This window comes from Ischnura elegans (assembly GCF_921293095.1).
Source record: "Ischnura elegans chromosome 13 unlocalized genomic scaffold, ioIscEleg1.1 SUPER_13_unloc_3, whole genome shotgun sequence".
NCBI classification, from domain to species: Eukaryota; Metazoa; Arthropoda; class Insecta; order Odonata; family Coenagrionidae; genus Ischnura; species Ischnura elegans.
The window spans coordinates 7,254,258-7,326,346 of NW_025791659.1; the positions used below are offsets into that span (position 1 = coordinate 7,254,258).

Here is a 72,089-nt window from a genome sequence, read left to right on the forward strand (position 1 = left end):
ATAAGTGATTGAATCAATTGATTCAATCACTATGATCGAAAAGACTCAAATGAATCAAGATCGAAAAGACTCAAAGGAATCAAGATCGAAAAGACTCAAAGGAGTAATGATTGAAAAGACTCAAAAGGAATCAAGATCGAAAAGACTCAATCAATGGATGTAATAAATCACTTTGAATAATCGAATAAATATTGCCTCATTTGCGAAGAGCATTGGTAACGCTGATTGCTATCCATATTATCATTTCATATACTATTTTGATTGTGAATTCCTAGATAAGTAAATTAGATTGCAAAAATGAAGGAAGTAGTGTCATGAAAATATTTGGGAAAGCAAAACTGTCACAGTTTCTTAACACTTATAAAATAATTTCTAACTATAGTTGATCAAAATATAACACAAAATACACTACACACTATGCATGAATCTGATCTGCAGGATAATTTTATGAACGGCACAATAAAATGTAACCAGCTTTAACTTCTACTTCTTAACGTTCTCCTACTGGAGTCATCTTAATATTTTCCTTTTACGTGTATTGGTGTTATTAATACTGATAACTGCTGGAAAACATTTAAGAAAAAGATTACACAAGTATTCAGTTCTTCATAACATAGTATTTAATTTTCTCACAACTATTCCTGCCCTGAGGAAAAGAGATCAAGCATCGATCGTTCCAAATTTTGAAACAAACCGGAAACCGAGATGATTGATATGAAACCGGAAGTCGGAGTGATTGATGATTGATGATCGACTTGTTTAACGAAATGAATCATGAGTCATTGATTCACCTAGTGATTCAATCTTTTTGATCGAATCGTTCATGATCGACCCATCACTAGGCACGTACCTCCTCAATAATTTTGCCACCGTAGCCAAGTAAGTCATACCATTGTTGCCCATTGTGACGTTTTCAGCACATTTGTATCTGCCTACGGTAACAAGTGTTGTCACCAAGAGAGGAAAAGTAAGACTTTCAATTAGATAGGAAAAAGTCGTAGCTACTTTGAAGATTGCCTACTTGCTGTGTTTTCCTTTGAATTTTTGGATTTCAATGCTAAGTTTATCTCTTTGTTAAGTTTATTTTGTATTTTATTTGGTTTTCTTCAGTTGAATATGTAATTTTGGCATATTAATGTTTTAAATTGTTTGAAATTGAAGGAAGTACAGGTATGCGACGAATTTGTCCCTCCGGTCCCGTACGGAAATATAGGAAAGTAACGCAATAAAACACTATCGAAACCTCACATCTAATTTTTCACGAATATAATTAATGATTTCATCGTTTTTATGTAATTTAGAGTGAGGAGTAGTGAAGCTAAGTTATGGCTAAGTTTTAACATTCATACACTGCATTATGAAATACCTATAACTTTGTTGATGTTTCAAAAATAAATGCCTCAACTATTTATGGGAACAGAAGGAGTAAAGTTCTTCAAAGTGTTATTGTGCAATAAGAGAATAATGTTGATCACCATGCAGGCGAAACCTCGACAAATGAAGATTTGGAATCAGAGTAACGTGATAACTACGAGCCTCAGAAAGTTTTTGTAAAGCGTACAAAATTCAATGTACCTACACTTTTGTTTGGATTAAATTTTCAGCTGTTTCATTGAATTTCAAGAATTATAACTCAGTTTGTCGATATGAATACTAACCATTAAAGGCAATTCCTCAAACTCACCAATAATTTATTTATTTTGCTGAAATTATGACAGCACATAGTGCATACATATTATAATTAGTGTTTGAATATGATATGTACATAACTCTCCCCAAATTTATTTCACCATGCAACCAAATATCATCGGACACGTTATTATGGATACAGTATTGTTTGCTTTTTGGGGAAATAATTTTCTTTCCAAGTATATTCTATTTAAGCTGCTAGCTGATTTTTGATTGTAATAGATTTATTAGTGATTACAGCATCGTGTATTGAAATATAATACGGATAATTAAATTAGAGCAGGGATTGCTGTTTTGCTAGTAAGACTGAATATTGTAAATAGGCAGTTTATAACGATTTATTTTATTATAAATCAAACCAATTTGCGGCGGGTGATCGACCTTCTGGTAGAGCGTAATTGTGACAGGAATGCCTAGTGTAACGAATTCGGCACATACGTTAGTTTTAATCCATTTTTCAGAAAAAATATCATAAAAATGTTGAGTTCCCGTTCTATGAACTAATTTAATTGAGATTTCAAAGAAGAACATTTTAGCCATTGGAAAAAATCTTTGACCAGAAAGGATCAATTGCTTTTCATCATAATCATTATAATTATTCCTTGTGAATACAAGTCAATTCCAATTTCTCGTGGATGTTTAATTTCGTAGAATTAAATATTAATACATTGAAATCTATTCGTATTCGTGAAGGAAATGGAATGGTGAAATTCAGTCACATTATGATGAAATAAAAGTTTCTTGTAACAATAAATCCGTTTCCCGTGTTACCTTAATTCTCCATTGCTTTTCATAGTGAATTTCCGAAAAGTAATTTTTCATAATTAAAGAAAGTGATTTTTTGTGTTCTCTGAATTGGCGTTATATTTCTTAACCATTCTTCTTACTAGAAAAGAATTCAGATCAAAATATTATTTGTTTTTCATTGGAGTTACGTGTTTTAATCTGTGATAATTGCTCTCCAGCTAAGTTTCGTGATGAATTTTCAGTAGAAACAGAATCGGGCAACCTTAGGACAGATAGACTACCTTATCCGCTAATACGGCGTTACAAAATTCAACAGCATTACTCATATGCATACGATCGTAATCCTCTAGCATTACAAGTTTCTTTTATCTCGATGTTACGCCGACGTACAGCAATAATTGGTCATTACAAATTCCATGAGGGTCGTGGCATCAATTTTTAGTGTCCTAATAAAAGACTGGTGTCATAACACCCCCTGCCACTTGCCCTTTAGGCGACTAGCGGGGTATTATGTAGATGAATTTCAGGTACACCTATCGAACGAGCGGCAACGTTATCACCTATTGTTCTAATAACTGAAACACTTGTACTTCATCATCCCGTTGTCGCATTTTTCGTATCCCAAGTAATAATCGACGCACAATAACAATAAGATAACATACCAAGAATAACAGCGCATATGCAAATTACGATGAGCGGCTAAATCAATGTTTACAGCATGCGCTGAATATATTTCCCGACGGCAATTTAAGAAACTATGAACCTATTTCCTTCGGCAGAGCTCGGGTGTCTTCGCGCAATGGTCAGCTCAGGAAATTTGTCTCGATTGTATAGTCAATTTTATTGCTTCTTATGCTGAATAATGGAAAAACTTGAGGTATTTTTGGAACCTAATGTATCCATTTTACCTGTTTAATATAGTTGTCATAGCTATCGACGACCCACGAAAGTTCCCCATTTCATGGAAGAGTTCTTTTTTTGCGGTAAAATCCGTTGGTATAAAACACTGAAACGAGTGATTCATACTCGCTTGCGTACTGGTTAAAAAGCATAAACACCTCCAGTACGCCCTAGACAACAAATTTGACATAATATTACTTCCGGAAACTAAATTAACACCACACCAAACATTTTGTACAAAACACTAATACACTTACAGACCACTCATAACCAGAAAGATAGTCTGTGATATTACTGAATATCCATGTAATGAAAAGGAGAAAACTATCTTTGTCTACAAGAAAAAATAACTAGAACAACTTAGTCTTTAAGACTAACAAATATATTCTCTGTTAATCTAACCGCAAAAGACGTTTATACCGGTCCGTTAAAAAAAGGATAATAACAAAGAACTACGTCAACCAAAAAAATGTATATTTCACAAGAAAAACATAATTATACATATATATTTTTCAAAGAAATGATTAATGAAAAAGAGAAAAAAATATATACATATTCATCATTATTATTATAACCAAATTGTTAATGATACACATATTTCAATGTAACTTAAGTCTATTAATATATGTACCTAAATATATTGCCTATGTTATTGCTAGATTACTCATTCATTAGTAACAAGTTTCATCTCTAACAAACAGAAATTTACCCCCACAACATAAACACAAAACCAATCCATGGGGAACATGCACGATTTTTTTGAAGAACTGGAATAAGAAGGCCTCTACCACAAATGTACTCGCTGAAAATTTCTCGCGTGAATAATGCTTTTTAGCTGAGTTATGAGTCTTTAAAAATTGATCTACATCGGCTGCTTCAAAACACGACGTCATCGGAGCTTGACGTCACGGCACGCCATCCACTGAAGACAGACTGAGGAAGTGGATAGAAAATCTATCTACGAGATCTCAAATGCAAATTTCTCGAAAATAATTGCTGTTTTAACGACAAAATGAAGACTGTTTTGGGTTGCCAAGGCGATGTTGAAACAAATGAAGGGGAATGTTTGGGGAGATGTGGAAAGATTAAATGAAAACAAGTTGGTTGAAGATTGTGATCTACGTTGGGCACCCACATCATTTGGTTAAGGGAATAAGTGTATCGCAGCATGAATATTCAATAGACAAACGTGTGTAAACCATATATGTCGTATTTAGTGCTCCACCACTCAAGTACCCCTATTTTCTAGCCGGAAAATATTTTTACTTTTGCTACAAAGGACAAATGTAAGAGAAGAAAGTGGTAGATTAACTACGGAATGGAGTTAGTACTTTATTTACATTGCCAACGGGGTGATTCTTAACGTAAGTACACTCTTGAATCAGGGTTACCCAAGATTTTTATCAAATCGCTAGTATTTCTCGGATGTCCACCCAATTTAAGATGTATCACTCATTTTACATTGTAAATAACTAGAAAAATGTACCTCATAGTCCACCGTATGTAGGACTATATGCATAAAAGAAGGTGGCTATTCATGACGATAAATACTGATTACGATTAAATCAAGGGGAAAAATAAGGATTATACGAGAAATTTTGGCTTTTGGTACGGTAAACTAAGTATTTGCTACTGTGATGCCCATAAAGTGAGCTGCTTGTCAACGCAAAATATATAATTTCATCCCGTTTCTGCACTGGGTTTCTGTTCAAAAACAGGAACTTGAGTAAGTAAAGCGTAAATAGCGTACTTGTAGCTCATTTCTGTGTCTATCAAATACTATTTTACCTTTTCACGATCATTTGGCTCTCGACTTCGGCCGATTAGGGAAAACTATCCCTAATCGGCCGAAAAAGTTCCGCATGGTAGGTAACGAAGCATATACATAAGATAGATATTCAGCTAATAATGGATAAAACAAGTCTTAATGGACAATAAAGAAATATTTGAAAACGTTCGTAAAACAATTTTCATTAGTCCGACTATTTTTGCCTGCCTTATTTTACTCCCGCATCGCACTAATGACGACACAATCGCTGTTTTTCAGAAAATCAGCCGTCAAAAGGAAGTCGACGAAAAGTAAACTGAGGTATTTTGCTTTCTTAAATCCCTCATAAGTCAATGTGTCCTTTTAGAAACTACCACAAAGCTATAAGAAGATTTTTACTTCAACATCTTGCATTCAAGGCTCTACCACTCAACTCTCTTCAGCGAAGTGAATGGTGTACCGTGCGAACACGTCAGAAGGCGTTTCGGGTCACGTGACTTCAAGCGATATTCCAACATATTTAATTAGCAATTATTGATGTTTGTGGAGTGCTGGAAGAGTTTAGGCTTATATATTTGGACTCCTGGGAAAATATTCTATTCAATAAGACTAACTTGCATGATGAAGAAATTTCATGCATGTTCCCTATTATCAACAGGCTAGTTAGAGTGAACTAGTTCACCGGGACAGCGGGAACGCGCACTCGGCGAAATTATTTTTTTTCGGCGAATTATTGCGTGGATTGCTACTAGCCAAGTGTGCTATGAGAGTTTTGATGAAGCTCTGTGGGAAAGCAAAAATTATATTTTATTCATCAAATTATTCACTTAATCGCACAAAGTATCACAGAAAACACAGGTGCTATGTCGGTGGTTCAACCATTGCTTCCACTTTTGTGGGTTTAGCTGATGTCTTCCCCAACTTTGACTGAACTTCAAGGTGATTCAAACAAAGTCCTATCATGGGCAGCCAATGATAACCCCATGATTCCACATCTGCGATCGCCTTCCCTTTCATTGAGTCTGGCTCCCTGTGAACACGAAAATATTAATTAGAATTAAATTCGGAAAATAAGAATATAAATCGAAACTTGGAGACTTTACGTGGTGGAATTACTCCATATTCTCTTCAGACACCACTTTCGCACAAAAAAATCTCCATGTTTTTATATAATAGTCCTACAAGACTGAATTATTGCCGTTGAATCCTGCCAATGCGTTTCTTAGTGTCTTTTAGTACACGATTCTGCTACTGCATGTCACTTGTGTTTTGTTTGGATTCGTAAAACAAGATGGATGACACAGCGGCAAGAATGATGAGTGTGCGTAGTCAATTGTTTTCAATAATTGTTTTAAATAATACAGGGGAGGTGAATTTGACCCTTGAGGGACATAATACCGTCATAGTGAATCCCGAATGATAATTTCCATCTTCAGTGATATCTTCTTACACGAAAAAATGGTCAGTATAGTAGGCGATGGCATAAAAGAGCATACTCTAATCCTAATGACTACCCTCGAGAACTTCAGACATGGTTTACACGTTTTTGACTGAAAAACATCTCTATTTCGCGTCATTTATCGCATGCATAGCGTAAAAATGTGACAGTGTGTTGCGGGTTGCCTTCCCACAAAACTGCTTTCGGTGACACGATAAAAGGTAATTTTGTCAATAATTAGAAGGAATAGAGCTGTCGCGTTTGGTCTAAAGTATCAAGGAAAAACCAATGTTATACACCATTGGAAAAAAATGAGTACTTGATAAAACCAAATTTTCATTATTTACATTTTTAACGTTTTTCGTAAAACAAATTCGAAAATTCAAGAAAAAATGGCTAACAGAAGATATTAACCGATTTCGAAAAAAAATCATATCTGTAATACCCACCCGGGTACGCAACTTTTGCCGGGTTTTACGGTTCGCTCCTAAAAAAGTGGCAAAACGAGGCACCCTAGTGCATATATATTCAGTAACAAGCGGAATGTTTGAGAAGCGCCGGATAAAAACTACGAATTCAGTCATCATCACTGGTCAACAATCCTAAGATTGGTTTGACGCAACTCTCCACTCTATCCTCCAATCAGCTAATCTTTTCACTCCTACGTATTTCTTCTCTTTCACATCTCTCTTTACTTGTTCCATATATTTTGTTCGAGGTCTTCCTTTTCCATTCTTGCATTCTTTTGTCTCAGGATGTGGCCTATAAGGTTGTTCCGTCTTCTTATTAAGGTTTTCATGAGGCTACTCTTCTTAGGACTTCCTCGTTACTAACTCGGTCGATCCATTTGATTTTCATCATTCTTCTGTAGCACCACATTTCGAAGGCCTCTATCCTTGCTTCCTCCGCTGCGGTCATTGTCCATGCCTCACTTCAGCATAGCAGCATACTCCAGATGTAGGTTCTTATGAATTGTTTCTTTACTTCCATTTTTAAGTTCCCCGCTGTAAGCAGGTCTCTCTTTCGGTGGAATGCTCTCTTCGCCTGGGCTATTCTGCTGATAATTTCTTTCGCATGAATTCAGTAAAGGATATAAATTTCCTTGAGAAGCAGACGCGGTGCCACCAACTTTGTCCTTATCCTGTGCAAGTGACTGTAAGTGTAACTATGATGTAACATTGTCGTGATTGACTCGATCAAGGAGGAAGACTCGAGTGGCCGCGTCTCCCGGAATCGAGTTTAGGGCACCAAAGAATCGAAATCCACGCGAATCAGATCTCGGAGAAGTTTAAATGACTGAGGTTGGTGGTGATGTTACAAATGTAACGGGAAGGCACACCCCGTCGCTCTCGTGTCTACCCACAGACTGCCCCGAATTCCCGCTCTCGTGTCGTCAGGGCACAGGTCAACACCTGCAAGACCAGGGGAAGGGTGGCTCCACTCGACCCACCCTAGGAAATGAGCGACTCATCTTCGTCAGCGAGACGGTGGCCGTTTTCCAATCCACGTAGTATGTACTCATTCCCTCGTTCCCTTTCTCCCTTGCACCCTGCTCCCTTACTAATGCTCTACTGGCGCCATAAATTGTGAACGGAAATAATGCGAACTATTGACAGTAACGAAATGTGACGCACGGGGTAGTGTTAGGACATTTTTAGTGGTTGATTTCAGAATCATTTTCACCTTTATACTTATATTTTTGCACGTGAAGAGCAAGAATTCACAATGCCGATGTAATAGCACGTAAAAGAGCTCACATAATAAACACAAAATTACGTAAAACTCCAGTTCAAGATTTATGTGTTTTCCATTGCAATTTTCACGTCCACTTCCCACGAGGGAGCATCCGCGTTCCCTTGTTACCCTTCGTTCCCTTGCGCCCTTAACCGATTGCATCCACCCTTGCTGTCGTCACATCCATAAGTTGAAGATCGGAAAGTACAAGAAAGGTGAATAATTGCGAATTGGAGAACGGCCAATGACCATTTGTCCAGAAAATTTAGGCGTTTACGACTGATCGAGGAGACGCTGACCACTTATGCCTCGACGACCTGTGTGTGTGGGCTTTTCCTGCTGTGGGTCTTCTCGCTGAAGGATTTTACCCCCTTACAATCATGATTTTTCCCACAAACAGAAATCTTTTTTACATAAAATTTTCTCACGTACTTGTTTATCTTTCTTGACGTTTCACAAATAGAGTATATTTTATATCTTTTGTATTGTAAACGTTTATCTACCCTTTTTTAATATATTTACATAGACGCTATCGAGGGGTTAGGTGGAAGAAGGGACTTCTTAGTCTCAACCTCGCCCAAAGAAAGGCATATTATTATTATTTATACCCACAGACTACCTCATATTCCCGCGCTCGTGTCATCAAGGCACAGGTCAACACCTCCAACACCGGGGGAAGGGTAGATGGACTCGGCCTAATCATAGGAAGTCAGCAACTCATCTTCGTCAGCGAGGCAATGACCATTTGTCCAGAAAATTTAGACGTTTACGACTGGTCGAGGACGCGCTGACCATATATTCCTCTACGACCGATGACCCAAATTTATGAGCGGGAACCCTTGCATTCGACAAATATGGTGACGAGGCGACAGAAATGTGCCCAAAGGATCGTCTCGCAACCTTGGGACAAATAAATACCATGCGCATTGAAAATATCTGACAACTTGTCATACACATTACAAAAAATAAATACACAATATGACGCACAGTCATTACAGTATATAGAAGTGAACTTTCGGATATGCTATGATAAATGTAAATAGAAATAATTAATATATCCCCGTCCCTTAGTTACTCTTTCCTTTTGATGGCCCTTGTTTACCATTTTTTAAAGTACGAAACTTACTTTAAGAATAAATAGGAGCAAAGGTTGAACAAAAAGAACCCTAGGCTTAAAAAAATTCTGTTTCAACGAAATTTAAAGACTAATCGTGAAGGAAACGGATAAAGTCCCTAATTTCATTAAACAATAACTCATTATTCATAGATCTCACCCGTTGCTAAGATACAGAGGACCAAACACGACCAAGTTTCCAAAAACACGCTCGAACCCATTTTTCTTCGAAAGACTTAGAAGTTAAGCTGCTCGTAGAGTTTTGGAAGGATTTTAATGAATTAAAAAACATTATATTCCAGTAATATGGTACTTTATCTACATTCTCCATTATTTTTAAATATTTTGGTTTATATCGAGGTGGTATATTAAAGGCAAAAAATATCAACGAATGATGAAATGAAATGATGAATATCAATCGGAGCAAAATTCTTCTCCTAATTGAAAGACCAGAAGCAAAACTTCATGGCATACCGCAGTTCATCTACATCTACATAATACCCCGCGAGCCGCCTAAAAGGCGTGTGGCAGGGGGTGTTAGGACACCAGCCGTTTACAACTGAAAAAAAATGAAGTGCTCTAACGAGGTTGGGGCAAGGAAACTGCTAGTAGGGAGATGATATATATTGATTGTGTTGAGCACTGTATAATTTACATTCGAAAGCTAAGAATGAGCAATAGATAAAGAATTTAATGATGGTATATCCACAAATTAAAGCACCAAAGATAACTATGGTGATTCTCTGAAATTGTGCGGTCTCACTGAAAACTGTAAACATATCATCCTAAAAAAAAGTTTCTTCTCAATTAAATGATTCGTTTTGTTATAAAAGTCTCTGTCGAAAATGCCTGTACATTTCGGGAATCAGTGGGAACAAATAAAACCGTTTTGTTTCGCCATAATGATTAACTTTTGGCCAATGTTTCCACGAATCCAATATGTTTACGTCTTCTTCAAACAATATTCACGCGACGTTCATGAAATTTACACGTCACTCGTTGTAAGCCATAAGATATACTTTTCGCGTCGTGTGAGTGCCCGAGGCTCTTACAGGACTTTAAAAGGTACTCATCTCGGTTAAAAATCGAATTTGAACTCTAACAATTGGCCTGTGTGCTTTTCAAACATACTTTTCCGGTTTCAAGTTAAGAAAAACTATTTTTAGTTTAGAGTGTTCCCTCCTATGTTAAACTGTTAATTTTTTATTGTCTAATTGTTACAAATCCTTGTATACTTAGCGAGAAAATGGGATCCGATGTCGAAAGCCCTACTCTGCAAACTGAATAAAATGCAAAGGAAGAAAGCATTCTTCGTCATAACCGCTACGGGCTTACAGGCAGCGTTACCCATATGTTAATGGAATAAGGTTGGGAGCCGCTATAGAGACTCGGAGGCTGCGCGATAGGCTTAGATTGCTTGAACAATTTATAAAATATATCTTTAAGAGCGTCGCGAAGAACATAATATTAGAGCCCCATTATATTTTCCGGTCCGAAGGATGCGACATATTAAGGATGATATTTAATCGAACGGAGACATTTTGGAATTCTCCCCCGAACCATAAAATACTTTAATAATCGCTCACCATAATTTCAAATTTCTTTTTTATTGTTAAAAGTCTTATCTCCTAGCACCCCACGCTACAGGCCTTTTAGGCGGCTTGCGGGGTAGTATGCACTTGTAGATGAAGATGTTATTTATCCATTATTACCTGGCAACTATAATTGGTAACTCATTGCAGCGTGTGGTTCTCCTCCTTTAAAAATAATATGAAATTTAACTTTTTTGCCAATTTGATGAGAGGGCCATTTCAAGGTCGAACTTTAAATGTTTCAGACTATTTCAAACGCACTCTTCAGTTGTTGGTGTTTCGCAGTCCTCAGAAACCGCAAACTGCCCACCATCAGCCCCGTTTCTTCCTCGTGATAAGACTTGAACATCCTTTTTCCTCAAAACTCATTTTTTTCACTTGAACCAAATGCATACGTCCTAAATTCCAATGCTTGCGTATTATGACACATTTCTGTGATATGGAGGGTGGTTTTTTCAACCTCCGACGGGTCATGAGGAGGAGGCGAAAAGATTGATTAAACATTATTTCAAACCTAAATAATAGACACACCTGCTTTGTCCCTTTGGCAGAATGGGCTGAGTAATTTCGGAATTGGTCGTGCCTGTGGAGAAGCTATACAGTACCTTCTTCATAAGTTGTCACCTAACCCTAACATTCATTTTATTTCTTTACCCTGAAGTTCACCGTCTATTTTCAAGCAGTAGCCGGATCTTCATTTTCGTGTAACGAAGGAAGTCACTCGGCACTAGGTTCGGGTTGCACGGCGGTTGATATAAAATATATCCCGTCGAAATTGCTCAAGGAGCAGCTGGGCTGCAGCAGTTCGGACATGGCGGTCGTTTTAATGAATCAGAGCACTTCCAGAAGTCAGTTTGTTCATTCATGGGTTTTCAGTGATATTGGACGTAATTTCCACTCTGTTTTACGCTCTAGCTGCAATGCATTAAAAACATCTTCTTTCATCGGTATACAGGTCAAGACTGGTCAATGCTGAAGCCATTTGGCGAATTATCAAGCTGTTGATCCACAGTGCACGCTTGGAGGAAATATCACTTGAGGCAGTGGACTTAAAGAGATCGTTTTCAACATTAAACTACATACTTAGGGTCAGAAAAAAACTTGAGCGTGTGGTGCGGAGGACTTGGCAGTTACCTTATGTTGCAACCTTAAATTAGCAACTCATTGCAATATGTGGTTCTCCTCCTTTAAAAATGAAAGTAAAATGTAATTCAACCTTTTTTTACTACTTTGATTGCAAGGTCAAAGTGGCCACGTATTTCTTGTATCTGCACGTATTTCTTGTACCACTTCCAATTCATTTCACATTAAATTTCACTTCCAGAAGTCAGGATGTGTATTCTTGGGTTTTCATTGTGGTTGGACGTAAATTTCCACTTTGTTTTACGCTATAGCCGCAGTGCATTAAAAATATCATCATTCATCGGTACACAGGTCAATACTGAAGCCATTTGGCGAATTATCAAGGTGTGGATTCACAGTGCAAACTTGGAGGGAATATCAATTGAGGCAGTGGACTTTAAGAGATCGTTTTCAACATTAAACTAAAGACTTACGGTCAGAAAAAAAACTTGAGCGTGTGGTGCGGAGTACTGGCATTTGCCCTATCCACGCAGCACCCGCCTGTCGCTTATTTGTAGTATTTACTGAGCATCCGGAGGTCGAAAAAAAAAAACATCCCGCGTCGTTGAATGCCTACAATTAGTAGAATGGCGCCATAGTTTAACACTAGAATGCCCTTCTGGGTAAAATTGGCCCAATAGAGAATATTCGTAATCATAATTTTTAAACGATGAAAAGTTTTAGTCACAAAATCCCTGACTTTTAGTCCTCCTACGGGTCATGAAGAGAAGGCGAAGAGATTGATTAAACATTATTTCAAAGCTAAATAATAAACTCACCTCCGCACAGTGTTCCGAAATCGGAAAAAGCAGGAGAAAAGTCCAAACTAGGGTTTTTTGAGGTAGAGACTTAAAACTTGACGCATATGCCCAAATATAATTGATTATCATTAAACAATAACTCATTTTTCGTAGATCTCACCAGTTGCTAAGATACAGAGGACCAAAGACGACCAAGTTTCCAAAAACACGCTCGATCCCATTTTTCTTCGAAAGACTTAGAAGTTAAGCTGCTCGTAGACCCAGACGGCACATAATCCTCCGTATCTTATTCGTATGCAGATAGTATTCATTGACAAAAAGCGACGGAGTGGTAGTCAATGGATACTATCTGCATACGAATTAGATACGGAGGATTCTGTGCCGTCTGGGGAGTTTTGGAAGGATTTTAATGAATTAAAAAAAAACATTATATTCCAGTAATATGGTACTTTATCTACATTCTCGATTATTTTTTAAATATTTTGGTTTATATCGAGGTGGTATATTAAAGGCAAAAAATATCAACGAATGATGAAATGAAATGATGTCTATCAATCGGAGCAAAATTCTTCTCCTAATTGAAAGACCAGAAGCAAAACTTCTTGGCTTACCGCAGTTCATCTACATCTACATAATACCCCGCGAGCCGCCTAAAAGGCGTGTGGCAGGGGGTGTTAGGACACCAGCCGTTTACAACTGAAAAAAAAATGAAGTGCTCTAACGAGGTTGGGACTAGAATTTATTGAAGTCCTTTATTATTCGGGGGAAAAACGAATTCTCATATCTTTCAATGAAATGATGAGATATTACGAATAAGGAATAGATTACAGGAAAAAGAAAAAGTGGCTGACTGGAAAAAAATACCCTTTTCGAGTCTCGTGCCGTAGTCTTTCAAACGAGAACAGGATACGCTATCTAAAATCTAAATCTAGGCGATATATTCGGAGTAAATTGAACGAGATGGTGTTTTTAGTTAATTTAATACTATTCTCTCGAATCGGGCGTATGTCGACAAAAGCTTTCATCAGTATTTTCATCTAAGTGTCTACTTTCAAACAAAAAGGGGTTCTTTCGTTATTGACATCACTTACGCAAAATCTACTTGTGAGAAACATCGCGTATTCAGGAGAGCTGCCAGGCACGTGAAAAGTCTTTGAGATATTTTATACAGGAAAAACAACCTCCAAATTGAAAAAAAAATCCGTCGCAATTTATTTTTGTTATAAAACTTACTTGGTTAACTTGAGTTTGGTGGGGCCATGGAGCAGGTAGTCTCAAGCTGGGCGTGGTCATGACAGACCGGAACATGGAAATTTGGCAACGCTGTGTCGGGGTCCTATCGTGTTTGTTTAAGGGCATGGCGACCTATGCGCGATGCGTATCCCTGTGACTAAAGAAGCATTTTAAATATCTTGTTAAAAAGGCAGAAATGGACATATTTTGTGGGTATCATATTGGCTAAAAGTACGCACAATAAGTTTAAGATACTGAATCCACGTAGTCTAAATCAGTGTTTCCCAAACTTTTTCGAGGCACCCTTGGATCCATAAACCTATACTCAACGCCCCCCCTAATCGGTATGTTTAAAATAATAAACAGAATCATATATACTTATTAACCAAATCAGGAACATTTCATTTATTTAATTTTATTTTAAAGAAATATAACCACATACAGCATATAATTGCCATTTTATAGTGGCCAAGTAACAATACATAAATTAGAGGACGAAGACGCAATATAACATGCAGAAAACAATAATTACATTTACAAAAACAAAAGGACAACAAGAAACTACAGTGACAGACTACTTCGGTGACGGATAGGATAGGGAAAGGTTTCAATGGAAGTGCAAAGGGGTCGATGTGTGGAGGGAGTGAGTTCAACACATAAGAAATGCGGTATAAAAACGAACGTTTAGTGAGTGAAAGTCCAGGAATGGGCATGTGGATTAGGGGATGAGAACGGGTAGGGCGGGGTGGAACTTTGAAAATTGATAAAAGAGAGCAATGCTGGTCAGTCGATGGTGGAATTGAGAATCTTATAAATAAATTTTAAATCAGCTGTGAGCCTATGGGTAGTGAGATTAGGGATGGAGAGGGAGGAGAGAATAGCATTAGTGGACATTTTGCGTAAATGCGGTATTCCATTTTTTACTATATTGGCAAAGAAATTGCTGACACAGGCCAGGGATGAGAGGTAGGTTTGTGAAGAGATAGACCAGATGTGACAAGAGTAGGTAAGAATTGGAAGAATGATAGATGAAAAAAAGTTCGAAGTGCCTAGGGGGTCTTTAATTTCAGTGAAACGGAACAGGAGTCCTAAGGAGGACATTGCTTTAGACTTGATGGATTGTATGTGCGGAGAAAAATTTAATTTATCGTCAGTGATAATGCCTAGGTCCTTAGATGTTGACACACCTTTCAGAGAGTGATTAAAAATACTGTAGTCAAATTGATGTGTGATCTTCTTTAGGGAAATGGACATCACACTAAATTTATCTGGGTTTAAAGTAAGTTTCCAGACATTACACCAATTCGATGTCTGGCGTAAAGCATCTTGTAGGTCATGGCAATCAGATGGTTTTTGAATTTTCTTGAACAATTTACAATCGTCAGCATAAAGGAGGGCTTGAGCTTGGGAAGAAGGCAGCAGAGAGGCAAGATCATCAATACACAAGTTAAACAGGTAAGGACCAAGGACACTCCCCTGAGGAACGCCAGATGTCAGAGGAGACCAAGGAATACGTGCCATATGACACGTATTAATATTTACACTCCTATATTGGCCATTATGGTAATCTAATGCCCCGCTAGAGAACGACATTGTATTTGAATAGTTTTACGTTGAATATAATTTTATGTTATTTACATACATTTTATGTCGACAGCCTCGGTGGCGGCGTGGACACCTCAAAACATCAGCCTAAAAATGTATTCCCTCCACCTGAGAGAAGCAATCACTCATTCAAGAACAGGTATTTATTCAGTGCTTCGTCAAGGTTTTCTAAAGATAACTGCATGCGTTACTTCGGATGTTACATCTTCGTTATTTATTGATGTAAATAAATATAAAAATAAATATGTACAATGTTAAGAGCCCTGAGGATGATTTTACGTAAATCGAAACGTTGGCTATAACTTGGTTTCATTTGACCTAAACTCCAAGAAACATCATAAAAAAACATTAAAATAGACACACATATTTGGGACCTCTCCACGCAACCTTCCTTTGCATTACTATGTTGCAAACTCTTACTTACGAGCTTGAGTTTCAGAAATGTGAAGGCTTCAGTTGAAGATGGCTGCCCGTAGAGGACGATCTGCTGGTAAGCGGCATTTTATATTATTTATAATTAAATAACTTGGTAGTTTACAGAAGTTTTTCTAACTTTATTATGAGAATGAAACATTTTTTTTATTCCTTAATGCATTACACGTGTCACTTTCACTGTCCATTGCTTTTCATAGATTACTGCCTAAAAGTTTTTTTTCATAATTAAAAAAATGACTTTCTTGTGCTCTCTGAATTGGAATTATCTTTCCATGCCCCTCTTCTCACTTGAGAAGAATGCAGAGCAAAATATTATTTGTTTTTCATTGGAGTTACGTGTTCTAATCTGTGAAAAGGGCTCTCCAGCTATGAATTCGTGATGAATTTTCACAGGAAGAGAATCGGACCACCATAGAACGGATAGGAATACCTTCTCCGCTATTACGGCGTTGCCAAATTCAATAGCATTTCTCATAAGCATACGATCGTTATCCTCTAGCATTACAAGTTTCTTTTATATTTCGATTTTACGCCGACGTACAGCAATAATTTGTCATTTCAAATTCATCAATTTTTGGTGTCGTAATAAAAGGCTGGTGCCTTAGCATCTCCTGCCACACGCCCTTTAGGCGGCTTGCGGGGCAGTATGTAGATGTAAATGAATTTCTGGTGCACTATTCGAACGTGCGGCAACGCTATCACCTATTGTTCTAATAACTGAAACATACGAAGTGAAACACTTGTACTTCATCATCGTGATGTCCAATTTTTAATATCCCAAGTAGAAACGTGGCACAATATCCATAAGAAAACTTACCAAGAATAACAACGAATACAAAAATGACGATAAGCGGCTATATAAATGTTTACAGCATGCGCTCAGTGTATTTCCCGACGTCAGTTTAAGAACCTATGACGTCACGCTTTGCTTCGGCAGAGCTAAGGTGCCTTCGCGCAGTGGTCGGCTCAGGAAAATTTTCTCGATTTTAAAGTCAATTTTATTGTTTCTTTTGATGATGAATGGAAAAACTTGAGGTGTTTTTGGAACCTAATGTATCCATTTTACCTGTTCAATATAGTTTTTATAGCAATCGACGACCCATGCAAGTTCCCCATTTCATGCAAATGCTTTATGTTCTTAGTTCTACTTTTTGCGGCAACAGTCGTTAGTATAAAAAACTGAAACAAATGATTGCTACTTGCCGGCGTACTGGTTAAAACACATGAACTCCTTCAGTGCGCCATTTATAACAACATAGACATAATATTATTGCAGGAAACTAAATTAACACCAGAAAAATCATTTAATCACAACACTACAACACTTACAGACTGGACCGCTTAACACAAGGCGGACGAGAAGCAACTCTTATCCGTAAAAAAATCCCACACTCCCTGTTGAACTCCCCTCTCTCAACAAAATTCGAAGCTCTTGGTATTTCGATAAACGCAAAATACGGTACGTTACACCTTTATACAGTCTACCGCAAAACAAGCTTAAACTTCACAGCGGACGATATGGATCGCTTATTCTCCGCCCCAAGTGCCGTCTACTTCGGCGACTGGAACTGCAAACACCCAATGCGGAACAGTAATAAGACATTTAGGTTTGTGAATACCTTGCACTCATATGTAAAAAACATAAATTCCCAAGTCTTGGCTCCGCTCTCCCATACTCACTTTTTCCAAGATCTTGCGTCGAAATTGATTTTGGCCTTGTACATAATCTCCCAATTTCATTCTCACTTTCAGTAATTTATTCCGTCACTCCTGACCACCTTCCCCCAACAACTTCTACTTCCCCTTACTAACCGACCAATTGCCCCTTTAGTGATGGATGTCACGGATTGGGACAAATTTTCATTCATCTCAACCCTTTGTAACCCAATGTTGCTTCTAAGCGACCTCAAAAATGTATAAATATTCAGCTCTTTTTAGGAGGTATCTAAATTAAATATTATTTTGTAGGATAAATTTGAATCCCAAAATATAAATATGCCAGGATAATTATCATTCTGTGAAAAATTTTCAAGTTTTCAAAATTAAAAATCCTGAAATTTTGTTTTCTCCCAGAAACAGCTATAGGTTAGAAATGGATAATGAGTCCTTTTCCCAAATAAATCCCATTGCAAACCCAACGCCTGCAGTGATTGAAAAACAGGAAGATGAAATCACTTCTGCCTTAAACATAGGCAAACTGCGAGCTTAACGCTCCCCTATACCTCAAAACAAAGCAAATGACAAATTCCCACAATACTTAGTTGATCTAATCAAGCTCCGCAACATAGCTTGCCGAATATGGCAAAACTACAGTGCACCGCGGGATAAAGCCACGCATAACCGTCTTGCATGTGAAGTCAAAAATGAAACAGACAAAAACAGCCGTCGTAACTGGGGAAGACATATCCAATAATTAACCTTTGACAATCCTGCCCCCTATTAACACTAAATCTCTTTGGAAAACTGTCAAATCTATAAAAAAAGACTGAATTATTGTAGATTGAACCTGCAACTGCGCTCCTATGTATCTTTTAGTACAAGATTCTGGCACTACGTGTCCCTCGCTCAGAGTAAGGATGGGGGAGAGTGCGCTTTGGCTACTGCGCATGTAGTCAAGATCCCACACTTACATCCCACACTTCCCGCACTTCTTCCCACAAGAAGAGTAAGGACTCCCGCACTTCTTCCCACGATCACGTGGTAACCACGTTGACCACAGAATCTGCTACTGCGCAGCCTGAAATCGCCCTCTACCCCAATCCTTACTCTGAGGTCCCACTTGTTTTTTTTTTGCGTTCCTAAATCAAGATGGATGTCACAACGGCAAGAAAGATGAGTGTACGTAGTCAATTGTTTTCAATATTTGTTGAAAATTAAAAAGTAATCTTTTTATAAATATTATTTTAACTGAAAATTAAGAATGATACTAAAGTATATTTTTGGTGAATAATTAATTTGTTTTAACCGTAGTGCATAAAAAAATTGTCTCGAAATCGCAAGGTGCACGCATGTGAACCATGCTGTAAAATGTTAATTAATAGGTATTTATTTCAAATTTCACTGTGATGTTATTTTTTCCATTCCCTTGACTATGATAGGAGCCTGAAACATAAATGAAACACCGATAATAGACTAATGGTTTAGAAGAGGCTATTAGCAATGAAAATCACTTCGTTACGTCCACAGTGTATACCTTTAAATACCAGATAAAAATATGCTTGATCCCATTTTTGTAATTCCACTCTAATATTTGACTCTTTTATCAAAAAATGTTGAGATCCAGGCAGATCACCTTCAGAGCACTATGTCCCTTGACAAGTCTTCCTCTCCAATTGAAGAAGCGGTCAACACATAAACTCACTTCCTGTTCTTTTGCGCGCATCATTCTTTCCGACATCCTTACAATTCTAAATTCTCTTCCTGTTAAGAAACCTCCCGGCCTAGACACAATCAGTAACATTCAACTCAGATATGCCGGCCGATGTCCAAAATTTCCTTTTCTTCTTTCTTATCTGTTCAACCACTGCTTTTCTCTACCTTATTTCCCCAATACCTGGAAACGAGCCATGGTAATTCTACTTACAAAACGTGGCAAAGAACCGAATGTCCCTGGTAAATCTACCCAGACGGCACAGAATCCTCCGTATCTAATTCGTATGCAGATAGTATCCATTGACTACCGCTCCGTCGCTTTTTGTCGATGGATACTATCTGCATACGAATTAGATACGGAGGATTCTGTGCCGTCTGGGTAGCCCTATCCGTCTCCTTCTTAACCTGTCCAAAATTCTTGAAACCCTTTTACTTCGTTGTCTTTACTCGCTCTCTACCGAAAATAAAAACATCCGATCTGCACTACGTGGTTTCAGAAGACGATCGTCCGTCCTACGACAAATTCTAAGACTTGTGGGAAAAATTAGCCATAAATTCAACCGCCATCTTAAAGCAGACGCGGTTGGTCAGAATGGCTGAACTGTCCACACACCAGCCGGAAAAATAATCTTGTTCATTACCAAATTAGCAAACAACTTCATGTCCAGGCTTGAGGCAACCCAAAACACGCTATTTACAGACATATGGGATTGCAATCCAACAATCCCCATCACATACAAGCTGCCTCAGGAAATCAATCGTCTATGAGTCTACGTTATGTCTTTATTTCATAAGGATTTATTATTAATCACTAACAATTTATTATTAAAGGTATTATAAATGTATCAATGTAAGAAGAAATTACTTTTGTTTATTTCTAATATTATGTGTACTAAAAAAATTAAAAGAAATTGTAAAAAAATTTAACATTGCTTAAAACAATTAAAAAAAGAAGAAATGACAATAAAAATTGTATCAACCCAAAAATATATAGAGTTCACAACAAAACATATATATACATATATTATCCAAAAAAAATAATCATGATAATAAAAAAATTATATGCTTATTCATCATTAATATTATACCCAAATTGCAAATTAAACAAATATTTCAAAGTAAATTAAGCCGATTAATATATGCACCTTAATATACGGCCAATGTATCAAATCCAAAAAATGTTATTGTTAAATTACTCACTTATTAGTTACAAGCTTCATATCACACAAAAAACACTATGCACACAGCATAAAAAATTGCACAGATAATGAATGAATTGTCATCGGGCTTGTTAGGGTAAAGTGGTCCACTGGGAAAGCGGGAACGCGCCCTCGGCGAATGAATTTATGCGCGGATTGCTACTTGCGAAGTGTGTAATGAGAGGAGCTGAGAGGGCCTGTGGGAAAGCAAAAATTATATTTCATTCATAAAACTATACACTTAATCGTACAAAGTATCACAGAAAACACAGGTGCTATGTCGGTGGTTCATCCATTGCTTCCACTTTTGTGGGTTTAGCTGATGTCTTCCCCAACTTTGACTGAACTTCAAGGTGATTCCAACAAATTCCAATCATGGGCAGCCATTGATACGCCCATGATTCCACATCTGCGATGGCTTTCCCTTTCATTGAGTCTGGCTCCCTGTGAACACGAAAATATTAAAATTAGAAATAAATTCGGAAAAATAAAATATAAAGCGAAACTTGGAGACTTTACGTGGTGGAATTACTCCATATTCTAGTCAGATCCAACTTACGCACAAGAACATTTCCATGTTTTTATATTATAGTCGTTCAAGACTGAATTATTGTCGTTTAATCCTGCCGCTGTGCTCCTTAGCATCTTTTAGTACACAATGCTGCCACTGCATGTCACTTGTGATTTGTTTTGCATTCGTAAGACAAGATGAATGACACAACGGCAAGAAAGGTGAGTGTGCGTAGTCAATTGTTTTCAATATTTGTTGAAAATCAAAAATAATATTTTTATAAATATTATTTTAACTGAAAATTAAGAATGATACTAAAGTATATTTTTGGTGAATAATTAATTTGTTTTAATCGTAGTGCATAAAAAATTGTCTCGAAATCGCAAGGTGCACGCATGTGAACCATGCTGAAAAATGTTTATTAATATGTATTTATTTCAAATTTCACTGTGATGTTATTTTTTCCATTCCCTTGAATAAGATAGGAGCCTGAAACATAAATGAAACACCGATAATAGACTAATGGTTAAGAAGAGGCTATTAACAATGAAAATCACTTCGTTACGTCCACAGTGTATACCTTTAAAAAAAAGTCGATATCCCTACAACAACCAGACGACATTGTCAAAGTAGAGATGTGACAACCGCGAAATATCCATGTAAATACAATATACGTCGTTTTGATATCTGTCAAATACTCAAAGGGCTTCCCACACAATGTATGTATCAATTAATACATTGTGAATATGATCTCCATTCTTTGATGCGGACATGCGAGGATTGTATGAACATCCTAGGACGATTTTCAAAATATTCGCGGTCCTCGAGTGGTAATGGATTGCGCAGAGAGTGGGGTGAAACTAATTCAAGGTTATAAGTCAGTCGCGTAGACGGAAGAGAGCTTTCGGACTTTATTACTAGGTGTGAATTTTCATCCTAGCACAATCCCTAGCGTGCGCGAAGACACTTTAACTGCCAAATATGATGGATTGTCAGTGAAAGTTTCGAAATAATCTGACAATGTTTTATTCTGGTTGTTATCTAATGAAGTTCATGTCCAGCGTGAAAAAAATTGATCAATTGGATTGGAAATATTGTCATTGCAATTAAATTCTTTCTAAGGTAATCACATTTCTTCAGAGGCTAGATCTTGCCAGATGAGCAAAGACTTTGCCGAGGGAGGGGAGGTGGTGGAGGCGAAGTCTATAGTAAGTGGCACGATCCGTACCTTAGTGGCGCTGCGGTTCGGGGTGGTGCCCTGGGGGTGGATTGCATTATCGACGGACAATATCTCGTAAACGCTTAAAGATAGGTCAAAACAAACTGAGAATCGTCCCTTAAGGCCTTTACTTTTACGTTTTACATAGGGTTACCTCTCTTTTTTGCTCCAAAAAACACAATTGAGGGTACATACTATGTTTTATAGTAATCCCCAGACATACAAAAAAATAATTAAGCTCTTCAATTCCATACAGTATATATACTACTCATGGGTACTGTTTGGAATAATAGTATTTTAATACCACGAATATTAAAACTAGGATATCTATATAACGTTCTTTTAACAAATAGTCTTGAATGTTACAAATAGGACATCAAGGTAACGTTGTCGAAATATCCATCATATCATGCAAAGAGCTTTGTGTGTATTCACCTTATTTAGATATCTGGTAAATGAGAATATGTGTAGCATAACACCATTACTCAAAAATTGTTGATGCATTTGCACCAATGATGTCATTTGTGTGCCAAATATGTTTCATGAAAAACCGGAACAATTTATTTCTCCCGATTTTGTTGTGGTGGTGGCACTTAGATAAAATTTAAAAGTTTTCATTTTGCAAAGCAAAACTTTGTTTACGTTTCCAATTTCAACAATTGAGCATCCTGTCTTCTGTTAAGGGCAAAAACCCTCTCCCAAAGGATGGTTTAGTTTTGTGGTGGATGTAATGGATCCTTCCACTATAACCGCTCTAAAATATCTGAGAGCATACGGAGGGTAAAATCAGTAAACATGAAGCATGGCTGGAGATGTGGTGACTGCAGATGCTCAATTGTTTACAATGATGACGATTCACAGGAATCATCCTTTCCTACGCTGAAAATTTTTAATTAAGTACCTAAAATTGATGTTACCATTGCAGGACTGGAATCAGGAAGCTTTTCTGGTGGCCACAACGCAAATATAAGTCGTCGCTTAGATATTGAGGATCATGTTACGATCGTGTTATTGATGGGATTAAAATTAAGGACTTAAATGTAACAGGTTTAGCAATTTTCTTTATACCGGTTTAAAACATATATCAACATTAGTTCAGAAAATGCTATTGTCGCTGTTGCATTGAAAAAAGCTATTTATCGTCCGATTTACAGATGTGGAAATCAACTTCAAAAACAGAGGTATAGACCCATATGTATATCCACTGTGTAAGTAAAATACTAGAAAAATATGTGCCATATATACTGTTACATTTTTTGGGTAAAAATAGGGTAATATATGAACATCAATACGGTTTTCAAAAGGAGAAACTACAAAAGATGCCTTAGAATATTTTTCAGAGATTATTCTAATTAATTTAGATAGAGGAAAGAATGTTATAATAACTTACATTGATTATTAAAAGGCGTTTGATATGGCCGATCACACTGTGTTGCATAAAAAATTAAACCATAATGGATCGAGAGGATTATTGTTTGATTGGTTTAAGCATTAATTATTTGATAGAAATATAATAGTGAAAGCTCAAAACTTTGTCAGTGACATTATGAGCATAAAAATAGGAGTGACCCAAGGATTAATTCTGGGGCCAATTTTGTATTTGTTTAGTTTTAATTTAATATTAGTAATAGGAAGTTTTAAGGTTGATGCTTACGAGCAGTGGAGGTCCTGTATGTTAATGACCGCTGGCACTACAAGCTTGTGTCCATTGTATCTCTCCAACGCCGACGTCGGCCTCATTTCCTTGGAGGCGTACCGCAGGAGCTTGAAGACCTCGCAGTCGCAAACGAAAGGGTTGTGTCCCAGAAGTAATTTGACACGGGAGAACTTGCTGTCAATGTCGCAGCCGGGGATCACTACTTCGATCTGAGAAAGAGAAAATGACACACTTTTTACTATAAATTCTTTAGGTCTGAAAGTCTCTTTTCCGCAGAAAATTGGCGTTTGCCTAAATTATAAACTGAAATGCAACTGAAAAATATCAATACCCTTAAAAATTGTAGTATCAGTCACAGTAACACCTTTTATAACCCATACGTAATAATGAAGCATAAATCACTAGGGAAGGGAAGTAAAGTTAAGTAAAGTAAAGTAAAAACGAAAAAGTAAGAATTTAGCTTTCGTGCATTTTCTTCTTTCTTCTTTCTTTTTTCTTTTTTCCACGATCGATAAGAGATTATTACGGAAGCGTTAGAACTTAAAAATGGGTTAGATGATTGTAGTGTTAAAGGATAGTTCAAATTCCCGTGTATGGGATACCACTGCATGAACATGATATGTATCTTTATGTGCGTAGAACAAACTTCGTGTGAATGCATATTACGGCAAAAAGGTTTGCTTCGAGGGGATTAAATGTTAAGTAAATAATTTTTGTATCTATATCTTCCCCTTGACGCATGAAAATGTTCGGCTACTTAGCAGGATGTCCAACCATAGTGGTTGTTTGAAGTGACTCCACAAACGCTGATGAGATAACTACTCAAAGGACGCTTCCAATACAGTCAGAAGTAGCACTACGGAGTTTGGAATAACGTACTACCTCTGCGTATATTTCTCTCCATTCATGTTAATTTTCTCATTTAAGTATGGATTTCATGAAATAACGTAACTTTGTAAGCGCCTAGCCTAAATGTAAGGATAGGAACAGTAAGATTTTTACTCGGAGGTCAGGTTGAACACCTTTTTAATTCGCACAAAGCACAGGTACTGTGGTGGAAAAAAGTATCCCAACAAAGTTTGTGCCGCCACTATCGCACGGCGGGAAAATGGGTTTCCTTTATAGTGGGTTGTTATTCTTTGGTCGGAGTGGGAAATTCAAACAAGGCCTTCTCCTCCCTTCTTCGTCGTCCAAATACGCGACCGACTACTGAGTCTCCCGCAACCCAGAGCATGACTCGCGATGAACTCCGTGGAATAGAGGCGCATTCGACGGCATCGTTTGCGCACTTTGGAACCGTTTCTTTAAATTTAGCCATTTAATATTACCCTTGAACAATGTCAATATAATTTCACAATTATAAATATGCCTTATATAATTTACAATTTTACAAAATTTGTTTCCTAAACATTTCATAAGAAAAGGATGTAGGTACTAAATTTCAGAAAATAAAAGTTTTTTGGTTTTGGATGCTGGCTAGAAAAAAATTAAAATTTTATTTTATCCTATTTATTGAGTTATCCCGGGAAATTGTGTGTCATCATTTAAATTTGTATCGATCATGTGTACGTTAATTGAGCAAATATTTTCAATCGCAATGGACGTAATAAAATCATTTATATTGATGATTTTTTTAGGTAGAGTAATTCATGATGCTTGCTGATACTCAAAATCGTTCCTCGCCATTCCTGCCTTACGGATTACGTCTACCGAATACATCTGCCTTAAATTTCCAGACACGGCAGGTTAAGAGAGTGAAGATGAGCAAGTTAATTTCAGAACGAGTGCCTTAGCAGGTGCGATGAATTGAAGGGAAGGAGTGTTGGAGGGAGAAAGCGGGGAAAAAGGACTAGGGCACGAGGGTTAAAAAATAACCATCCACTGATAAGGATGTCGAATGCGCCAACATTCTGGTGAACAGGGCGAATCACGTTTTTAGGTCGGCAATTTCACCTTCAAAACATTGGTTGCTGAAAAAAACCGTATTTGAATTTCCCTCGTGTCTTTCCAAGGATTGCATAGCGTCAGAAAGGGAACCCATTCTCCATCGAAGCGATGGTAGCGGAACAAACTCTGTTGGGATACTTTTTCCCCCATAGTACGTACATACATTGTTCTCTCTGAAAGACATTGCGAGACCTACTAGGTGCCCTTACAATTCAAGCCACCATTCTGCCTCCGCGTCGTCTGTTGACCCTCTCGTCGTCTTCCCATCGGCCGTAAAATGGCCGGGCGTTTTGCACCAACTGCACCTTCATACGATGACCACGTCCCACGCCTAGATGTTGCTACGTGCCAATCAGCGTAGAGTATTAAAGCCACGCCTGAACACGGAGACCGGTCCCACGCCTAAAGGTTGCAAGGGATAATGAGTTTTACATAATACACCCTCACCTGAACGTGTCTCCGTATGCTCATCTACTGTTACCCCGAGAGCAAAACCGATACTGGGCGAGGACGGCAAGCGGCCACTCTTAAACTTTTTATTGCTCCCATATTATGGATCGATTGGTTGAATAAACCTTTCATAGTTTCAATCTGGCATAGCGTCTATAACTGTGAGGCTTGTTATGACGTTAATACTCGTGACGTTAATTGTGTGGTCTTAATGACGTAATTACCAATTTATTCTGCTTTTGTCTGAATTTTTATCGAATTTTCAGATAGTGTACCATATTTTCATCGGGAAAGAAGTGCTTAATTAACCTTTATAGTGCCAGCCCTTTTTTTACCTGGTATACGCGAAGAATGCCAGGGCTTTTCTGATGAATTTGCACGATTATACCTAAATTTTTATAAACATTCTAATATGAATGTGTTGAAGCTAATTTTTTTTATTTAAACTTCTAATACTCACGTCATTGATTACAAAGTTCACTCATGTTGTTATCTCTTCTGTACAACTTGGGAAAAATATTTAATTTTTAAATTAATTTAAATACACCCGGCCGATAGATCGGTCCGTGGCATTCTTCGCGCATACCCCTCAGGCCGATAGATCGGCCGGCTGGCACTTAAAGGGTCAAAGAAAGGGGATATTCTCAGAATGCTTCTCAAGTGCTGCATTGCAACCTACTTGAATGGGTAGAATGCCATAAAAATAATGAGAACGCTACATGTTACATTACCTTATCGTCTGGGAGTTGCAGTGAAGAGATGGAATTGTGCCTGAGGTCGATCGTCAGGTTATTCGATCCTGGAAATCCATTTCTGATTACGTTATCCAGGAACCTATACTCATGCCGATATTCCTCTTCACAATTCGTCCGAAACAATTCGAGGTCCATGTTGTCCCGAATTCTGGTGAAAAGAAGATCTCCGTGCATAAGTCGCTTGATTTTGTTGTGGCTTAGGTCGACGTAACGAAGCTTTGGCAGATAGTAGTGAAAATCCATTGGTATGAAGGCAATTTGATTGTGGGATAGTATGATGACCTGCAATACAATTAGAGGGATATCATCACAAATGATGCAAAAAGAGATCCTTAAATCGGCCTCTTAATATAAACATGTATATAACTTGTATATTTTCATCTGAGGAATTATTAATGAAATTATTAAATGTAGCTAAATTAGTAGTAGTAGACATTATTTATCTGAAACCTTGCTGTTCAGTAACTACATACTTCAACATGGGGATAAAGAACGAATAACTATCGTCTCCATGATTTTACCAAGAACTGGTAGTCAACGAAGATGTGAATCAACGGTAAAGATCCTTAAGTCTTCCTTAAATTTCTAAATTATACCAAACAAAATCATTTCCCAATGGTAAATCACACCAAATAACTATTTCGTTCATTTATTATCCGGAAATATGATAATAATATAGGTGAACACAGCAATCCACATCAGTGAAGCAGACGGCTGTGGCGCCCAAATACAACACGAAATCTGCCTGGAATGGATTATGGTCCCATGTATTGAAGCGGCAGATTGTGTATGAAATACAATTAAGTTCTTTTGTAGTGTATTTGAAAGAAATGGCTAGGAAGAAACGCAATACGAGTCGGATGGATGCAAGTCGAGAATCAAACCTGACTGGTAATGATTAGGTACATTATAAACACCTTTAGTTACATCGTCAAGCAGTTTTATTCAGTTCTAGATCTTCTTACGGATGAAAGAAGCCGATAAATACACCATATGAAGGTTTTAAAAGAATATTTCTATCTTATAAGCTCTTGATATTATGGTTTATGTTCTCTCCGTACGCCAATGCTTTACGATTGTTTTGATTTTACCATCATTCTGGCGGCCATATTGGAAATTGACGTCACTGACAGCAGCGCCGCCATCGGTCATTTGAGTCTCGAATTGTTGAGTGCCGAGTGACTCAACCTCTCGTTAAACTAGAGTAAAGTATTTTTTCTTGTGCCAAACGACCTAGAGCGAAGAAGGTGGTGGTAAGACGCTGTACTTGAACACTATATTCCTTCAGAAACACGTTGTTATAGAATTTTTGTGAGCCATTTTAATGTGAGTCACTTCTGCTTCTGAAAGGGATTTATTTTCCATTACTCCTTTTGTTGTCTTTGGGTAAAAATCGCAAAAATTTAGTGACTGGTTGAACACGTACGCACTCTACAGGAAATTTAAAATTTTAATTACTAGTATATCATTTTACCTCTATTTATTATGGATGTTATTACTATTTCTGTGTAGATACTGCATATATTCCCCGGTTTTCACACTTTGTTTCTATGCTGCGAATTAAAAGGCAAGCACTGCAACGGAGAGGGTTTTCGACGTTAACCTAATGAAATGACAAAGAGTCCAAAGTAGCACATGATGATCTCAAATTTGTACCCCAGGAAATTCTACGATATGGTATTACTCACAAAAAGCAAGAACAAGCTCAATAGGGTTGTTTCCTATTATTATTTTATTGCCTAAATCGAAAGATTATTACTCCTGGAGTACGTATTTCACGCTTTTAGATTTTTAAATGACGATATCTATTTTTAGCGATTGAATGAAAATAGAAAAATTTCAAGCGCGCGAAAACGCGACGGCTAAGTATTCATGCCGGGAAACGCCGTGTGACGTCATTCTGGTTCCCGCTGTCGGCGTATCAGGTGACCTTGGGGCGAGGATTTGGTCGATGATAGGATGCAGGCTGCTAGCAGGTAGCAGAGTACCCTGCTAGCAGGTAGCGCTTGGCTTAAATAAGGATTATTAATACCCTATCAAACGAAGGAAACGTTCCGACCTTTAGCAGTTTTAATAGGTGATTATTAAGACATGTTTCCCTGAGCTCCGTGCCTCATGCGTGCATCGGTAATCTCAGATTATGTAAAACTACTATCCACTCGTATAGAAACTAGATCCATGAGACGTCACGTGGAGTGGCATTGCATGGGCGCCAATCTGACCTTTTTCAAATGTGGTTAAAATTGACCATTGCCATTCGTTTAAACTGGGATTTCTAAAACCAAATAATTTGTATATTATAAATACACTAATGGTGGGTAACGAATCAATGCCTTTCGTTTTCTTTCCTAAAGGAAACTTACACCAGGAGGTACTGCCAGGTCGACAAATAGAAGCACAAATAGTAAATAATATACACGGATAAGTATAAGTCTTAAAGCAAAACAGAGTAACCGGAGTGGAATGCCTGCTGAATGAATACTAGAAAATACTTTGAACTATCATCGATTGAAGCAGAAGAGTGGTGAAATTATACGATGTAATGTACCCACTCCTTTCGCCAGACCTCAAACGGTATGAAGTCTAGCGTACGCCAAAGCCAGGCTTCTTCCATCATCTATTTTCCTAATTTAAAAACCGTAATGGCATCATATTAAAGGATAACAGCAATGACGATGAAATTACTATTATAAATAATCCGTAAATGATTAAGAAAACGAGATAACGTGCTGAAAAAAAATACAAGCGACGCTCCAGAACCGTAAACTTTCACTAATAGTGGTATCATTTCATCTCATAAGTTGTAACTCTCCAAACGACAGCCCAAAAGAAATCTGAATCCTTAATAAGGAACTGAAGTACTTAGTCAAGATACCCCAAGCCATTGGGTCTGGAATATGTCCAGAAGGGCTAGTCACTATGATTCCTGGTAAACTAAATAAGGCCCGTTGGTTGACCACAGATAACACAGTACTTAGGTACATTTAGGCTAAGAAAACTAGCAATAAAGTCGTCGAAATAGTAACATTTATGTAAAAGGTCTACGTAGTGCAATGTAAGATTAGGCCTCAATCTTCGTTCGCCGATGATGATCGTCACGTCTGTGAAACCATTCATGGATATAGATACTCGCCAAGGAAGCACCAAGCAATAGTTTTTTCATCCATTCAAACTAAAGTGTTTCCCGCACTCCCAGATAATATTCTAATAGTGATAAGTGATCGTCGACTGACTTTCCGACAGGAGGCACAAATTAAAATTCTTAGAGCTATAGATCACGAAGCAGGTTATTTAAATTATGGCATCAGATGAAAAATTATTTCCCATTTGAATTTTGAAGCCATGGATTATGGAGAAATGATTCATTGGGAAAGCACCGATGTTTCTATTATCGTGCTACAAGTTGTGAGGAATATATCAAATGAAGAAATCGTTGAAAAACTGTCGCTTGCTGAAAATACGTCGCCAAAATAGTCATTCGCCGTGTAACTCCATCACACAGTGGTAGTGCAACGGACAGCGAATGTGGATCTGATAACGGCAAGGATGGCGTTATCAGATCCACTTTGATTTCACGGCAAGTTCCGCCGAAGTTTCAATCGAAAACTCAATTTTCACAATATTACCGGACGGTAACGATTCAGAACAAATAAACCGGACTGCATAACGTTGGCTGGTAGGTTGGGTAGAGGAGGCGGAGGAGCCCAAGGTGCGGGCACCTCCACGAGATGGGTTCTGGGTCGCATGGCTAACTTCTCTGGATAGGTGAGCGAGGAGCTCTACATTTGCTAGATCACACTAAAATAAAATCAAATGATTAATAAATTAATCCAAATCCACAGGGGAGATGAATTTGACCCTTGAGGGACATAATGCCGTCATAGTGAATCCCGAATGATAATTTCCATCTTCAGTGATATCTTCTTACACGAAAATATGGTCAATATAGTCGGCGATGGCATAAAGGAGCATACACTAATCCTAATGACTACCCTCGAGAACTTCAGACATGGTTTACACGTTTTCGACTGAAATACATCTCTATTTCGCGTCATTTATCGCATGCATAGCGTAAAAATGAGACATTGTGTTGCGGGTTGCCATCTCACAAAACTGCTTTCGGTGGCACGATAAAAGGCAACTTTAGCAATAATTAAAAGGAATAGAGCTGTCACGATTAGTCTAAAATATCGTGGAAAAACCAATGTTATACATTATTGGAAAAAATGAGTGCCTGATAATACCAAATTTTAATTATTTACATTTTTAACGTTTTTCGTAAAAAAATTCGAATATTCAAGACAAAATGGCGCACAGAAGATATTAACCGATTTCGAAAAAAAAATCATATCTGTAATACCCACCCGGGTACGCAACTTTTGCCGGGTTTTACGGTTCGCTCCTAAAAAAAGTGGCAAAACGAGGCACCCTAGTGCATACACATTCACTAACAAGCGGAATGTTTGAGAAGCGCCGTATAAAAACTACGAATTCAGTCATCATCATTGGTCAACAATCCTAAGATTGGTTTGACGCAGCTCTCCACTCTATCCTCCAATCAGCTAATATTTTCACTCCTACGTATTTCTTCTCTTTCACATCTCTCTTTACATGTTCCATATATTTTGTTCGAGGTCTTCCTTTTCCATTCTTGCATTCTTTTGTCTCAGGATGTGGCCTATAAGGTTGTTCCGTCTTCTTATTAAGGTTTTCATGAGGCTACTCTTCTTAGGACTTCCTCGTTACTAACTCGGTCGATCCATTTGATTTTCATCATTCCTCCGTAACACCACATTTCGAAGGCCTCTATCCTTGCTTTCTCCGCTGCGGTCATTGTCCATGCCTCACTTCAGCATAGCAGCATACTCCAGATGTAGGTTCTTATAAATCGTTTCTTTACTTCCATATTTAAGTTGCCCGCTGTAAGCAGGTCTCTCTTTTGGTGGAATGCTCTCTTCGCCTGGGCTATTCTGCTGATAATTTCTTTCGCACGAATTCAGTAAAGGATATAAATTTCCCTGAGAAGCAGACGCGGTGCCACAAACATTGTCCTTATTCTGTGCAAGTGACTGTAAGTGTAACTATGATGTAACATTGTCGTGATTGACTCGATCAAGGAGGGAGACTCGAGTGGCTGCGTCTCCTGGAATCGAGTTTAGAGCACCAAAGAATCGAAATCCACGCGAATCAGATCTCGGAGAAGTTTAAATGACTGAGGTTGGTGGTGATGTTACAAATGTAACGGCAAGGCACACCCCGTCGCTCTCGTGTCTACCCACAGACTGCCCCCGAATTCCCGCACTCGTGTCGTCAGGGCACAGGTCAACACCTCCAAGACCAGGGGAAGGGTGGCTCCACTCGACCCACCCTAGGAAATGAGCAACTCATCTTCGTCAGCGAGACGGTGGCCGTTTTCCTATTCAGGGAGTATGCACACTCATTCCCTCGTTCCCTTTATCCCGTGAACCCTGCTCCCTTACTAATGCTCTACTGGCGCCATAAATTGTGAACGGAAATAACGTACTATTGACAGTAACGAAATGTGAAGCGCAAGGTAGTGTTACGTCATTTAGTGGTTGATTTGAGAATCAGTTTCACCTTAATACTTCTATTTTTCCATGTGAAGAGCAAGAATTCACAATGCCGATGTAATAGCACGTAACAGAGCTCACATAATAAACACAAAATTACTTAAAAACTCCAGTTCAAGATTTCTGAGTTTTCCATTGCCATAGCCATTTTCACGTCCACTTCCCACGAGGCCACGTGAACGAGGGAGTATCCGCGTTCCCTTGTTACCCTTCGTTGCGCCCTTAACCGATTGGATCCACTTAGAATGAGTAATAGATAAAGAATTTAACGATGGTAGATCAACAAATTAAAGCACCAAAGATAATTGTGGTGATTCTCTGAAATTGTGCTGTCTCACTGAAAACTGTAAACATATCATCCTATAAAAAGTTTCTTTTCAATGAAATGATTCGTTTTGTTACAAAAGTCTCTGTCGAAAAGGCCAGTACATTTCGGGAATCAGTGGGAACAAAATAAAACGTTTTGTTTCGCCATAATGATTAATTTTTGGCCAATGTTTCCACGAATCCAATATGTTTACGTCTTCTTCAAACAATATTCACGCTTCATTCCTGAAATTTACACGTCGCTCATTGTAAGCCATTAGATATACGTTTCGCGTCGTGTGAGTGCCCGAGGCTCCTACAGGACTTTAAAAGGTACTCATCTCGGTTAAAAATCGAATTTGAGCTCTAACAATTGGCCTGTGTGCTTTTCAAACATATATTTTCTGTTTTAAGTTAAGAAAAACTATTTTTAGTTTAGAGTGTTCCTTCCGATAGTAAACTGTTAATATTGTATTGTCTAATTGTTACAAATCCATGTATATTTAGCGAGAAAATGGGATCCGGTGTCGAAAGCCCTACTCTGCAATCTGAATAAAATTCAAAGGAAGAAAGCATTCTTCGTCAAAAACTGCTACGGGCTTACAGACAGCGTTACCCATATGTTAATGGAATAAGGTTGGTAGCCACTACAGAGACTCGTAGGCTGCGCGCTAGGCTTAGACTGCTTGAACAATGGGGAACATGCACAATTTTTTTGAAGTACTGGAAAAAGAAGGCCTCTACCTCAAATGTACTCGTCGAAAATTTCGCGTATGAATTATGCTTTTTAGCTGAGTTATGAGTCTTTAAAAATTGATCTTCATCGGCTGATTGAAAACACGACGTCATGGGAGCGTGACGTCACGGAACGTCATCCACTGATGACAGACTGAGGAAGTGGATAGAAAATCAATCTACGAGGGCTCAAATGCTAATTTGGCGATAATAATAGCAATTTTTACTTTGAATGTCTTGCATTCAAGCCTCTAACACTCTACTCTCTTAGCGAAGTGAATGGTGTTCCGTGCGATGACGTCAGAAGACGTTTCAGGTCACGTGACTTCAAGCGATATTCGAGCATTTTTAATTAGCATTTATTGACGTTTGTGGAGTACCAGGAGAGTTTTTGCTTATATATTTGGACTCGTGAGAAAATTTTCTATTCATTGAGGCTAACTAGGATGATGAACAAATTCCATGCATGTTCCCCATTGGGAAAATATATCTTTAAGAGCGACGCGAAGGACATAATATTAGAGCCCCATTATATTTTCCGGTCCGAAGGTTGCGATAAATTTAGAAAGATATTGAATCGAACGGAGATATGTTGGGATTCTCCCCCGAACCATAAAATACTTTAATAATCACTGACCATAATTTCGAATTTCATTTTTATTATTAATCGTCTTGTCTCCTGGCATCCCCTGCTACAGGCCTTTTAGGCGGCTTGCGGGGTAGTATGTACTTGTAGATGAAGATGTAATTTATGAATTATTACCTGGCAACTAAAATTGGTAACTCATTGCAGTTTGTGGTTCTCCTCCTTTAAAAATAATATGAAATTTAACTTTTTTGCTAATTTGATGAGAGGGCCATTTCAAGGTCGACCTTTAAATGTTTCAGGCTATTTAAAACGCACTCTTCAGTTGTTTGAGTTTCGCAGACCTCAGAAACCGCAAACTGCCCACCATCAGCCCCGTTTCTTCCTCGTGATAAGACTTTAACATCCTTTTTCCTCAAAACTCATTTTTTTCACTTGAACCAAATGCATACGTCCTAAATTCCATTGCTTCCGTATTATGACACATTTCTGTGATATGGAGGGCAGTTTTTTCAACCTCCAACGGGTCATGAAGAAAAGGCGAAGAGATTGATTAAACATTATTTCAAAGCTAAATAATAAACTCACCTGCGCACAGTGTTCCGAAATCGGAAAAAGCCGGACAAAAGTCCAAACTAGGGTTTTTTGAGGTAGAGACTTAAAACTTGACGCATATGCCCAAATATAATTGATAATCATTAAACAATAACTCATTTTTCGTAGATCTCACCCGCTGCTAAGATACAGAGGACCAAAGACGACCAAGTTTCCAAAAACACGCTCGATCCCATTTTTCTTCGAAAGACTTAGAAGTTAAGCTGCTTGTAGACCCAGACGGCACATAATCCTCCGTATCTTATTCGTATGCAGATAGTATTCATTGACAAAAAGCGACGGAGCGGTAGTCAATGGATACTATCTGCATACGAATTAGATACGGAGGATTCTGTGCCGTCTGGGGAGTTTTGGAAGGATTTTAATGAATTAAAAAAAACATTATATTCCAGTAATATGGTACTTTATCTACATTCTCCATTATTTTTAAATATTTTGGTTTATATCGAGGTGGTATATTAAAGGCAAAAAATATCAACGAATGATGAAATGAAATGATGAATATCAATCGGAGCAAAATTCTTCTCCTAATTGAAAGACCAGAAGCAAAACGTCATGGAATACCGCAGTTCATCTACATCTACATAATACCCTGCGAGCCGCCTAAAAGGCGTGCGGCAGGGGGTGTTAGGACACCAGCCGTTTACAACAGAAAAAAAATGAAGTGCTCTAACGAGGTTGGGACTAGAATTTATTGAAGTCCTTTATTATTTAGGGGAATAACGAATTCTCATATCTTTCAATGAAATGATGAAATGATACGAATACGGAATAGATTAAAGGAAAAAGAAAAAGTGGCTGACTGGAAAAAATACCCTTTTCGAGTCTCGTGCCGTAGTCTTTCAAACGAGAACAGGATACGCTATCCAAAATCTAAATCTAGGCGATATATTCGGAGTAAATTGAACGAGACCGTGTTTTTAGTTAATTTAATACTATTCTCTCGAAATCAGGCGTATATGGACAAAAGCTTTCATCAGTATTCTTATCTAAGTGTCTACTTTTAAAGAAAAAAGGATTCTTTCGTTATTGACATCACTTACGCAAAATCTTCTTGTGAGAAGCATCGCGTATTCAGAAGAACCGACAAGCACGTGAAAAGTCTTTGAGATATTTTGTTCAGTAAACAAAACCTCTATATTGAAAAAATCCGTCGAAATTTATTTTTGTGATAAACCTTACTTGGTTAACATGAGTTTGGTGGGGCCATGGAGCAGGTAGTCTCAAGCTGGGCGTGGTCATGGCCTCCTTCAATACCGGCCGGAACATGGAAATGTGGCAACGCTGTGTCGGGGTCCTATCGTGTTTGTTTAAGGGCATGGCGACTTATGCGCGAAGCGTTTCCGTGTGACCAAAGAAGCATTAAATCTATTGTTAAAAAGGCAGAAATGGACATATTTTGTGGGTATCATATTGGCAAAAAGTACGCACAATAAGTTTAAGATACTGGATCCACATAGTCTAAATCAGTGTTTCCCAAACTTTTTCGAGCCATCGCCCTCATGGATCCATAACCCTATACTCAACGCCCCCCTAATCGGTATGTTTAAAATAATAATCAGAATCATATATACTTATTAACAAAATCAGGAACATTTTATTTATTTTATTGTATTTTAAAGAAATATAACTACATACAGCATATACTTGCCATTTTATAGTGGCCAGGTAACAATACATAAATTAGAGGACGAAGATGCAATATAGCATGTAGAAAGCAATAATTACATTTACAAAAAAAAGGACAACAAGAAACTGCAGTGACGGACTACTTCGGTGACAGATAGGATAGGGTAGCGGTTCCCAAACTTTTTCTTTCCGCGACCCATTTTAGCTCATTCTTCTTAGCCGCGACCCCCTAAAAATGGTCGTCCAAGTTTAAGTACGTTGTTCACCATATTATTAGTATCTCGCGACCCCTTTCCGAACGACCTACGACCCCCTTGGGGGTCGCGACCCCCACTTTGGGAACCGCTGGGATAGGGGAAGGCTTATGAAGGATTTCAATGGAAGTGCAAAGGGGTCGATGTGTGGAGGGAGTGAATTCAACACAGAAGAAATGCGGTATAAAAACGAACGCTTAGTGAGTGAAAGTCTAGGAATGGGCATGTGGATTAGGGGATGAGAACGGGTAGGACGGGGTGGAACTTTAAAATTGATAAAAGAGAGCAATGCAGGGCAGTCGATGGTGGAATTGAGAATCTTATAAATAAATTTTAAATCAGCTGTGAGCCTATGGGTAGTGAGATTAGGGATGAAGAGGGAGGAGAGAATAGCATTAGTGGACATGTTGCGTAAATGCGGTATTCTATTTTTTACTATTTTGGCAAAGAAATTGCTGACACAGTCCAGGGATGAGAGGTTGGTTTGTGAAGAGATAGACCAGATGTGACAAGAGTAGGTAAGAATTGGAAGAATGATGGATGAAAAGAAATTTCGAAGTGCTTGGGGGTCTTTAATTTCAGTGAAACGGAACAGGAGTCCTAAGAGGGACATTGATTTAGACTTGCTGGATTGTATGTGAGGAGAAAAATTTAATTTATCGTCAGTGATAATGCCTAGGTCCTTAGATGTTGACACACCTTTCAGAGAGTGATTAAAAATACTGTAGTCAAATTGATGTGTGATCTTCTTTAGGGCCATGGACATCACACTACATTTATCTGGGTTTAATCTAAGTTTCCAGACATTACACCAATTCGATGTCTGACGTAAAGCATCTTGTAGGTCATGGCAATCAGGTGGTTTTTCAATGTCCTTGATAAATTTACAATCGTCAGCATTAAGGAGGGTTTGAGCTTGGGAAGAAGGTAGCAGAGAGGCAAGATCATCAATATACAAGTTAAACAGGTAAGGACCAAGGACACTCTCCTGAGGAACCCCAGATGTCAGAGGAGACCAAGGAATACGTGCCATATGACACGTATTAATATTTACCCTCCTATAATGGCCATTATGGTAATCTAATTCCCCGCTAGAGAACGACATTGTATTGGAATAGTTTTACGTTGAATATAATTTTATGTTATTTACATACATTTTATGTCGACAGCCTCGGTGGCGGCGTGGACACCTCAAAACATCAGCCCAAAAATGTATTCCCTCCACCTGAGAGAAGCAATCACTCATTCAAGAACAGGTATTTATTCAGTGCTTCGTCAAGGTTTTCTAAAGATAACTGCATGCGTTACTTCGGATGTTACATCTTCGTTATTTATTGATGTAAATAAATATAAAAATAAATATGTACAATGTTAAGAGCCCTGAGGATGATTTTACGTAAATCGAAACGTTGGCTATAAATTGGTTTCATTTGACCTAAACTCCAAGCAAAATCATAAAAAAACATTAAAATAGACACACATATTTGGGATCCCTCCCTGAATAGTTACATTTTATCAGAGGTGGTGAAACACATTGTATTTATCCGCGCAACCTTCCTTTGCATTACTAAGTTGCAAACTCTTACTTACGAGCTTGAGTTTCAGAAATGTGAAGGCTTCAGTTGAAGATGGCTGCCCGTAGAGGACGATCTGCTGGTAAGCGGCATTTTATATTATTTATAATTAAATAACTTGGTAGTTTACAGAAGTTTTTCTAACTTTATTATGAGAATGAAACATTTTTTTTATTCCTTAATGCATTACACGTGTCACTTTAACTGTCCATTGCTTTTCATAGATTACTGCCTAAAAGTTTTTTTTTCATAATTAAAAAAATGACTTTCTTGTGCTCTCTGAATTGGAATTATCTTTCCATGCCCCTCTTCTCACTTGAGAAGAATGCAGAGCAAAATATTATTTGTTTTTCATTGGAGTTACGTGTTCTAATCTGTGAAAAAGGCTCTCCAGCTATGAATTCGTGATGAATTTTCACAGGATGAGAATCGGACCACCATAGAACGGATAGGACTACCTTCTCCTCTATTACGGCGTTGCCAAATTCAACAGCACAGCTCGTAAGCTTACGATCCTTATCCTCTAGCATTACAAGTTTCTTTTATATATCGATTTTACGCCGACGTACAGCAATAATTTGTCATCACAAATTCATCAATTTTTGGTGTCCTAATAAAAGGCTGGTGCCTTAGCATCCCCTGCCACACGCCCTTTAGGCGGCTTGCGGGGCAGTATGTAGATGTAAATGAATTTCTGGTGCACTATTCGTACGAGCGGTAACGTTATCACCTATTGTTCTAATAACTGAAAAATACGAAGTGAAACACTTGTACTTCATCATCGCGATGTCGAATTTTAAATATCCCAAGTAGAAATCGTGGCACAATATCAGTAAGAAAACTTACCAAGAATAACAGCGCATACAAAAATGACGATAAGCGGCTATATAAATGTTTACAGCATGCGCTCAGTGTATTTCCCGACGTCAGAGTTAGAACCTATGACGTCACGCTTTGCTTCGGCAGAGCTAGGGTGCCTTCGCGCAGTGGTCGGCTCAGGAAAATTTTCACGATTTCAAAGTCAATTTTATTGTTTCTTTTGATGATGAATGGAAAAACTTGAGGTATTTTTGGAATGTATCCATTTTACCTGTTCAATATAGTTTTTATAGCAATCGACGACCCATGCAAGTTCCCCATTTCATGCAAGTGCTCTAAGTTCAGAGTTCTTTTTTTTGCGGCAAAAGTCGTTAGTATAAAACACTGAACCAAATGATTGCTACTTGCCGGCGTACTGGTTAAAACACATGAACTCCTTCAGTGCGCCATTTATAACAACATAGACATAATATTATTGCAGGAAACTAAATTAACACCAGAAAAATCATTTTATTCACAACACTACAACACTTATAGACTGGACCGCTTAATACGAGGCGGACGAGAAGCAACTCTTATCCGTAAAAACATCCCACACTCCCTGTTAAACTCCACTGACCCAACAAAATTCGAAGCTCTTGGTATTTCGATAAACGCAAAATACGGTACGTTACACCTCCACACATTCTACCGAAAACCAAACTTACACTTCGCAGCGGACGATCTGGGACGCTTATTCTCCGCCCCAAGTGGCGTCTACTTCGGCGACTGGAACTGCAACCATCCTATGTGGAACAGTAATAAGATCAATAGATTTGGGGTTACCTTGCACTCGTATATTTAAAAAATATAAATTTCCAAGTCTTGGCTCTGCTCTCCCCTATTCACTATTTTCCGAGATCTTGCGGCGAAATTGATTTTGTCCTTGCACATAATCTCCCAATTTCATTTACACCTTCAGGTATTTATTCCTTCACTCCTGACCGCCTTCCCCTACAATTTCTACTTCCCCTTACTAACCAAATACTTGCCTCTTCAGTCATAATGTCACGGATTGGGACAAAGTTTCATTCATCTCAACCCTTTATAACCCAATGTTGCTTCTAAGCGACCTCAAAAATGTATAAATATTCACCTCTATTTAGGAGATATCTAAATTATATAATATTTTGTAGTGTAAACTTGAATTCCGAAATATTAACATGCCAGGATAATTATCATTATGTGTAAAATTTACAAGTTTTCAAAATTAAAAATCCTGAAATTTGTTTTCTCCCAGAAACAGCTATAGGTTAGAAAAGGTTAATGAGACCCTTTCCCAAATAAACCCCCTTGCAAACCCAACGCCTTCAGAGGTTGGAAAACAGGAAGATGAAATCGCTTCTGCCTTAAACATTGCCAAACGGCGAGCTTCACGCTCCTTTATTCCCAGAAACAAAGCAAATGACAAATTCCCTCAGTACTTAGTCGATCTAATCAAGCGCCGCAATATAGCTCGCCGAATATTGAAAAACTACCGAGCACCACAGGATAAAACCACGTACAACCGTCTGTCATGTGAAGTCAAAAATTAAATAGATAAATTCAGCCGTCGTAACTGGGAAAGACATATCCAAAAAAAGGTATTGAGCTATTTTTGGGCTTATTTTCGATATGTGAAAGCGATTTTATCAAAAGTTCTATTATAGCTTTTAACTGCAATTAATTTATCTTTAACCTTAAAATTATACTGTTTTAAGCTCTCCATGAATACCAAGTTATCACTAATCCCAATTACTTCTATATAGAGATTTTTTTAAAAATTGTTTGAATAAAAACAGCTCAAAAATGCTGAAATGATGAGATATCGTAAAAAAATGCCAAAATGAGATTCAGACGATCAAAATCAGTAAGATACTACCACCTTTCTTGCTAATTTAGCTAAAATTACGACGTTATTAATTTTGGCCAGCGTTTTTCGATTTGGGACCACTGTGTGACGTCACGACGGGGAGACACTAACATTAACAAACTCAACACCCTCTCGAAACTCATCAACATTTGGACACACACTTGGAAAATACAAATAAACGCCCCCAAAAGCACACACTTACTCTTTTCACAAAGACGCAAATTTGCACCACAGACATCACCTATCATAAACAAGAATAGAATACCAAGAGCGTCCACCCACAAATCCTTAGGAGTCCGGATAGCCAAGAAACTGTCCTAAAAACCTTATTTACGTTACTGTACCGGCACGCCAATTGCTTCATTATGCTCCCAAATCTCACCCCTCTCTCTCTCTCTCTCTCTCTCTCTCTCTCTCTCTCTCACAGCTGCAGAGTTAAAGTGTTTGCATCGACTATCCGAACTACCCTCCTGTACGGATGCGAGACATTTGCATTATCGAAAATTATAAGACATAAATTGGAAGTCTTCCCAATAAATCCCCAGTGAGAAATGGGTGGTGGAATCCACGTGGAACCCACGTGGAATCCACGTTGAGTGGTGGATATTTGGTGGTGGTGAATATTGAGTGGTTGGACCCACGTGGAATCCACATTGATTTCAAGTGGATTTGTGGTGATTAGCATAAAATGTTAAACAGAATTTCTAATTTGTGGAACTTAACTCTCTGGTAACATTGCGTCATTTATCATCCTGAAACCACGCTAGTTATGTGAAAATGTATCGCACATTCTATTTTTATATAATTCGTGGAAAGGCAGCCATGAGAGCACATGAAAAATCGTAGACACATATATAGAAGGTTTAGATATAGATTGGTTGAGGTTTTAATGGTTTTAGGACAGCACCAACTGCTGTTTTAATTTTTCCACCAAATTTCCACGTGGGTTCCACGTTGATTCCACGACCAAAAACACAAGGTATCCACGTTAATTCTCCGCGTGGGTTCCACGTGGATTCCACCACCCATTTCTCACTGGGTCCCTACGCCCACACCTCAACCTATCCAGATCAGTCAATATAGCTGATGTACTGTCCACACACAAGCTCCCCACAATAAACAATTTCATTACCAAATTAGCAAACAACTTCAAGTCCAGGCTCGGGCAACCCAAAACACGCTACTTACAGACATGTGGGATTACGATCCAACAATCCCCATCACATACAAACTGCCTAAGCAAATCAATCGTCAATGAGTCTATCCTATGTATTTCTTTCTTGTAGGTTTAGTCTTAATCACTAAAAGGTATTATACATGTCTCAGTTCAAGAAGAAATTACAAATGTTTATTTCCTAATGTTATGAGTTTAAAAAGATTATGATGATGAAAAAAAGAAGATAAAATATTTAAAAAAATAATATAAATCGCAAAAAAATTAAAAATACTTAAAACATTAAAAAAAGAGGAAATGACAATAAAAAATTATATCAAACCAAAAACTGTATGTATTTTATAATAAAAAATGTATATACATATTTGAATTGATGCGTGGTTTGCAATTTTTAAAGTGTGTTATCAGTGTTACGAAGAAGCTATGTGGGAAAACAAACTTTTATATTTTATTCATCAAACCCTTCATTTAATTGCGCAAATTATCACCGGAAACCACCGGTGCTATGTCGGTGGTTCATCCATTGCTTCTATTTCGGTGGTGTTGGATGATGTCTTCCCCAACTCTGACTGAACTCCAAGGTGATTCAAACACATTCCTATCATGGGCAGCCAATGATAAGCCCATGATTCCACATCTGCGATCGCTTTCCCTTTCATTGAGTCTGGCTCCCTGTGAACACGAAAATATTAAAATTAGAAATAAAATCGGAAAATTAGAATATATATCGAAACTTGGAGATTTAACGTGGTGGATGTAATCCATTTTCTCATCAGATCCGACTTACGCACAAGAACATCTCCATGTTTTTATATTATAGCCCTTCAAGACTGAATTATTGTCCTTTAATCCTGCCAATGCGCTTCTTTGTATCTTTTAGTACACGATTCTGCCACTGCATGTCACTTGTGTTTTGTTTTGCATTCGTAAAACAAGATGGATGTCACAACGGCAAGAAAGATGAGTGTGCGTTGTCATGTGTTTTCATTAATCGTTTAAAATTAAAATATATATTTATTTATATTATTTAAATTGAAAATTAAGTATGACAATAAATTATTCTTGGTGAGAATAATTACTTTGTATTATCGTAGTGCATAAAAAAAGTGTCTCGAAATCGCAAGGTGCACGCTTGTGAACCATGCTGTAAAATGCTTATTAATAAGCTGTGAAGAAGCAAGAATTAGGAAAGGAGTGCGACAAGGCTGTACATTGTCACCCGTAATTTTAAACGTTTACATTGAGAAAGCCATTAATGAAATCAAAGAAAAGGCATTGGGAGTGAATATTCATTGAGAAAAAATTAGCACGCTAAGATTTGCCGATGACATAGCCGTTATATATTATATATATTATATTATATCGTATTATATTATAGCAGAAACAGAGATGGATTTGAAAAATATTCTGGTTAATATGGGTAGGGTAATGGGTAGATATCAACTGAAAATAAGCACAAAGAAAACCAAGATCTTAGTATGCAGCAGAAGAGAAGAAGTCAAGACTAACATCAAAATAGGGAAGCAAAAACTGATAGAGGTGGATGAATTCTGTTATTTGGGAGGCAAGATAACTAGTGACGGGAGAAGTAAGAAAGAAATTATCAGCAGAATAGCCCAGGCGAAGAGAGCATTCCACCAAAAGAAAGACCTGCTTACAGCAGGAAACTTAAGTATGGAAGTAAAGAAACAATTTATAAGAACCTACATCTGGAGTATGCTCTTATACGGAAGTTAGGCATTGACAATGACCGCAGCGGAGAAAGCAAGGATAGAGGCCTTCGAAATGTGGTGCTACAGAAGAATGGTGAAAATCAAATGGATCGACAGAGTTAGTAACGAGGAAGTCCTAAGAAGAGTAGGAGAGAAGAGAAGCCTCATGAAAACCTAAATAAGAAGACGGAACTACCTTATAGGCCACATCCTGAGACATGATGGACTTATGAAGACAATCGTCGAAGGACAAGTGGAAGGCAAGAATGGAAAAGAAAGACTTCGGACAAAATATATGGAACAAGTGAAGAGAGGTGTGAAAGAGAAGAAATACGTAGGTGTGAAAAGATTAGCTGATTGGAGAATGGAGTGGAGAGCTGCGTCAAACCAATCCTAGGATTGTTGACCAATGATGATGATCATGAATAAGTATTTATTCCAAATTTAACTGTGTTGTCCTTTTTTCCTTCCACCATGATTATGAAAGGTGCTTGAAACATTAACAAAACTGCCCAGAGACTCATGGCTTAGGAGAGGATATTACTAATGAAAATCATTTCGTTATTCCGCAGCTTATTTCCCTAACAAAAATCGATATCCCTTTAACATGCAGACGACATTATAGACGTTAACATATGACAACCATGAAAAATCAATGTTAATCCAATTTTTGTCGCATGGATATCCAACAAATATCCAAGGACTTTCCAAAGAATCTTGCAGTGATGTCCAACAGTGGACGTGGACGTTCATATTACAGCATGTCATGGATATCTTCACAAAATCATTATGAGTGGGTAATAGGTGTGCCTATTATGTTTTTGGTAATCATCACAGAAAGACGCATAACATTTGTGCTCTTCAATGCTACACTGAACATATGCTAGTTATTGACAAAGTTTGGAATCATTGTTTTTAATATAACGGTTGTTACAACTTTGATATCTATGTTACGTTAATTTTACAGCTATTCGTGAATTTTACAAAAAGGATATCATCTTAACGTTATCGAAATATCCATCGTATAATAAAGAAGACTTTTGTGTGTATTAACCGTACTTAGATATGTGATGATATCGTCTGGTCTTTGGGGTAAAAAGTAGATTCGGTGTTGGCCATTATCAAGCACATTGATATCAAAGCGTGCTGGAGGAATATGAATATTTCTTCATCATCAGCACGAGTCCTGTTGAAGATGGTGCACTAATGCAACTTCGAAGTAGATGTACAGTTCAAGTTGGTATTAACGATCTCGTCCGTAACGTCAACACGGATTCGACGTAATTCGTGCCTCAGTCCCGCCAAACTTAAAGTAATAAGACCTCGGATTTCTCGTTCATTGAGTGAAACATCTCGTGTATAAGGTCAACAAAATCCGTCTCCAAGCAACAAAAGACTCTACAAAAGAAAATCAACGATTTACTTCTGCAGTAGGACTTCATTGAAACCTGCTTGCTAGTTTTTTATGTCACTAACACACTGTATTGTGCCTAAACTTAAATATATTACTGTATCCATTGCAAAAAGCATTAATTTCGACTATTCCTTTGCAAAAATATATGTAGCACGACATCATTACTCAAATATTTGGATGCATTTACACCAATGATCCCATTGGTGTGGATGTTTCATAAAAATGGTAAGTATTTATGTCTCCCATTTATTATTGGACAATTAGTTAAATAAAACCTTCAAAAGTGTCAGTTGGACATAGCAGTAATAACAGAGTTGTCAAAAATTAGATTTCCAAAACCCCTTATGCAACGCCAACAAAATCCGACTCTAAACAACCAAGTAACCTTCGTAAACATTGGGTGACGATCGTGACACATTACGACTTTTAAGCTTTATTTCGATAACATATTTTACATTAAGTTAAAATTTTACATGAAAAAAATAGTTCTATTTACGCCAATAATGTCATTGGAGTTCGTATTTCCTGATAAATCGTAACACTATCACTTCCTTGCAATTTCTTGCATTTTTTTGAACACCATGTTTACATTAGCTCTTTCTCAGAAGGGTTTCGCAGGTTTTCCCCCCTTTTGTTAGGGCGTTTTCCTACAGGGGATATCTTCGAATTACGTCGAAGGTCAAAATGCTAGGGTTTTTTCCACTCTTGCTCACATCTATTTGCACTTTGTAAATGGTAACTTTGATATTCTATAATTTTTTTGAAACCAGTGGTTTAAAAAATGCTATTGACGCTGTTGCATTAAAAAAAGCCATTGCTCGCCCGTTTGTAGAAGTGGAAATCATCTTGAAGCACAGAACTATAGGCCCATACTTATTTGAATATGTGTAACTAAAATATTATGAAAATACGTGGCAGATATGCTGTTAAATATTTGAGCAAAGAAAGAGTAATATATGAACATCAATGAGGTTTTCAAATGAAGAAAGTTAAAAAAGGGTGCCTTAGAAAATTTTCAGAAATTATTCGAAATAATTTAGGCAGAGGAAAGAATGTTATAATAAGATATGAACGAGTCTATCCACTGACCGTTGGTCTCGCCTACCTCACCACAGACCGACGGTCAGTTTAAAATTCCCAACCCTCCTTTCCACCCCACCTTCCACCCCCGACTTCTCAAATGTTTGCGAGTGTGCAATTTGTGTGTATATATATATATATATATATATATATATATATATATATATATATATATATATATATAATACGAATGTTTAAAAACACAGTCACTAAAAATAGACACAAAAAAAATAAAAAAAGGAAAAACTCACACGAAAAATAAAACTGAGAGACTTTCGCGGTTGTAGCCGCTTCATCAGTCAAGGAGAGAATGAGGGGGGAAGGAGTGTGTTGGAAAAAGGAGTGTGTTGGAAAAAGGAGTGTGTTGGAAAAAGGGGAAAAGGTGATGGGAAGAGGGGAGGGGTGTATTGGGGCGGGGCTAACTTAGCAAGATACATTCAGACCAGGGAGTTTATTGGCTTGTAGACGCCAGATGCATGCCAATTCGAGGGTGTGGAGATTGAGGGGCGAGTCAGTGGGTGACAGGGAGGCAATGATAGAAACTTTGAAACATAGATTAAAGATGGAATCATGCGATAAACAATGTGTGGGGACCGGGAGAGATGCATGTGGGGATGACGGACAGCAGGAAGCGCGGTGATTATTTATTCTAAGGTTGAGGGGGGTGGTGCATTGGCCTATATAAAAAGCGGGGCAGAAGTTGCATTGAAGGAGGTATATGATGTTGGTGGAGGTACAGGTGGTGGAAGGAGATATCGGGAGGAATTTAAGTTTGGAGAGGAAAGAGGCTGGGGGTGGAGAGAAAATTTTACAAGTTTTACATCTAGGACGGTTGCACGGCGAGGGTGGGGTAGTGGGGACTGAATTCAATTTTTGAAGGGGGCGGGTGGCTTTGAAGATGGTGCTGAGGTTAGGTGGTCTCTTATACGTGATCCGTGGAAGAGAGGGGAAAATTTGTGAGGTGGATTTGTGGTTGGAGAGAATGGGGTACAAGTCCTTCAGGATGTCCTGTAAGGCATGAGCACCGGGGAAGTAAGTGGTGAGAAGAGATGGAGAGCAATTCTTTTCGGCACGGGGTTTATTGGACCTGTAGGGTTTTTTTCTAATTTTGTTGATTAACAGTTTATCGGGATACCCGCGGCGTAGAAGAGAAGTGTGTAGATTGGAAAGGAACTTCTCAAGGTCTTCGGGGTTGTTGCAGATTTTGTGACCACGGACGGAGAGAGAAAAAGGGATTGAACGTTTGGTATGTGGTGGGTGGCAACTGTCATAGTGGAGGTATTGCTGTCTGTTGGTGGCTTTGATGTGGACAGATGTCTTGAATTTGTTATTTTCGGAAAGAAGAATGTCCACATCTAGGAAAGTGATGTTGGTGTTAGAGATGGAAGAAGTGAAAGAAACTGAGGCGGAAGAGTTAAGTGAAGAGACAAAGGTGTTAAGGGAATTGATGTCATGCGGCCAGAGAATAAATATGTCGTCAATGTATCTGAGCCAAAGGAGAGGTTTTAGAGGGTAATTTGATAGGAAATTTTCTTCGAACAGGCCGAGGAAGAGATTTGCATAGGAAGGGCTAAACCTACTTCCCATAGCACAGCCGGAGATTTGCAGATAGTGGTTGTTATTAAAAGAGAAGGCATTGTGGGTGAGAATGAAATGGGAAAGATCAAGAAGAAATTCAGTGCTAGGGTTTTGAGGAGTGGGTCGTAATGAAAGATAGTGGCGGAGAGCAGCGAGTCCCTCAGAATGAGGGATTGAAGTGTAAAGTGAGGTTACATCAATAGTGGCCATGATAATGGGCTGATTGGGGGGGAGGGAAATGGAATTGAGTTTAGAAAGGAAGTCATGAGAATCTTTGATGTATGAAGGAAGGGACTGAACGAAGGGTTGGAGAAAGAAATCAACAAAGGCCGAGATGCGTTCCGTAGGAGAGTTTCGAGAGGAAACTATGGGACGGCCTGGGCTATTAGCTTTATGAATTTTTGGAAGGATGTAGAAAGATGGCGAAGTGGGGTGAGCTGGTAAGAGAAGGGAAATGTCAGATGGGCTTAAACCTTCGGGGGGACCTTTTGTTTTTAGAAGTTCGTTCAATTCTCCGGTGAACTCAGAGTTGGGATCTGATGAGAGAGGGGAGTAGGAGGAGGAATCTCCTAATAATCTATTGCTCTATCATTCACCCTTGTTCTTCATCATTGTTACCTGTCTTAACTAACTCGTTTATAAAACTAACTTCCTCTTACGCAATATTTGTATCATTATTATCGATTTCTGTAATTTCATAGCGTTTTTATTAAGCCGATAAAGCCGCTAGAGTAGTATGGCTGGCCGATCTTCCGTCACCAAGATCAAGAGTAAGGCGAAAAGCGACCTTCTTGAGGCACGCGTCACCGAACTCGAGAAATTGGTGGCAGAAATACACGCCCGGGTAACGGGTTTTGTGGAAATCCCACGGTCCGGGGATCGTAGCGTCCCCTCTACGGGTCCTCGCAATTCCAAGGTGGAGTCTCGAGCAAGCTCGGGGGCGGTAGCCTGCGCGGAGACCTTGGAGAGGACGGTGCAGTCTTCGGGTCGGGGGATTACTCATAACCTGAGGCCCGAGTGGGTGGCTGTACCCCAAGGGCGGGGGGCGGTGGCACGGCCAAATCGGGGAGTGGGGGAAGCGAAGGCTAACCCCATCCCTGTTCACAACAGCTTCGAGGTCTTGTCGGAGGACAATTCCGGGGAGCTAATTGGCGAGGTCGTGAAGGAACCCCCTGTCGCGAGGGATGCAGCTTCGAGAGGCAGCCGGGGAGGGAGGGCGGGGATTGTTCTGTTAGGGTGTTCCAACGTCCGGCGGATTTTCCCCCAGTTGGAGAAGAGGGCAAGGAGAGACGGAGCGGACCAACGGGTCTCTTCCTGGTGTATCCCAGGAGGTCTTGTATCCCACACTACGGCGGCGGTAAAAGCAGCGGTGAAGGACACGGGCTGTTCTAGACTGCGGGTGGTGGCCCATGTCGGCACTGATGATGCCTCCGAACGCAGAGCTGATGAGATCTTAAATTCCTTCAGGGATCTAAGCTCGGAAGTGGAACGCGTTCGGAGGGGCACTGGTGTTGATATGCGACTGTCCATCTGTAGCATAGTTCCACGGACGGACTGCGGCCCTCGAGTTTGGGACAGGATTTCCTGGATCAACAAGAGGCTGTGGGAACTCTGTGTGAGCATTGGGGCATAGTTCGTGGATCTTCGGCCGGTGCTTAGATCGTGCCGGGCTCCCCTCAATTCGTCTGGGGTGCATTATTCCAAAGAGGCGTCGGAACGGGTGGCTCGTAGGATTTTTGAGCACTGTAGGTATTTTTTAGACTAGAGGGTAGGTCATCTAGCGGGGTTATCAAAGATTTAATTGAACGTAGCCTCCGAGGAAATCCGCAATGCGAAATATACAAGAAAGTAAGCTTAGAAGCATTAACGCCGGACAATAGCGTCATTATTCCCAAAACGCGTGCTCCAGAGAAAGAAAAAATATCAAATATTATTAGTACTGCCAATAAAATTCTCCCGCTGAGTATACAAAAGCCTAGAAAAGAACCAACCGAAACTCTAACTACAATATATGACATTAACCTTGTTGTAGTTAATTGCCGTAGCGTAAAAAACAAGCGCGCCGAAATCGAGCATATTTTTCAGGACGCAGACGTGGTCATGCGGACAGAGAGCTGGCTTACGGAAGATATAAGCGACAGCGAAGTTTTTCCTCCAGAATATAAAATTTACAGATGCGATCGACGCAATAGAACAGGTGGCGGAGTTTTTATTGCAGTTAAATCCCATTTACAAAGCGCCGCCCACGAAATAATTGACAACGAAATTGAAAGCGTATGGTGTACAATTAAACAACGAAACAAAAGGAGTATTCATGTTTGCTCTTTTTATAGACCGCCGAACTCCGAAGTCGATATTATGTACCTTCTAGAAAATCAAATATCCGCATTTACTCAGAGAGACAGTAAAGGTGTAATAGTAATCGGGGGAGATTTTAATCTTCCATCCATAAACTGGGATACTTACACTGTAAAACCGAATTCAAGGAATAAAGAAATCGGCGAGGTATTACTCAACATACTTGCAAATCACTCTCTCGCCCAAGTAGTTGACAAACCTACGAGAGGAAACAAGCTATTAGACCTTTTAGCAGTAAGCGATCCTAAGTTGATAAAACAAGTCGATATTATTGACGGTATAAGCGACCACAGAGTAATCTTTGCAACGTTAAAAGTTGATGTGGTGTCAGCCGTAAAACCAAAACGCAATATTTACCTATTCGATAAATGTAACTTCACTAAATTTGGCGAGATGCTTAATGACTCCTACAAAAAATTCGTTGTTACATCAAAGGACCAAAGCACAGATGTAATATGGACACGTTTCTTAGAAATTCTGCGCCAAGGAATCAACGAACATATTCCGCAAAAACTGAAATGTGATAATAAGGAACCTCGCTGGTACAACAACGATGTCAGAAGAGAACTTAGGAAACAGAGAAAACTATACAACTTGTACAGAAAGTCCATCACGTCTCGTAATACATCGAAGGAACTTGAAGCTAAAGAAAGTTACGCTGCTCAACGCTCAATAACCAAGAAATCAATGCGAACTGCAATGCGAAAGTTTAAGAAAAAAGTACTTGGTGAATTACTCGAAGAAAATCCGAAATCCTTTTGGTCGTACGCGAAAGAGCTTCAGAGAAAACATTCAACCGTAGATTCGTTATTTGATAAAGATGGTAAACTTGTCACCGAAAATATTGACAAAGCTAACACTTTAAATGCCCACTTCGAAAGTGTATACACTACTGGCGATACTCAATTCAATTTAGACATCCCATATACTGAGGATTTGATGGAAGAAATATCTATAAAACGTGATGGGATAACTAAACAACTACAATCGATTAAGAATAGTAAATCTCCGGGTCCGGAGGGAATACCCGCGCGTGTCCTCAAAGAGTTAGCTCCACAGATCGCGCCTTACTTAGAGATCATATTCAAGAAGTCACTCTCCGAAGGGAAGTTACCGCCCGACTGGAAAATTGCAAGTGTTACACCCATTTTCAAAAAGGGAAACAGAAATGACCCAGGCAACTACCGTCCAATTTCCCTAACATCAATTATAGGCAAGATACTTGAACATATCGTTGTTAGTTATATCATGACTTTCTTGGACAGACGTAACTTCCTCCATGACTGTCAGTACGGATTCCGAAAAAATAGATCCTGCGAAACACAGCTCGCGCTCTTTCTTCACGACGTTATAAAATCTGGTGAATCGAAAAGACAAGTTGACGCACTATTTCTAGATTTTAAGAAAGCTTTCGACACTGTACCTCACAACAAACTTTTATACAAATTACAGTCATGCGGATTAAACGAAACAGTTGTAAACTGGATACGCGACTTCCTCAGAGATCGTAAACAAAAAGTAGTTCTTGACGGAATTAGCTCTGATGTTGTAAAAGTTACATCAGGTGTTCCACAAGGAAGCGTAATCGGCCCCCTGTTGTTCATTATATACATTAACGATCTGTGCTCCCGCATTAGCAGTAAAATACGTTTATTTGCTGACGACGCTGTCATCTATCGCGAAATTAGTGATCACTCTGACTATGGAAATCTATCATCGGACTTAAACAACGTTCATTTGTGGAGTCAAGAGTGGGGACTCGAACTTAATCTGAGCAAATGCATGGCGGTACATTTTTTGCGGAATTCGTGCAACACTAACAATGTTTATGCAGTGGATGGCATTAACATAAAGGCAACAGACGAAGTGAAGTACCTGGGAGTTACGATAACCTCGAACCTCACGTGGGGAACTCATATAAAGAATATTTGCGGTATAGCCCTGAAGAAATTAGGATTCGTCAAGCGTATTGTGGGAAGATTTTCGGATGAGAAAGTAAAAGAAAGGTGCTATTTCGCTCTCGTCCGACCGCACCTTGAATATGCAGCGAGTGTATGGGATCCAGTGCAGAAAGACTTAATCCGCGAGCTGAATAAGATACAAAGGAAGGCTGCGCGTTTCGTCAAAAACCGCTACGGGCGTACAGACAGTGTTACCCAGATGTTAAGCGAATTAGGCTGGGAGCCGTTGGAGACTCGGAGGCTGCGCGCTAGGCTTAGATTGCTTGAACAATTAAGAATGGATATATTTAAGAGCGACACAGAGAACATAATCTTAGAGCCACACTATATTTCCAGGTCCGACAGAAGCGATACATTAAGAGAGATTTTTAGCCGAACGGATAGATATAAGAATTCGTTTTTCCCCCGAACAGTAAAGGACTTTAATAAACGCTTGTCCCAACCTCGTTAGAGCACTTCTTTTTTTTTTTTTTATAGCTGTAAACGGCTGGTGTCCTAACACGCCCTGCCACACGCCTTTTAGGCGGCTTGCGGGGTATTATGTAGATGTAGATAACACTGTGTTGCATAAAAAGTTAAACAATATTGAAGTAAGAGGGTTACTGTTTGATTGGTTTAAGGATCAATTATACAATTGAAAATTAGTAGTGATAGTTCAAAATTTTGCCTGTGACATTATCAGCATAAAATTGGGTGTGCCCCAAGGGTTGATTCCGGGGCCAATTTTTTATTTGTTTAATTCTAATTTTATTATTAGTAAGAGGAGGTTATAGTGTTGATGCTTACGAGCAGTGGAGGTCCTGAATATCGATGACCGCTGGCACTACAAGCCTGTGTCCATTGTATCTCTCCAGAGCAGACGTTGGTCTCATTTCCTTGGAGGCGTACCGCTGGAGCTTGAAGACCTCGCAGTCGCAAACGAAAGGGTTGTGTCCCAGAAGTAATTTGACGCGGGAAAACTCGCTGTCAATGTCGCAGCCGGGGATCACTACTCCAATCTGGGGAAAGAGAAAATGAGACAATTTTTACTATAATTTCTTCATATCTGAAAGTCTATTTTCCGTAGAAAATCGGCGTTTGCCTAAATGTTCAACGAGCGAAAGAACGGAAAAATATCAATTCGCGTAAAAATTGTAATCGTACACATAGGTAAACCTAAACCATTTATAAAACCGATGGTACGTAAATAATAATGCAATAATTTCCAGAAATAGTTTATCTAAAAGGATATATTTTGCATGCATGCAGAGTATGGATGTTATAAACTCGGAATAGATGAACTCGTATGGGTATCTCTGTAAGACCGTATACTGAAAAATAGATTAAACGTATTAGATATATTCAATAACAGTGCATTTTTTGACGTAGTTAGCCGTATCTTACGAGCACCAACATACTACAGTAGATCAGATGATGCAAAGAAAATAAGACGGTTAAACTGTATAACACTGACATAGACTGATTAAAAAGTATTTTTTCCACGATTAATTAGAGATTATAACTGCAGCGATAGCACTTAAAAAAGGGTTAGATTATTGTAGTGTTAAAGATTAGTTCAAATTACCGTATGTGAGATAGAACCACATTAAACATGATTTGTATCTGTACGAGTGTAGAACAAACGTCGTGTGAATGCATACTCCAGCAAAAAGGTTTGCACCGAGAGGATTAAAAGTTAAGTAAATAATTCTTGTATCTAAGTCTTCCCTTTGAGCGTATCAAAATGTTCGGCTACTTAGCAGGATGTCCAACCATAGTGGTTGTTTGAAGTGACTCCACAAACGCTGATGAGATAACCACTCCAAGGACGCTTCCGATACAGTCAGAAGTAGCACTACGGAGTTTGGAAGAACGGCGTGCTAACTCTGCGTATGTTTCTCTCCATTCAAGTTAATTTTCTCATCTAAGTATGGATTTCATGAAAGAACGTAACTTTGTAAGCGCTTAGCGTAAATGTAAGGAAAGGAACAGTAAGATTTTAACTCGGAGGTCAGGTTTAACACCTTTTTATTCGCGCGTAGCAAAGGTACATTGTTCCCTATGACACTAGACGCGAGACTCCCCAGGTGCCCTTACCGTCCAAGCCACCCACCGCTTTTCCGCATCGTCTGTTGACCCACTCGTCGTCTTCCTGTTGGCCGTAAAATGGCCGGGCGTTTTACATCAACTGCACCTTCGAACGATGACCACGTCCCACGCCTAGATGTTCCTACGTGCTAATCAGCGTAGACTATTAAAGCCACGCCTGAACACGGAGACCGGTCCCGCGCCTAAAGTTTGCAAGGTATAAGGGGTGTTAGATAATAGCTGAACCGGTCTTCGTATCCTCATCCATGGATACTCCGAAAGGGAAGCCGATAATAGTCGATAAAGGCAAGCGGGGACTGTTGAACTTTTTATTGCTCCCATATTATGGATCGATTGGTTAAATAAACCTTTCATAGTGTCAATCTGACATAAAGTCAATAACTGTGAGGCTTGTTATAACGTTAATACTCGTGACGTTAATTGTGTGGTCTTAATGACGTTATTAACAATTTATTCTGCTTTGGTCTGAATTCCAATCGAATTTTCTGCTAGTGTAACCACATTTCCTTCTGGCGGCGAGTTCTCGAAGAAGGGAATTTTCCCAGAATGCTTCCTGAAAGTTCTCCATGGGAACTGAATGGGTAGAATACCATAAAAATAATGAGAACGCAACATTTTGCAATTACCTTATCGTCTGGTAGTTGCAGAGAAGAGATGGAATTGTGCCTGAGGTCGATCGTCAGATTTTTCGATCCTGGAAATCGATTTCTGAATAGGTCATCCAGGAACCGAGGCTGCGAATATTTCTTTTTATAATTCGTCCGAAACAATGCGAGGTCCATGTTGTCCCGGGCTCTGGTGAAAAGAAGATCTCCGTGCCAGAGTCGTTTGATTTTGTTGTGGCTCAGGTCGACGTAACGCAGGTTTGGAAGATAGTGCTTAAACTCCATGGGTATGAAGGCAATTCGATTGTGGGAAAGTATGATGACCTGCAATTAAATTAGAGGGATATCCTCAAGTCGGCCTCTAAATGTATTGTCACCCACCCAGCATTCAAACGAGTTTAGAAAAGTCGCCACTCGCCTCTCTTACGGACAAATTTATCCGAGTGTCACGGGAATTTCGTATAAGGGGTCTAACAGATATTTACGTATGAAATAATGTGATCTATCAAATTCATAACTTTTACATACTGCTCCTTGCATTTACAAACTTAACAATGCAAAATGTTGAGAAAAAGTTAATCGCATTGCTTTCAACCACACTTCGATCATTTTCGCAAACCGAATAAAAACGCGACCGAAGTGGCAACAGAGATTACCCGTCTATGGAATGGAATAGGACATCCTCTATGGATCTCCTTGGATATATTTATTTCGCTAAACATCTCCCGTTCGTTGACTGAGAGATGATAGTTGACAACGTGGATTGAACGCAATGCTGGAAATATTGAAGGAAATTAGAAATCTATACAATGTCAAGAGAACTATCCAGAGCTTACATAAAACCCAAGTTCCGTTGACTAAATCAGGAATCGGCTGTAGAGAAGCAAGAACTATGAAAGGGGTGAGACAAGGCTTATCTTCGGCCCCCCTAATTTTCAATGTTTACAACCAAAACGTCATTGATTATATAGGGTACATTCCATTTAGGCGATTCTCGTGTCACCTTGTGTTAACTCTGGTCATCTCCTAGTCAGCCACGAATGGAAAGCACCGTATGCGCAGTAGTTGATGCGCGTAGAACTTGGTAGAACACGAGTTTAGAACACCGGGAAAGTTATCCAAAGAGAACGAAGTGAGTGATTCAGAATGAAGATCTGGAATGTTTTTTGCTTATATTATCGACCAATGTTGGATTCTGATCATTGGCCATTTGGATTGTTCTCTTGACCGTTTAAAGTAAAACTTGCGCTGAAAATTGTCTTTTATTTTAGATGAACGAAGAGCAGTTTGTAGCCTATGTAATGGAAGAAATACTTAGTAGCAGTAGCAGTGATGATTCCGAATCGAGTGTAGAAAGCGGAACCCAGAGTGAAAGCCAGGAACCTTGGGACGATATTATCTTAGAAGAAGAGCTTCTTTTTCCTGTGATGAATTTAATAATGAACGGACAGAGACTACAAAGAAAAGAGAATCATCTCACAACTATATTATAACTACTGCAAATTTTAAAAACATGCATTATTATCTCTGTATATAACCTATTTATTTAAAACGTACTTGCCGTCATACTTACAACATATCGCACACTTGCCAATAACTTATTTAAAAAATGTTTCAACTCCAGTTCAAAAACTGATCTCTTATAAAAATAGTGTTATCTCAAATGCAGGTGAAAGGCGCCAAAACAACTATGCATGCGCAATTCGTCTGTCCGCTATCTCAAAATCAGCTTTTCGTCAGAGTCAGTGTGAGTCCGCCTGTGTCGGCAACTCCAAAGAATGGAATGCAGAAAACAGGACTTGTGTCGACGCATGTCAACTTGCGTCGACGAATGAAAAGCACTCATTATAGAACAGCCCTCGGGAGCGAATATCAAAGTAGGAAAAAATAACATGCTAAGATTTGCCGATGACATTACCGTCATAGCAGAGAAAAAAGGATTTGAATGTATTCTGGTTAATATATATGAATATATTCTGGTATATAATATATGAGTACGGTTATGGGTAAAAATGAGCTGAAAATAAGCTCATATATAAACCAATACGCAGCAGAAGACAAGAATTCAAGACTAACATTGAATAGGGAAACAAACAATGGTAGAGGTGGATGAATTCTGTTATTTGTGAAGCGGGATCACTAGTGAATGGAGAAGCAAGAAAGAAATTAACGGCAGAAACCCCAAATCGAAGGGAGCATTCCGAGAAAAGAGAGACCTGTTTACAACGGGAGACTTGAATACGGAAGTAAATAAACAAATTATAAGAACCTGTTGGAAAATATGAATACATAAATTTGGTAATGTATATATTACATATTATGTATTTGTGATACTGAGTGTATCGATACTATCGATTGTTAATTGTCGGAATAGTTTGGTTGGTAACCAGAATAAATAAGTTGGTGTTCTCGAAGGTTGACTGTTTCTCTTTTCCGCTTGTGTCACGTCGATGAACGCAAAGTCACGCAGTCTATATAAAAAATCATTCAACAGGTTATGGGCCCAGCTACGTGTGGCAACATTTTATAGAAATTTACGTGACTAGTGAAGTGCGAACTTAAGGAAAAGTGATCGCGAGTATTCCGTCATGGCAGAAGCGGAGAGTTTGACGAGGAGTATTTCCAAGTTCGATGGCACCAATTTCCAGCTGTGGAAATTTCAAATTAAGACTGTATTCCTTGCTGGAGGAATACTAGATGTGGTGCTGGGAACAAGTCAACAGCCAGCAAATCTTCAAGATACTGCAGGGAAACAGTGGGTGAAGGACAATGCAAAAGCAATGTGCATTATAGCATCCTCAGTTGAGTATTCACAGCTAGAGTACTTACTTACGTGCACATCGGCGTCTGAAATGTGGGAAAAGCTATGTCTCGTGCATGAGCAAAAGTCGGAAGCCAATAAGCTTCTTCTCATGAAGCGGTTTCACGAATATACAATGGGGCCGAGTGATTCTGTCGTAAAGCATATTGCGAAGTTACAAAATATTGTGGCCCAACTAAAAGACGTCGGAGAGCAGATATCGGATCTTGCTCTTATGGCAAAGATTCTGGGGAGCCTTCCCGCTAAGTTTCATCCACTAATTACGGCGTGGGATAACGTCGCAGCAGCTGACCAGACCGTAAAGAGACTTCAGGAGAGGCTGATCGCCGAGGAAGCAAGAATTACGGAGATAGAGGAGTCGGCGAGTGCGTTTGCAGCCATGTCGATAGATAGAGATGAAAAAAGGGCAGTAGGAAAACAAGTTGGAAGTAAGCGGAAAGCCAAAATTGTTTGCTTTATATGTGGAAAACCTGGCCACATTGCCCGAAATTGCAGGAAGAATAAAAAGACGGAGAAGAAGAAGAAGGAAGAAACAGGATCTGGGAATTCTGTGAGTGCTTTTGTTGCTTTCAGTAAAGATTCTACTCATGAACACAGCAAACCTGTAAATGAGGCAAAAGATGTGAAAGATTTTATCTCACGTAGTGAAGTAAGAGATACCTGGCTCATGGACAGCGGTGCGTCTAGGCATATTTGCTACAGACGTGAGTGGTTTAATGATTTAGTTGAATGCGGAGATATCTCAGTTACTTTAGGAGATAACACGAAGTGCACAGCTGTAGGAGTTGGAACTGTTGTAATCCGCAAGTACGCGAACAAAAAGTGGGAGCTTGGGAGAATTGAAAATGTTTTGTACGTGCCTCAACTTCGGAAAAATCTTTTCTCAGTCGGCGTATGTACTTCAAGAGGTTTTGAGGTTAGGTTTGCAGGAAATAACGTGATGGTGTGTCAAGATGGCAAGGTGCTAGCTACAGGTGTGAAACAGGAGAACGAAATATATAGAATGTTATTTGTTGTAGTCACTGATTGTCAGGCCAATCTCGCGTCAAGAGATAGCTTCAAAGTGTGGCATGAACGTCTGGGACATCTGAATGCTGGAGCGATGATTCAATTATCCAGGTTAGGCATTATCGAGGGGCTGAACCAAGCAGGAGGTGAAAAATTCGTTTGCGAGGCTTGTCAGCTGGGGAAATCTCATCGTAACACATACAAGAGTGTACCTGGAGACAGGAAATGTCAGCCTTCTGACATAATACATGCTGACGTATGTGGTCCCATGCACGTTGAATCCCTTGGTGGAGCAAAGTATTTTCTTTTGATAAAGGACGAAGCCTCAGAGTTCAAGTCCGTATATTTCTTGAAACACAAGTCTGATGTTTTCGAATGTTTTAGAGAGTTCAATACTCTTGTGAGAAATCAACGAGGTCGATTCATTCGAGTATTAAGAGTTGATCGTGGCACTGAATTCCTGAATGAAAATATGAAGACTTACTTAGTGGGTCATGGAATTGTACTGGAAACCTCTGCGCCATTTACTCCTCAGCAAAATGGTCGTATAGAACGAGACAACCGCACAATTATGGAGAGTGCGAGGTCAATGTTGATCGCAAGAAATCTTCCACATTACCTATGGGCTGAGGCAGTAAATACAGCCGTTAATTTGAGAAATCGTACCACAATAAACAAGGATGGTATCACACCATATGAAGCTTGGACTGGAAAGAAGCCCGAACTATCTCATCTGAGAATTTTTGGAGTAGATACTTATGTTCATATTCCAAACATGTTTAGAAAGAAGCTGGACCAAAAGGCGAAGAAAATGGTAATGGTTGGTTACCAAAGTCAAACAAAGAACTACCGTCTCTATGATGCAGAAAGAAGAAGGATCGTAGAGTCGAAAGATGTCAAGTTCAATGAAGCAGATGAGAAAGTGCAGATTAGTAAGCAAGAATTCCACTTTCAACTGCTTGGAGAAGAAGGAAATGAAGAAATTGATGGGGAAACAGGCCAAGATTATCCAAAAGTATGTAGTCAAGAAACTCAGCTATTACAAGGAGAAGAAGTAGCTCAACGTTGTTTAAGAGATAAAGAACAATTAAGAAAACCTCAGCGATATGGTATTGATGTAAGTTTCGCTGAGTGTGCTGAGCCGATCAATTATAGGGAAGCTGTTACGGGGCCTGAGAAGGAGAAGTGGAAGAAAGCTATAGAAGAAGAACTATCAGCTCACCGGGTTAATGGCACTTGGACTATTGTTTCGAGAAATGGCAAGGAAGTGATAGACTCGAAATGGGTATTTAAAATTCAAGACTCTGAAAGTGGCACACGCTACAAGGCTAGGTTGTGTGCAAGAGGGTTTAGTCAACGACCAGGGCTTGATTATGAAGAGACATTCTCACCAGTTGTGAGGTATGACTCTTTGAGAACTCTCTTGGCAGTTGTAGCTGAAGAAGACTTGGAGATGGTTCACTTTGATGTTAAAACCGCTTTCCTGTATGGGGAATTGAAGGAAGAGGTATATATGTCAATCCCAGAAGGCATTGAGGTAAAATGTAATGGTTATTGTGAGCTTGTATGTAAGTTGAATAAGTCATTATATGGTTTGAAACAATCTCCAAGAACCTGGAACCAAACATTTGTTAAATTCCTCAGTAAATTTCATTTTGTTGCCAGTGATGCTGACAAATGTGTATTCACTCAAATTAAGAGTCCTAATAGAATGATTTTAGCTTTATTTGTAGATGATGGTCTACTGATTGGGAGCAATATGGAGATGATTCATGGTGTTCTGGAAGCTCTTGGTAAAGAGTATGAAATAAAAGTTTCAGAGGTTCGGAACTTTTGTGGCATGGAAATTATGAGAGATCGAGCCGCAGGTACTATTCATGTTCATCAGACAACTTATGCCGGAAAAATCCTCAGGCAATTTCAGCTATTTGATTCTACTCCGGTGGATGTTCCTGCTGTTCCCAGTGTAAAGCTGAGTGAAGCAACCGATAATAGTGGTATTACAAAATTTCCATATCGCCAAGCTGTAGGTTCACTTTTGTTTCTAGCTGTTGTTAGTAGACCTGATATTTCTTTTTCTGTTAATTGTGTGAGTAGGTACTTGAATAATTATGATGAAAGCCATGTTAATGCTGTAAAAAAAATTTTCAAATATGTCAAAGGTACAGTTAATTATGGTATATTGTACAGTAGAGGTAGTTCAAGTGAAGATTTGATATGCTTTAGTGACTCAGATTTTGCAGGAGATCCTGATACTCGTAGGTCAATGACTGGATTTGTGTGTTTGCTGTCAAGTGGTCCAATCACTTGGGTCTCTCAACGTCAGAAAATGGTGACACTCAGTACCACTGAAGCTGAATATGTATCTGCATGTATGGCTGCCAAGGATGTAGTATGGTTGAAGAAACTGTTATATGATATTGGTTTTAATTGTGTGAGTTCAACCCCACTTTATGTGGACAACCAAAGTGCTATAAGGCTTGTCAAAAATCCCGAGTTCCACAAGCGGACTAAGCATATTGATATTAGATACCATTTCATTCGTGAGCAGTATGAAAGGAAAATTGTTAATGTTGAATATGTTCAAAGTAACGATCAGTTAGCAGATATTTTTACAAAACCTTTGTGTAAGGATAAGTTTGTTAGATTTAGAACATTATTGAATATTGTGTCTTCTATTTCAAAGTAACAGTGAGTTATGTATTTTCTTTGTGTTCTTACTGTTTTTTAAGGAAGAGTTATCACAAATAGTGGGAGTGTTGGAAAATATGAATACATAAATTTGGTAATGTATATATTACATATTATGTATTTGTGATACTGAGTGTATCGATACTATCGATTGTTAATTGTCGGAATAGTTTGGTTGGTAACCAGAATAAATAAGTTGGTGTTCTCGAAGGTTGACTGTTTCTCTTTTCCGCTTGTGTCACGTCGATGAACGCAAAGTCAGGCAGTCTATATAAAAAATCATTCAACAGAACCATCATTTGGAGTATGCTCAAGTACGTAAGGGAAGCATGGAGAATGACAGCAGCGGAGCAAGCAAGGACTGACGCCTTCGAAATGCGCTGATACAGAAGAATGGTGAGGATAAAATGGATGGACCTAGTTTTTAATGCGAAAGTCCTAAGAAGAGAAGGATAGAATAGAAACCTCATTTAAACCGTGACGAGGAGATGGAAAAACCTTGTAAGACATATTTTGACTCATCATGGCCTGTTAAAGAAAGCCGTCGACGGAAAGTGTTTAGCAAGAACGGGAAAGGATGACCCCGAATAAAATATTTGTGACGATTATGGAAATATGTGAAAGGGAAGAAATACGTGGAAGTGAAGAGATATGTTGACGAGAAAATTGAGTGGAGAGCTGCGTCCAAACAATCTTAGGAATGTTTACAAGTGATTATGATTATGATGAGATAGCATAATGCATAATGACTTGCAATAGGGTGGTTTCCTATTATTTTTTATTGCCTAAATCGAAAGATTATTACTCCTGGAGTACGTATTTCACGCTTTTAGATTTTTAAATGACGATATCTATTTTTCGCGATTAAATGAAAAGTGAAAAATTTCAAGCGCGCGAAAACGCGACGCGTAAGTATAAATGCCGGGAAATCTCTCCGCGTGACGTATTTCTGGTTCCCGTTGCCGCCCTGCGAGGTGACCTTGAGGCGAGGCTTAGCGCTGATACGACGCAGGCTGCTAGCGGGTAGCCTAGTACCCTGCTGGCTGGTAGCGCTTGGCTTAAATAAGGATTGTTAATAACTTATCAAACGAGGAAAACTTTCCGGGCAACATATTTTTATGACGTAATCGGGCAAGGTGAATCCAATGGACTCTTTTAACCTTTGCTATTAATTTAAACTATTAAACAATGAAAAATATTAATTTTCACATCAATTTGTACATATTGTGCACCTTAGAATCATATAACATAAAATTGATTGTTATTTGTTTAACAAAAGTTTTACATTACTTATTAATTTCATACATAGTCAAACAGTGAATACAGTGGACTCTTTTGACTAATTGTTTCTGTTTTCACTGCATAAAACACCAAATATTTATCGTTACATGTACCTAGTGATAATTTTACATTATTTTGACAATTCAAACCAAATATTTGTAAAATGCACATTACTTTTTACATTTCGTGCAAACAGACTCACCTTGCCCAGATTTGTGGGAATTCAGGGAAAAAAGTTATTTTTAAGTTACTTTGATTCCAAAAGAAGTTTGAATTACTCTAATTTATAGGAAATATACCATTAGAAGAAGTAAATAAATTACAACATGCTGACATTTCAATTACAGTAAAATTCTAAAAAATGTGATGCGATGAGTCCAAGAGACTCACCTTGCCCGTATTAGGGTTAAATTTATACCACTTAAGCAATCCGCAGTTGGGTGAAGAAAGCTGTCAATGAGTCGTTGAAGCTGTCTACTATGACAAAATATGCACACGAATCATATTATATGGTTTGCTTTGCGATAATTACAAATATTAGGAGAAATAAAAGTGAAATACCGGATTATCCACGTTTTCTGATTATTGCTGTATCACCTCACTATATTGCTCCACCTCATTAGTCCGGATAATCGGAGGTTAACTGTAAACGAAAGTTACCGGCATTTTTCCACCAATACCCATAATTCACTTCTACACTATTGTCAATACAGTGAGTCCTCGTTCTACGTCACCCCGTTTAACGTCATTTCACGATGACGTCACGAAAATTTTGAGATCGTCATTCGTTTATCGAGAAAAAAAGGCGAAGCGGCGGGCGTTGCAGGTTGTTCGTTTTGTGGGCGGAAATACATGAGTCAGTCTAAACGAAGTGTAAAACGGTGTGCATATTGTTAATTGCGATTACGGTTTTAGCAAATTTTAGCATCAGAGACATTTCCACGAAAACTTCCAAGAGAACAATGTTCACAATAATTTTGGTATCTGTAACTGCGACGATGTTTCAGCGATGATAATGCCCAGGCGACGCCCGCCCGCCTCAATTCGCAATTAAAACCATCTCTTCGATTTCATAATCCCAGTTTGTTGTTAACCGGGATTCGAGACACGTCAAAGGTTCCTAATGCGAGCTGAGTTGAATAGCATTTTGTAGCTTGTATTTTAGTTTCTGACGGAAACTCTGTAATATTGTTACTGCTTATTTATTAAGTATTTGAATATATTCTGGTTAATATATATGAATATATTCTGGTTTATTATATGAGTACGGTAATGGGTAAAAATGAGCCGAAAATAAGCTCAAAGACCAACCATGATTATGGCACGCAGCAGAAGACAAGAATTCAAGAATAACATTAAAATATGGAAGAAAACTATGGTAAAGTTGGATGAAAACTGTTATTTGGGAAGAAGGATCACTAATCGCCGGAGAAGCAAGAAAGAAATTATCAGCATATAACCCTAATCGAAGGGAGCATTCCGAGAAAAGAGAGACCTGCTTACAACGGGAAACTTAAATACGGAAGTAAAGAAACCAATTATAAGAACCAACATTTGGAGGAAGCCCCTGTACGGAAGAGAATAGGTAATGACAGCAGCGGCAGCAGACGAGGAAACGGAAGGAATGCGTGGGGGTGAAGAGATTTGCTGATAAGAAAATTGAGTGGAGAGCTGCATCAATCCAATCTTAGGATTTTTTTGCAAGTGATGATGATTGTGATGAGGTAGTATTATGAGTTGCAATCACATATTAGGTATCCACAATCCTTTCGCTGACTCTCACTGATTCAGCACGAGGTAAAGGAGCAAGAGGTATTATTTAACAGTATGAACTTAGGCCTTAAGAAGAGAATGTTGAAATGCTACGTGAGGTGTTCTGTGTTACGTTGATGTGATGGAAGGAATTTGGGAAGAAGATATAGGGAAAGGGTCAACGCTTTTGAACTGTGGATGTGGTGAGGGCTGGAGGAATTTAATTGGGTGCATGAAGTGAGGAATGAGAAGGTGCTGGATATAGAGTTGGGAAGGGAGGAAAAAACTTAATTGAGAATAATACAAATACAAAAGAGGAATTGGATCGGACATATTGTAAGAGGGAAGGGGATTTTGACGACAGCAGACGAGGTAACAGTGGATGGAGAAAGGGAAGAGGTAGATGGAGGCTGAAGAAGGCAGATGCAGCGATGATAGGAAGGAGTTTCAGGAAAAATGAACAGGAAGCCCATGACAGAGTGAGTTGTATATGACTTTGGTATTTGGGACAACTGCCACAGAAAGGCAGAAAACAACTTGTTGATGAATACCTACATTCTTTTGAAACACCCAGTATATCATCTACTTACTATCTAGTAGATATCGTTTCTTTTCTCCCAAAATTTCCGTACTAAACTCTGTTTTTATGCAAATAATCACTTGTTCCCCTTGAATCTCCATTTGCCTTATGAAAATTGTCCCCGAATTGTGATTTACTCCAAAGTTTCTCACCTCCAATTCTGAAAATCTATGTAGGAGTGAAAAACATCCCCACACGATCCTTCTGGCATCCGCTCTCTCGATACAATCCTTCAGGTCGATGCCGTTGTGGGAGAGGTCCAGGTGCTTCATAACTTTAAACCGGATGAAATCAACCGACTTTAAACGGTTACGTGACATGTCAAACGTTTCTAATGTGAGGCCTCTAGTATTTCGCTCTATGCTCGATTCTGTTATATTATTACTGCTGATATTGAGGTGTTTTAAGTTTGGCACTAAATAATGGATGATTGGCAAATTTGTTAATTTGTTTGATGATAGGTCGATAACTTTCAATTTGGCCAAATGCATTCTAGATAGAAATTTATATTCGCCATATGGATTTTCAATGGTATGAATACGATTGTGGGAAAGGTTGACCTCGAAAGGATGTGGTGCTTGCGATAACATGTCGTATTTGGTCAAAGTCAGATGATTTTTGAATAGGTTTAGGTGTGTCAAATCCGGAATCGACAATTCCGGCACATCTTCCAGACGATTTCTGCTCATATCAAGGACAAACTGGAGACATGTCCCGTTATGTGCTTTAAATGGTTGAAATATCTCGTCTGGCAAATGGCGGATCCTGTAAAGAAATGTCAAAATTATTTATTTATACATTGAAACTTATCAGCTTATTCTAGAAATTAGGGATGTCTGAGCATCGCATTTTGATCTCGAGTTGAGGTTTAGTTGAGCATAGTTATATGTGGACCAGGCAATACAACAATGCATGCTGCAACACGTACTTATTTGGCTAAACTCTTTTACGATTTTCTATTCTGAATGCTTAGCCAGATTGAAGAAGGCAATGATAATGGGGTGCGTTGATGATAATAGTGTCAATATTGAGAAAAACCGGCATTGTCTAAAGGCGAAAATTTAAAAGTGACGGATTTTTCTCTCTTTCAGAAATCTTTAATATTTTTAACATTATCTCGGCATTTAAATAAAGAAGGTAGGGAAGGGTACAAAAGAGTCGTATAAAAAAGTATGATCGATGCAGTGGTCTACTGGGATTATTGCGAATACGCAGCCAGGTCGGAGGACGACATACCAGCTAGGATGACGAAAAGGTAATCAGAGCCGTTGTCAAAAAAATTGTGTATATAGCAAGCTGAAATCCACAGGCCGAGTCATTAGAACGACCTATCGACGTGAACCATTTGAGGTCCAAAAAGATTGTAGCCATTAGATTGCTTAAAAAAATACTTTTTAGGCTAAATAACTTCTAATAGTTTATGAGAAACAATCTGGTACGTGAAATAATTTCAATTCTCACCCAATAGATCCATAGAAACATGTGTGTCCAAAGATATAAAATATATTTGTGATAATTACAGCCCAAATTTGTAATTTTTTGTACCAAATCCATAGGATAGGAACACATAATGGAATGGATTGGTTGAAAGTCCTGTTATAACCGACCATCTTATAGATTTGTTATAAACCATCAAATTTCCTCTTTGTAAACAGCATTTCAAGTGAAAGTTCTAAAGAATGTGGAAACTACCATACCTTAAGCATACCACAGAAAGGATTTAAAACTAGTAGCCAATTGCCTATCCTGCGATAGAATTACAATCATAGACCTCATTTAATTTTGAGATAATTTCATAAATGAGTGTCATATATATCCCTTGGACCTTAAAATGTTAAAAACGATATCATTGCAATGGACAATGGAAACGAAACCCTAGGGCGGGTTCGCGGGGGGCAGGGACTGTAAGCGCTATCTTTTCTCCTCTGCATCCAGAAGGGGAAGGACGGGAGGGAACAAGGAAGGAGGCGCCGCCGCGATAGGAGCCCGACGGCGCCTCCTGGGAGGGGATAGGGAAGGAAGGGAAGGGACGAGGAATCCCGCACCGTCACAAAGGCGGGCGGGCCCTACTAACAGCGAAACCAATCTTACGCAATTCATTTTCTACCAATCCTAGTGGATTTTCCTATGAGGAAGAAAAATCCATCGATCAAATCGGTAGAAAGACGACAGGACAGCTCGGCTGACGAATAGTTAATGGGCGCCGTTGTCAATAGAAATTGTGTTTGACTGCTACGTATACAGAAAGCTGAAATCCACAGGCCGAGTCATTAGAACAAGGTATCACCTTCAACCCTCCGAAGTCCGTAGGATTGCAGCCATTAGGTTGAATAACAAAAGACATTTTAGGCTAAATAACTTCTAATAATTTATGAGATACAATCTGGGACGTGAATTAATTTCAATTCTCACCCCAAAAGATACATAGAAACATGTGTGTCCCAAAATATAAAATTACTAATTTTGTGAAAATTGAATCCCAAATTCGGAGTTTTTTGTACCAACTCCATAGGATAGGTACCCAGAATGGATAAACCATAGGTCCTGTTATAACTGGCCATCTTATAGATTTGTTGAAAACTATCAAATTTCCTCTTCGTAAACAGCTTTTCAAGGGAAACTTCTAAGCAATGAGGAAACAACCATATATTTAGTATATCGCGGAATTAATTTAAAACTAGAAGCCAATTGTCTATTCTACAATAGAATTACAATCATACACCTTCTCTATTAATTTTGAGATAATTTCAAAAGTGAGTGACACACATGTCCCTTGGACCTTAAAATGTTAAAAATGATATCATTGCCTGAATTTCATGATGACGCTTCTTCGGCAAATTGGTTTTATAATACTTATCATCCATTAACCGAAACTATACGACTCGACTTAATCCGGAATAACTGTGAAATAACTAACCTGTTATCGCTGATATCTATGTGGCACAATGCAGTGGTATTACTGAAGAAATCCTCGTGTAGTGTCTCGATTAAATTGTGGGACAGGTCCAGTTCTCGTAGTTCGTTGTTGTTTCTCAACAGTCTCGCCGGAATGTGGGTGAAGAGATTGTTCGAAGCGAGTAGTTGTACTAAACGTTTGTTCCGGGAAAAAATGTTTTCAGGCAAATGCGAAATATTGTTGCTGGAAATACTCAAGATTGTAAGTTCGGCCATCCCAAAGAAGGCATCATCCGGTAGGGACGACAAGGAGTTATTTTCCAGACGAAGTACCCAGACAAAAGGACTGCCAATCCTCGTATTATTTAAGTGTCCAGATAGCTCAAGCGTTGTAGATGAGATGGATAACGTTTCATCTGAACTCAACACTTTGTTGTAGGTGGGTATTATGCTTTCCGATGCAAGTCCAAAGGTTATAAGTATGTTAATTTGAAGGTAAATCCGACGCAGGGATGGAAGACTGTACAAACATTCTTGAGGAATTAAACTGATCCTATTATATGCCGCATTTAGAACTCTAAGATTTCGTAGGCTGCATACACTGGTGGGTAATGTTGTGAGTGAGTTTTTTTCTAATTTGAGAACAGCTAAATTCTCCGTCTGGAGAAAAATATCGTCATCCAAAATTTCTATCTCGTTTGTACCGAGAAAGAGTCTTTTTAGATTCCGCATATTGCTCAGAAAACTTCGACTAAACGATCTGAGCTTGTTTCGCCGAAGATCTAACGTCTCGATCAATTCCATGTTCGAGAAAAATCTTTCTGGGAAATGTTGTATTTCCGTGTCTGTGAGTTGTAGGTGTTTGAGGCGTTTTGATATCCCAGAGAAAAGGCCCTCATCTACCTCCGACAATTTTGGGCATCTGATAGTGAGTTTTTTCATTTTTTTTAGACCACTCCAATAATGCATGGAAAAGTGGCGAGTTTTTTCATGCTTGCATTCTATTGTTAATTTTTTCAGAGGAAGTTTTTTCCAGCCAGCGATAAAACCTGTACTCCCACTTTCAAATAGGACTGATTGGACTGACTTACTAGACGGAGCCGAGCAATTGGCTACCCTAAGAGATACGTCATTTGGGGAAGGAACTGAGAAGTTGGTGGACAGAATCATGGACAGGTAGTCATAGGGGTCTCCCTCTGTTATTCCCAAGCACTTCATTTCATAGGCTACATAATGTGGGCCTAATTTAAACGAATTTCGGTCTAATACAACTTTGTCTTCGCAGATGAATCTTTCAAATAAACTAAACGTTTTCAATCTGACGCATCTTGGGTCATCTTTACAATGAAATTCCATCATTTCATCCCTTTCACAACCAATCGCAATTTTATTGGCAGAACATCCAATGAGGGTTAGCAGGGTGATGACGATATAAACGTATCTCTGTTCCATGGTAGCACTGCCGCTGCAGCGTTTGCGAGCTCCAGATATCATTTGAACCTGTAACAAAATGAATAAAAAAATAAATATTAGTTTTTTTATTGTACGACTGCAAGAGACAGAAACAGCAGAGTCACTTCCGTTCCCACCCTTTTCACGCCCCAACCCATCACCTACACTCTCTTTCATATTCCTTCCCAAGTTTCTGTCTCTGCGAAGAGTCGGATCGCTTTACCCCCGCGTATCCAGTGGCTGCTCCATCCTCCCGTGGGAAACTGCAGAGCTTGGTGAAAGAAAGACGATGGCTGAGGAGGGAGAAGGAGGAGGAGGGGAGGTCAGCGGAGGGGGGCTGTTGAGAGGCGTTCGTCGGTAGTCGGACGCGCGGCGGCGGAGAATGTAAACGAGTAGAATAATAAAATCATCTCTCCGTAGTCTAAGAGTTTCCTTTCAAAAATCCCTGCCAATTGATCGGCGACACCCCTTAGAGCATCGGGGGTCTTACACTGGTGTCAAGAAGTGGGATGGTTGGCATATTTTTGGAAGGACTCATTGATTACGATGGCGGCGAGAGTGAGCCTGGGAGGCCAGGAGATGTATTTGCAGCAGGCCATCACAGAGATGAGCAAGAAATTACGCGAGCTCGAAGCGGACAACGAGAGACTTCGGCGGACGGGAACGGCTGCTGGGGAGGAAGGCGGGCGGAAAAAACTTAGACCTGCTTTCGGCGACTGAAGCGTTCTCCGGAAGACCGGAAGAGTCCGTAACGGCCTTTGTAGACAAAGTGGAACGCGCAGCCGATTCGGGGGGCCTCTCTGATGCCGACAAACTGAATGCAACGATCCTGAAGTTGAACGGGGAAGCGGCCGAATTTTATCATGGCAAGGAAGAGTGCCGAGGGGCCGCGACGTTCGAGGAACTAAAAGCGCAGCTCTTGCAGCGGTACCGAACGAAACGGAGTACCCGTTTTTTTCGGGAGCTGTTAACCAACATAAGAAGAGAGCTGGAGAAGACTTGGAAGCCTTCGCAGACAGGGTGCGAAAAATCAACAGCCAGACGTATGACGTAGCCGGGCCCGCGGAGCATGCCGCCGCGACGCGCTATGAGGCAGATCAGCGCGCCCTTGACGCCTTCCTTAATGGTCTCTCAGGGGAAGTGGGCAGACAGTGCCGGCTGACGTCGCCTCAAAATTTTGACGAGGCGGTCGAGGCCGCCATTAGGATTGAGGAGGTGGAGAGGCGCCCCTTGAGAGAGGAGCCTGCGAGCCGCCATGTCTTCCGGGCTCCAAGGGAAGGTAAATGCTTTAACTGTGGCGAGATGGGGCACATGGCGAGGGAGTGCCGAAATCGGAGGCGCTGCTTCAACTGCGGAGGTGAGGGCCACATCGCCCGCGAATGCAGACGGAGGCAGCAGACTACGGAGTTAAACAACGGCGCACAGTGGTCGGAAATCGAAAAACGCCGGACAAAAGTCCGAAATGGCTTTTTTTGAGTTAGACAATTAACATTTGGCACAAATACGGGGAAATAGTTGCTGATTTTGAAATAGTAAGTCATTTTTATTAAGTCTCCGCTGTTACGGAGTTACGGAGGCTTAAACATGACGAAATTTCGAAAAACACGCCATTTATCATTTTTATCGAAAATGTAAAAAGTTACGCAGATGGTAGAGCAGTGCATGGATTTTCATGAAATTTTTAACATTTTCCTCTGTCATTATAGTTTCTTGCCTGTACTTTTCATAAGTTTCAGACATTTTTGTTGATATTTGTGTGCTGTAATGTATCAAAATGGCGGAAGCTTTTTTCAAGCAAAATTTCACTTAAAGCAGTCGTTATCTTTTTTACAAGAAATATGTATGTCGAGATATTTCGTAATAATACTAAGAAAACATATTTAAACGTTTGTCTGCAAAAGGTTTGGGAAAAAGTTTGCGGCCCTGAGAGAAAATTCGAATTTTCGACCGCGCGTCGCGGTCCGGCTCCACGCGGCGGACCCCGGTAATATCAATTGCGTGTTATGGTTGAAGTTGTTTGCACCTAAATTCCTCAAATTTGCCTTTTTCAAGCAAAAAACACTTTTGTGTATTTCCTAAGGTTCTATATCGAAGATATTTTGAAAGCAGTATTGGTCATTAGGTCATAAAATGGCGGACATTTTGTTAGGCAAAAGTTAACATAAAGTAGTCATTATCTCTGGTTTTAGAAAAATGTATATCATGATTTTTTGTCAGGGTATTGAGTAAACATAACCTTAAAGTATTCTGCAAAAATCTGCGGAAAAAGTTTGCGACCCTGAGAAAAAATTCCAATTTTCGATCGCGTTTCGCGGCCCGGCTCGGCTCAGCGCGGCCTCGAAACTCCGACTCCCCGCACTGACGAATTTCTGAGGACCTTAATGTCCTGTG

The 72,089-nt window shown here is 39.0% G+C and overlaps 1 protein-coding gene across 2 annotated transcripts; it reads right to left on the reverse strand.

Moving 5' to 3' along the window:
• Positions 1-5,587: 5,587 nt before the first annotated feature.
• LOC124172893 lies at positions 5,588-55,691 on the reverse strand. Of its 2 annotated transcripts, none has more exons than XM_046552399.1 (3): positions 55,240-55,691; positions 53,312-53,523; positions 5,588-6,134 (listed from the first exon to the last, which is right to left on the reverse strand). In XM_046552399.1, the coding sequence occupies exons 1-3, from the start codon at positions 55,501-55,503 to the stop codon at positions 5,966-5,968; spliced, it is 645 nt and encodes a 214-aa protein (XP_046408355.1). In that variant the 5' UTR covers positions 55,504-55,691; the 3' UTR covers positions 5,588-5,965. The 2 variants fall into 2 exon arrangements, with proteins under 2 accessions (XP_046408355.1, XP_046408354.1); XM_046552398.1 differs by lacking the exon at positions 5,588-6,134 and adding an exon at positions 42,809-43,094 and having other exon boundaries at positions 55,240-55,675.
• Positions 55,692-72,089: the final 16,398 nt, after the last annotated feature.

Excerpts from the sequence above, each read along its gene's own strand:
- LOC124172893 (XM_046552399.1), bottom strand. The coding sequence starts at position 55,503 with ATGGAGTTTAAGCACTATCTTCCAAACCTGCGTTACGTCGACCTGAGC. Across the intron at positions 53,524-55,239 it reads TGCAACTACCAGACGATAAG|ATTGGAGTAGTGATCCCCGG; the intron begins GTAATTGCAAAA and ends CTCTTTCCCCAG. Across the intron at positions 6,135-53,311 it reads ATTCAGGACCTCCACTGCTC|GGAGCCAGACTCAATGAAAG; the intron begins GTAAGCATCAAC and ends TCGTGTTCACAG.